At 41.9% G+C, this 72089-nt stretch overlaps 2 protein-coding genes across 2 annotated transcripts; both read left to right on the top strand.

Annotated features, from left to right (window-relative positions):
- Window positions 1-1007: 1007 nt before the first annotated feature.
- Window positions 1008-34791, top strand: GUCY2F (guanylate cyclase 2F, retinal). The gene is given in 18 exon segments (XM_033514461.1): window positions 1008-1686; window positions 2599-2900; window positions 4391-4745; window positions 7985-8069; window positions 12040-12136; window positions 12628-12762; window positions 14008-14088; window positions 15065-15241; window positions 16141-16297; window positions 17707-17856; window positions 19720-19868; window positions 21213-21376; window positions 21682-21874; window positions 21953-22127; window positions 26658-26756; window positions 28051-28145; window positions 29191-29282; window positions 34713-34791. Coding segments are annotated over 18 exon segments (3264 nt in total).
- Window positions 34792-53891: 19100 nt separating this feature from the next.
- Window positions 53892-66282, top strand: LRRC32 (leucine rich repeat containing 32). Its single transcript, XM_015620410.2, has 3 exons — window positions 53892-54321; window positions 57992-58082; window positions 62639-66282. Exons 2-3 carry the CDS (start codon window positions 57996-57998, stop codon window positions 64577-64579), a joined length of 2028 nt encoding a protein of 675 aa, XP_015475896.1. The 5' UTR covers window positions 53892-54321; window positions 57992-57995; the 3' UTR covers window positions 64580-66282.
- Window positions 66283-72089: the final 5807 nt, after the last annotated feature.

Here is a 72089-nt window from a genome sequence, read left to right on the forward strand (position 1 = left end):
GAGCACAAACTTGCTAGGATCAGCAAAGTTTTCTAAGCCATGGGGTGACACTGCAGATGGAGGGGAGCCTGCTATGGCTTTGCTATTTCTGTGCTTGGCTGTGAAGGGGGAGATTGTTATTCAAAAAAACTCAAATGACCCTATGGTTCCTACTATTTAACCAAGAATATTTGAAGCAAAGAGTGTACACAGAGTTTTTCACCTGACAATTATTTAGCAGTTCTTTATCTAAATTCAAATCATAATCCTCCTTTTCCCTCGTTTTCTGATTATCTGTTTATCCACCTTTCAATTTGCCAGATTTAAGAGACTCTTAGTTGTCCTTGAAATATTTTTCCCAAAAGTTTTAAAATTGTATGCACATACATACAAATCCCAAAGTATGTATATGTGTGTGTGTTTTTGTCTGTGTTTTGTCTTTGTATGGCCTCTGATTCATATTCACAACCCACTGAGGATTTTTGAGGGAAGTTAATGGCCTAGTGCATTTCACCTTTTAATTTACTTATATGGGTGTTTGTCTGCAGGACTTTGAAACTATATTTCCTAGGAACTAGAAGCACAGTGCTTCTGGTTGTGCTCACTACTGCAAACAAAGCAGACTCATTCTTCACTGCCAGGTTTCAGTGTATATTGCAATGCATATTAAAATGTTTATGTAAATGTGAATTTAAGGGTTATGGCACGTCTGCCACTGTTTGAACACTTTTCTACTTGGTGAAGTGGCTTTTGTGGTGCACGTCCAAGTGTTTGTGTGTGGCTTTGGGTCTTCAAGGACTTGTGCCCTTAGAGCTGTTGTGAAGCTTGGGCTGACTCAGCTGTACCTACACACACGGAACAAATACCTATGGTGAAAGGCAAATGTAATCTCTTTTCCTTCCAGCACCTGGTAACGCTCTTCCTGGCTTCCTGAAGAACTTGGTGCAGATCTACCCACCTGCAAAACAATGTCATTTCTCCTGTGGTGTCCTAAGAGCTTCTTCTGGATGCTGTCAAGACACATCAGCATGCATCACTTCAACACTGGAAATTCATTCAAGACATTTTTCCAGGCTCTCTGGCGGCTGCTCTTTGGAATAATCCTACTTTGTTCCCCAGCACATTGCTCTGTCTTTAAGATTGGATTGCTTGGACCCTGGAACTGTGACCCCTTCTTTTCCAAAGCCTTTCCCCATGTGGCTGCCAGGTTAGCTGTGGGACGAATAAGCAGAGACCCTTCACTAGATCTTGGCCACCGGCTGGATTATGTGATCCTGCAAGAAGAATGTGAGACACCAAGAGCTCTGCTTAGATTTGTTGACTTTGGAAAGCTTTCCTCAGCTTTTATAGGCCCTCTAAACCCTGGCTTCTGTGAGGTGGCTGCACATTTAGGGGAAAACTGGAATAAAGCTATCTTCTCATGGATGTGCATCAATTATAAGCTGGATTCCACCATCCACCACAATGCATTTGCAAGAACTCTGCCCTCTCCAACCCAAATTTTGCTTACAATAATGAAATATTTTAAGTGGGCTCATGTTGGCATCATTGCATCCAGTGAGGATATTTGGATGTACACAGCCAAGGAGTCAGCAACTGTGCTCAGGAACCACGGGCTACCTGTAGGCATCGTTACATCAGTGCATAAGGGAGAAAAAGGCATCGAAGACACCTGGAACAAGATTAAAGAAGTTAATAACATTAAAAGTAAGTGTTTTGAGTCTCATTCCTTTTTTTTAATTTTTTTTTTGTTGTTGTTCCCCCAGAGGAGGACTGCATTGTTAGCCAATGGACATACTTTAGAAAATGAAAACTTAAACTGATTTAAGTCAAGCAATATTTTATCTCTGATCTCATGGCTTCACATAAAAGAATGCTGGGTATTTTGTATGTGTTGAAGATAGATCAAAATAGTCTACTGCAACCTGAGAAATTTGGTCCAGCTTGTCTGAAAAAAATAATATTTCATAAATGGTTCTCTGTGCTTGGCTTGTGTAAAGAGGAGTTAATAGGAAGGTTTTATATTAATGGTAATTTGTACTGTGGAATATCAAAAATCTAAATCAATATCAAAAATCTGGCTTTGATGCTGTGTCCTATATTTCAGATCTCCCCACCATGGTCCCATGACATTTTGCAGGAAAAGGCACAGACTTTGGGACAGTCAAGCATGGACCAGATATTTAAACACAATGCAGTGTCCAACATAAAATCTGTATATTTGGTGGCAGGGTGAGCGTGTGGAGGTTGGGCACTGCTTACCACTGTGAGGTATCTGTCAGCTCAGGGCACACAGAGAGAAAGCTCAGGTCTTGGTCAATGGCAACAATGACCACAACTGCCCATCATCTTGACCTGCACCCCACTTCTATAAAACTTCTCTCTATTCCTTATTTACAGCTGTAGAGATGGTAAAATTCACAACCTCCTTTATTAGGTGTGACAGACCTCTAGAGGATGAACAAAATGGGTGTGACTCTCCGTTTCCTCAGCACATAACATCAGAATCTGACCTGACAGAGTAGTTCAGACAGCTCTTTTACTGAGGGAGGGAAGAGCTGTTTTGTGTTAAAAATCCCAAAGAGAATACTAACTCTCTCTGCTCCCCTTGTGTTCCAGTTATACTCCTGTGCATGCATTCTGTTCTCATCGGAGGGCAGGAACAGGCCGCCTTACTCACAAAAGCTCTGGAAATGGGACTAGCAGATGGAAGATACATCTTTGTTCCATATGACACTTTGCTGTACAGTCTTCCCTACCGAAACAACTCATTCAGTGTCTTTGATAGTGACAGCAAGCTCCGGGAAGCTTATGATGCTGTGCTGACCATCACACTGGAGTCTGGAGAAAGGACTTTCTATGATGCTTTCAGGGAAGCTAAAGAAAGCGGTGAAATAATCAGGGATTTGGAAGCCACACAGGTAAATATTCTTTCTCTTGGGCTTTTCTGGGACCTGTCAATCAGAAATATAAGCCATAGTTACAGAAAAAGTACAGGAAAGAGTCAATCCAGCCTGCATACTTTCATTTTGAGAAAAAGGCAGAGAAGTTTGAATGTGGTCTACACTCATCTGGAAAGATCACTTTTCCCAGATGTCTGGCAATATAACTTACTTGGTTCAACTGTAGGACCATGATGGGAATTCAAGAGAAAGGGGCTGTGTCTGAGGTTTTCAAGTTTAGTTTTCTATGTGCTAGCTGCAATGGACTTGAATTGAAGAGGTATCTCTCAAGGTGGGTGAAGTCCGTGGAGTCTGTAGGGAATCAAAACAAGATGTCCATATGACTGAGAATTTGAGAAGATGAGACAGGCTCAAGAAATAGTGGATGCTTCTAGAGGGAAATATTTAAGACCATTGCTGTTGCCTTCTTCCTAGCACTATAGTCAAAGATATTCTTTGTCAGCACAATTATCTAGTCACTGTCAGCCTATTAAAAACAAAATCAGTTTTTACCTTGAGGACATTTACAAGTATTGGAGAATCTTATACTGGTGAAGAGATACTGGATTCATCTGAGCTATTCTTCAAATCTCCCTACAACATTTCAAAAAATTACAAGTGCTTTTAAGGCATAATTTATCAGATCTGCAAGGATCTGCTTTAGAAGGAGATGAATCATGTCTTGAAAGCATTAATTTCTTTCCCTTCACTTTAATGAGAGCCCAGGTTAACTGTATTGAATGACAGGTTCTTCATTGCAGATACCTACATCTGGTCAATTAATCCCACAATTGTCAGGTTCTGTGGCTCCCAAGAGCACTTCTCATTTTTCTCACAGGTGTGTGGCTATAATCTCTCTTCACCTAGCAGCTGTCAATGACCACATGATTGCAAAAGTCACCATTTGTGTTAAAGGTTCCTAAATCAAGTCTGGCGTGAAGGGAGCAATGCAAACAGAAAAGGTTCTATTACCCCACAGAACAAGTTTGCTGTGGCTCTGCTGTGGGATTTTTGCATCTTTGGGATAAGTAATATTCTGACAGAGGAGACCAATTCTTTGGGTATGACACTTTTCCTGTCTTGGTATGGAGCCTCTGACTTTATCTTCTATTTGTAGAAGATGTTTTAGTGTCATGTTTTGAGGCAGGAAAAATTTGTGATAAATTTCAGCCAAACATCAGGCTCAGAATCTTGGCTTTTCCTATCATAATGCAATTTTGTGTAGTTTTAAAAATATTTTGAAATGGCATTTGGGAATCCACCGTAAGAAAATATGGATATTCAAGGTCATGCATATATTGGGTCTATTTTCAGCCCAAGATTCTTCAAATCCATTACTCTATGAGCCTTAATGTTCTGGTGTCTCAGTATTTAAGTTCACAACCTAGCCAGGGGGAAAATATTGTTGCCACCAATCTCGAACTGAAGGTTAGGGGCAGTTTAGCCTCAATTTCTCCTGTATTTTTTAGGTTTCTCCACTCTTTGGAACAATCTATGATGCCATTTACTTCATGGCAATGGCTATGGACAGTGCACGGAGGAAAGGAGTCAGAACCTCAGGAGCAAACATAGCTAAGCACACAAAAAACTTCAGCTTCCCTGGATTTAGTCACCAGGTAGAGACAGACAGCTGTGGGAAGGGGCTGAACAATTATGTGATACTGGACACAGATGGTCATGGGAACCAGCTTCTCCCAACCCACCTGCTGGACATGTCTTCAGGCTCTGTGTTGTCCCTAGGCCAGTCCATCCACTTCCCCAATGAAGTTCCACCCAAACCAGACTCCAGCTGTTGGTTTGATCCAGATGTTCTCTGCACTGAAGGTAAGAAAGAAAAAAAAGAACCAAAAAAAGGATGAAATGGCATCAAGTCCATGGTTCTCATTTCTTTAATCTTTTCTCTCACTGCAAGTGGTTACCCCTTTGAATTAGAACTCCCCAACCAGAAAAGTCTGAATTCGAGAATCTAGTGTAAAATCACCCAGTCATCAGGCTGTTTGTAATGGGAATCCTGTGCAGAGGTGACACCACTGATCCACAATACTCTCTTATTGTTTGTTAGGACACAGAATTACAGAATCATTACGGTTGGAAAAGACAGTAGGATCATCTAGGATCATTGAACCCTTAATCTACCACTGCCAGGCCCACCACTGAATATCACACCTACACAATCATTTCAGCAATTCCAGTGCCATTAATCCCACCACTCTCCTGGGACAGTAAGTGCTTGAAAGGGTCTAATACTCAACACCTGCCAATATTAATATTAACCATTATATATCAGAGGTTCCACCCTGCACAGTGTCTCTGTCCTTCTGGAGGACAGGACACTAAGAGGATTTGCCTTGAAGACAACCTAAGAGAGCTGCACAAGAGAAGATGCTCTCAGCATCCTGCCTGTTTAAAGAACCCCTGCTTCTTTATATAGGTAGCAATGAGGAGTGAAGGACCATCAGATCTCACCTCATCAAGAAAAAACAATAATCATTACTCAAAATAATTTGAGTTATTATAGATAACAGAGGTATTAATCAAAGGCCTGGGGGCAGAGATGTCTGTGTTGCTTCCTAGGTTTGTCAGACTGGGCATTGGGTTTACCTATTGTTTTTAATTTGAGGCAACTGTGGTGCAGTTTTAAAGTTCACAGGAAAGTCAAAATCTCAGGGTAGTGTACTTAACCTCCTCTTGACATATTCACTCATAATACTAAACATTTGCACCTATTGCTCCGGGATATGACTTAAAGAGATGAAATGAACCACATCTATGGAATATTTCATTCAGTAGCTGAGAAAACCATTCTTGGCTTAGCCATAACTGAGCTGACACATTAATCAGTGTCACTCTATGAAAACTAGAGATGTACTGATTTTATAGCAACTGACTAGCAATAGAAGAGATAAGTATAATACTATCATATATCTAATTTTGCACTGCCCCTAGGAACAATGTAGCAATTTAGCATCCCATTGCAGTTTATGGAAAAGTCCCACTGATTTTTAGAGAGACCAGATTTTATGTTCATACCTTAACAAAAGCATAAAGCTCTAGGCATGTGTCAATTGGACAGTAATTTATTATGGTTGCCAGAATTTCAGAGACTGAACTTTATGGCTAGAATTAAATGCAAGCTTCACTCTAGCTTTGTTTGAAGTTAGGCTTGGAGGGGTGTTGGGTGTGAAGTTGTGAGGCTGCTGTGCTTCCTGGCTCCAGGTTCAGCAGGATCAGGGCTGAGCTGGTGTTCCCAGGACACTAACACACACACACACACACACAGTGCAGACACGGCCAGTCCTTGGCAGAGTAACACAAACAGGAGAGTTATGTCTTTACAGGCACCACTACCCACAGCCAGAACTGCTGGGACATGGACATCAGAAATGGCCTGGTGCTGCCTCTATGCACCTCATAATTAGGCCCCAAGCTTGTTACCAGATCTCACAGCCTCAGCTCCTGTAGACTCATAAATGCATCCTCTGGTATATGGTCCAAAGCTAAATTCACCCATAGCCATCCCTCAAACCCTTCTGTCTGTGCAGGAGCTGACTCCAGACTTGTGGTCTCTCATGGGTTTCAGGCTCCAGGACTTACCTTCCCTGTTAGTTAGGCTGATGTTAAGTCTGTAAATATCATCCACAGTCAGAGAGCACAGCTACCCAGGAAAAAAATGTTGATGGGGTTAAGAATGTGAGAATGACTGCACCGATCAAGTGCAGGGTTTGCTTGGAAAAAAATGCACAACATGGTTACATGTGACCAGAATCCCCATCCTCTCACATAGCTGAGCATTCCTGTCCCATTCTATCTCCCCCTTCACCTGTGTTTGCCCTTTTCCCTAAAGATCCTGTAAGAAGTTTCATGTACTCCCACAGTTCCCTTAAAACATCCCCTAATGACTTTAACTCAATCTCATCCATTCCCTCAAGCATGCTGTAAGTTTGCTCTTTCCCAAAAGCTCATAATTAGCTTACTTTCACTTCTGGTTAGTTGTGAAGTATGGTATGGGTTGGGAAGGACCTTTCAAGGCCATCTTTTCCAATCTCACACAAGACCAGCTTGCTTCAAGTCCCATGGAGCCTGATTTTGAGCACTGCCAGGGATGGGGCAGCCACAGCTCCCATGGACAATCTCTTCCTGTGAATGTGTGAGGACAGCCAGGGCCTGGGGCCCTAGACTGAAGCAGTGACATTTCAGCTAAAATGCTCTGTCTTTTCCTGAAACAAATACCAATTTTCAAAAATGCCTTCAGCTTTCACTGGAAAGCTCTAGATCACAGTGCTTGCAGATAAGCGCCAGTGTGACATAGAGTCGTAAACCTTTGGTCAACCCAAATTTCACCATGTTTGCTTGTGTTTATAGATCTCTGGATACAAACAGAATAGAACAGAAAAATTAGGAAGCAGAAGAGACAGACATAGCAAACAGTTCCCGCTGGAATTTAGCTTATGCAGTCATTTCAGCTTCCCTTAGCTCTCCAGTAAACACACTCATTAGCAAAGTATCTGTCTCCAGTACTTTATGCTGATGGATGTGTTGAGGAGAGCATCAACCTTCTGCTGCTCCTCCTTTTCTTCTCTTTTCAACGTTAGAAATCTGCAGCAGAGAATGAAAAAGCCCAGATGGGCCAGTGACTCACCCTGGCCACTGGTTTAGTACCACATGATAAAGATTTTTTCAACATTTCAGTTCCTGAAGATAAAAGGGACAAGTGTTAAAAAGTTATGAACTTTGCAGAAGCTTCCTTTAAAACTTAATACTTCCCTGTGAGTCTATTTATTTACTTGAATATGAATTATTTTTCCACTGGTACAGGGCTCTAAGTCTGGTTTAGGAAAAAAAAAGTGCATGGAAATAATTAGCATAGCTGAAGCCTTATGTACACCAAGTTAGTAAGTATTTGTGTATTCATAAATGAACATTGCATTAAAATTGTCTTCTGGAATTCTCCTGGCTGAATATTTGACTTTGTAATCCAATGGCCTGATATTGATGTTTTTAATATTATTGCCTAAATCAAAATGATTTTTTAATTCACTGATTCTTTTCCCATCTTTGCACAGGGATTGAGCCTGCAGTCATTTTGCTGGGAGTAATGTTGTTATTTGTCCTGGTGTTGTGTGCTGTGGGCCTGGCTTCTCTTATCAGGTGAGAATTGCAGCACACATTTGAGTTGGTGCCACTTTTAGCTTCTGTGTGAGGCTTGTGCTTTAGCCAGCAGTTTAGACTGTGCACACACAGAAGGTCTGATTTTGCTCTTGGCTCTCCAGCCACATATCTCCTCACATTTGTGGTGTGTTGGCCCAGGCAGCATGCCAGGCATCCACCAAAACCATTGTATCTCTCCCTTCCTCAGCTGGGCAGGGGAGAGAAAATACAACAAAAGTCTCATGGGTCAAGAGGAGTCGAGAAGAGGTCATTCACCAATTGCACAACAGCCAACATGGGCTTGATATGGGGAAACGAAATTTATTGCCAATCAAATCAGAGTAAGATAATCAGAAATAAAATCTTAAAAACGCCTTCTTCTCATCTTTCCCTTCTTCCCAGGCTTAACTTACTCCTAGATTCTCTACTTCCTCCCCACCAGTGGCAATGGGGTCAGGGAATGGGGACTGCAGTCAGTTCATCCCAGACTGCCTCTGCTGCTCCTTCCTTCTGAGGGGAAAGACTCCTCACACCCTTCCCCTGCTCCAGAAGTGTGTTGCTGGATGTTTCTGAAGCATTAGGAAGGTGGTTATCACTTTGGAAGTGCAAAAATTGACATATAAACCAAAGACAGGAATCTGTTATGAGAACACGAGGGTTAAAACCAAGTGTTTTTCTTACTCCAGATCATTCTTGCCTGGATTTCTGTTCTTAATATAATCATGTTTCCTATGAAACATGTGAGGCTGACCCTCTGTATTTTCTCCATGCACTAAAGAGAAAGAAAATACCTCTGGAGAGAATTTGGAGCAAATATTTAGGATACATCTTTATTGCCAATTTGATTAATTCCCTGTTTTGAACTAGGGTTCAGCTCCCTGGTCATTCCCATTGTATTTGTCTGGGCATGAGATATTTGGAGTAAAAGCAGTAGTCGTCTGGGTAAGGAATAATTTCCCAGAATTGCATGTCACATCTGTGTCCCAGCTCTAAATCCAAGGTAGAAATGTGCCAGATGGATTGGTTGGTCCGAGAGCTATGGATTGCTCTTGGCAAGGTCACTGTAGCCCTGGAGCAGTCTATGAATTACTGATGTGCACATGACCAAATTTAGAGTGAAAATAGACTGAAATTAGAAGGCATATTTGCTGAGCAGCAATAAGTTCACCTGAGTAGAGCTCCTAGATTGTTTCAGGAACAACCAGCTTTGCCTCTCAAATAATTCCCAGACGTGTTTTGTCTCCACTCCTGAGTCATCCCTCCAAACCCAGATATAAGGCCACCCAGCAAGCAGCACCCCAAACAGCTCCCCCACTTTCAGCACACAGCTGCTTCTGGTAGAACTGCAGACACTGATGAGGTTGCCTCCATCCACCCACACTTTCAAACCCTGCTCTGTTCCCTGGCTACCATCCTCTACAATTAAGTAAATAAAAGACAATCTTTCTGTCTACTCTATTTGTAAGCTCTTCCACAAGCACCAGGCTGTGCTTGGGAAGGCTTGGTCATGAGAAAAGATATATGGCCATCTGCAAGGGAAGGAAAAGTCCAGCATGACTCAGACAATGATTTATATTAGGAAGGGGCATGTCTGGAACTAAATTTAAACCACAGCATGGTCTGACTTGAAATGTGGAAGCTCTGGTCTTAGCTCTGTCAGGGATCTGCTGCATGACCTTAAATGAGTCACTCCACTCTCTCTGCTTAACTTTTGGCAGAGGGATGCTTTCCTCCCTGCTTAGGGAGAGGATGTGATTTATCAAGTAAGGTTTTTCAGATGGACTTGTGAAAGGTACATAAGCGATGATATTTTTCATGAAGATGAGTTGGGTGGCTTGGGACAGTGTGTTTAGAGAAAGATTATAAAATGTCGTCCCAAGTAAAGCCTGTGGTTATGTGGCCAAGGCTTCCTCTCAGCTTCAAGAAGATGTTTGTGCTGTTCTAAAAGGTCCAGAATGACACATGGAGAGGAAAAGTGAATTGTGGTGATTTGGAGTTGTTTTATGTGGTGGTGTCCTTCTAGAGTAGTGTTAGTAAAAGTCATCCTATTGTCCACCTCATCAGGGAAACACTTAGGAGAGTGCAGACCAGTCATCTGCTGTAGTGTTAACAAAGCTCCTCAAGCAAAAGAGGTGACGCTGAGGGCAATAATGGGGGAGCTTTCCCTTCCCTTTTCTGCTCCTGTCTGAGGAGTTTTTGACTGTCTAATAGATACTGCTGCTTTGTGCTCAGTGTTAAACCCTGATGTCCTTTGAAACAATGGGATCGAAATGAGGTGTGACGTGACATGTGCCGTACTGCTCATCCCCTGTAGCTTTTCCTTCTGTACAAACCTGTGACCATTACAAGGGCACATCTTGCTCTGTGCTTCATAATGCACCATGCTACGATATAGACACTCAGACAGCTTGCTTAGACAGTAACTTGTGTCCAGGCAGCTCTTATAAATTAACCATAGTTGAGCTTCAGTCCCTAAGAAAGGCTGATGTGCCTCAATGTGGTTTGCTCATGACCAGACCAGCTGGACTAATAGGACTTGTTTTTGTCTGCTAATGGAGAAAGATTTGGGATATGACAAATTAAATCAAAACAAAATATGCCTTACATATGCATCCAATTAATGTTTGTAAACAGATTAAATCCAGTTGGCTATTTGTGATAAGACCCTTTGAGATGACAGCATTTGTTGCTATCCGTGTTGAAATGGGTAATTCATTACTTGGGATTTGAGCCCAAGCCAAGGCATTGTGATTTGTTCAGTGCTTTTACCCCCACAATGCCTACCCCCACTCCCACACCATTTTAGACCTTAAAAATCATCCAGTTCCAACCACTCTGCCATGGGCAAGGACACCTTCAGCTACACCAGGCTGCTCAGAGCCCCATTCAACCTGGCTTTGAACCCTTCCACAGCTTTGAAGCTGCCACAGCTTCTCTGGGTAACCTGTACCAGTGCCTCAGCACCTTCACAGAAAATAATTGCTTCCTAATACCGAATTTAAACCTGTACTCTTCCAGCTGGAAGCCATTCTTCCTGCCACTCTATGCACATAAAAGTCCTTCTCCAGCTCTCTTGTCACCCCTCTCTTTAGGCACTGGCAGGTGCTCTAAGGAATCCTCAAAGCCTTCTCTTCTCCAAGCTGAACAGCCCCAGCCCCCTCAGCCTGTCTCCATAGCAGAGGTGCTCCAGCCCCTGATCATCTTCGTGGCCTTCTCTGGACCTGCTCCAACAGGTCCGCAACCTTCCTAAGTCGGGGTTGTAAGTCATTCAGCTCCCCAGAGCTGGATGCAGCACTGCAGGCAGGGTCTGATACTGCAGGGGAGCCAGATGTGGGGGATGCAGAGGAAGTGTAAACTGGCTACCTGTAGTGGGTTGACCCTAGCTGGCTGCCAGGTGCCCACTCAGTCACTCTATCACTCCCTTTCCCACTGGGACAGGGGATAGAATAAGATGGAGAATGACCAGCAGGGTGAGGTAAGGCAGTTCTATAACAGCAAAAAGAAAGAAATAAGCGGAGATCTGCACGTGCAAGAGCTAAAGAGGACGAAAATCAGTCTCTACTCCCCATCAGCAGTGATGTTTGGACACTTCTTGTGAAGCAAGGCTTTAGCAGGCATAGCTGTTCCTCCAGAAGGCAAACATCGAAAACTCAGGGATGCCACAACTTCTTCCTCTCTCCCTTAGCATATATCTCTGAGCTGAAGTCATACAGTATGGAATATCCTTTTGGATAATTTGGGTCAGCTGGCCTGGTTGTGTCCCTTCCCAGGATCTTTCCCATCCCCTTTGGTGAGGGGACAGAATGGCAGAAGGACACTGCTGCTTGGCAGAAGCCAAAACACTGGTCTGTTATCAACACCCTTTCAGCTACCAATGCAAAGCACAGCGCTGTAAGGGCTGTGAACTCTACTGTGATCAGACCCAATATGGTACCTAAAATTGATAACCGTGACTCTGCAACTCTTGCAGGCAGAGTATCTTGAACAACCAGCTTTTCAGGGGTCCAAACAAGATAATACTGACCTTGGATGATCTCATCTTCATCAAGCCAGAGCTACACAGAAAGGTGAGTCCTTCTACTCATGAAAGGAATCTGGTGGAATACTCTAGAACAGATTTGCTGTGTGGTATGAAGCTCTGGAAGGGTCATTTTATTTCTTCATGCCATTTTCCCCTGCATATTGGAAAGTTTCCCATATGCTGAGTGCTTTTGAGTCGCAGATTAGATGTCAGAGCTTTTATGATGATGCAAAATCGTAGCCTTGATTGTGTTTCTTCTAGGTGCCAGGGCTTATTCCTTGTTCTTGAGGTTGGATGGTGCACCACAGGGCATGTCCAAAAAGATAAACCATCTTACCCTCTAAAATAAACTGTCTTCATTCAAATACATTGGAACCATTCCTGGTCCATTCTGGCTCATACCCAGAGCTAGTGATCTGCTGGGGGATGATCCCATGATTTCCTTACCCAGAGATCTGTGCTGCAAGGCAGAGCTAGAGTGGAGGTTTACACCCCAAAGGTGGTAGCTGCCTAGCACCTGCTTTCCTTGCCTTCCAGAGGCTGACCTTGGACAGTCTGACTGATGCAAACAGCATAGCAGTCAAGAGCAGAAGCCTGAAATCCGTAACCCGCTCCGCTTCCTTGAAAAGCACTGTTGCCACCCATGAAACCTCCAATGTGGCTTTGTATGAGGTAGGTAGGGACCTCATGCAGCCTTCTCTCACTGCTTCTGTTCACTGGGCTGCTCCAGGGGGAAAAGTATTTGGCTGCAGTACTGTAGGTCCCAGGATGGAGATAGTTTGAATAAACCATAAGGATGAAAATAAGTTGCTCCCAAGCATGGACTTAGCAGTGTTTAAGGTCCCAACCCTCAGCCTGATGCTCAGAGTCATGTGGGATGGGAATATGCAACATTGCCAGTCTGGTCCTGACAGAGAAGTCACCACCTAAGGTGGTGGAACCATGATGAACCTTTCTTACAAGACAATGTTTATTTGGTGACATCTCTAATAAGGAACTTTCTTACAAGACAGGATCTAAATACACAAATAGAAGCTCAAATTCCCATTGTGGAAATAGCACTGTATGGAGCTTAAGCAGAGGCAATGCCCAAGAAAACTCATCCCATCTGTCAGCTCTTTCCTGAAAATGCAGCTTTTTGAAAAATGGCATGGTAACTTTTCCTGAAGAAGAGCAAAATAAATTTTATCAATGATTAATGCCAGACAAAAGCTCTGGCCAGAGTTATTTTCCTTTTTAATCAATTTGTTGCTGTTTGTCAGATACTAAGACATTTCCAGGCATGAAGTTGTGATCCAGGTGAAGGTCCTGCCTCACACCTTTTTTTGATGGTTTGCTGTGGATATTCTTATTTGGGTTCAGTATATAAATATCCTGTTGCCAAGAACATTAAAATTCCCCAGCCACTTTCAAAATCAAGGATCTGAAATTTAGATCTGGGTCCCAATGTTAACTGTTGCTCAGAGATTTGCTCTGTCAGTCACCCACCTGTATTGGGATTACGGGGCTGGAGCTTCTCTCGAGAGGAAAGGTTGAGGGAGTTGGACCTGTTCAGCCTCAAGAAGAGACAACTGAGAGAGCACCTTACTGAGGTGTATAAATATCTGAAGAGAGGGTGTCATGAGGACAGAGCCAGGCTCTTCTCAGTGGACAAGAGGCAAAAGGCAGGAACTGATGCACAGGAAGTTCCTCCTGAACATGAGGAAGAACCTTGCTGTGCAGGTGACCAAGCACTGAAACAGATTGTCCAGGGAGGATGTGGAGTCTCCCTCACTGGAGATATTCAAGAACTGCCTGGACAAAATCCTGTGCAGTGTGCTCTAGGATAACCTTTCTTAAGCAGGGAGGTTGGACTAGATGGTCCATCACTGGTTTCTTCCAACCTTAACCATTCTCTGATTCTGTGATTGTGGACAGGGAGACCAGGTGTGGCTGAAAAAATTTGAGATGGGACCAGTTCACAATCTGCAGAAAAGCTCCACCAGCATCTTAAGGAAGGTAGGAATAGGGGATGATGACATGTGGAGGGAAGGTTTCTCAGGGGATGTTTTAGGCTTCAGGGTGTTTTTGTTGTCCTTTGTCTCATGTTTATCCATTAAATCATGCATTGTGGTTGTCAATGAGTCTTGTCTGGTGGAATGCGGTAGAGTGGACCACACACAACTGCATCTGACAAATTTACCATAGATCCATATGTCAGTCAGCAGCTTGTAAAACCCCACCCTGGACCTGCCACTTCCAAGCTGCCGCAGTGTTAAATGTACAACCAGTCCTACAAATGACCTTGCCTGCAAAGGCAGAGTGGTTTGGGGAACTCATCCCTGCATTGTGTGAGGAACTGGTAGATATTTTCATGTGTTATATGTTGACAGTGTGACACAGACAGGGTTGTGCATTTCTCTGGGGTTTGCTTTGTGTTTCCACCTAAGTTGCCTCTCAGATGCTTAATTTTGGTCTTCAATTTTATTGTTTCAAATGACAAGAAAGCATTCTTGATTTCCAAATTCAAGGTCATTAGCTGTTGACAGCTATTGCTAACATAGCAGTAGCATTTTTATGGATGTAAAAGCAACACATTTACCAGGGCATGTCTCCCAAGACACCATTGATGAATGACTTTGGACTCTCTGTATATGGTATTGATTTCCAGTTGAGAGCAAGATCCACATGCTGAGCTCAATCTACCCCAGCAAAGCCATTCTGGCCCAGCGAAAGATTCAATCCAGTTTGTCTAAACAAAACACAAACTTCTGTTTAGTTTGCTTTTACTATCTTGCTTTCTTTGCCTTAATGAATGGGCAAAGGAAAACAAAGCTTGAAAAGAGCTTGAAAAATAAGCACCAGAGAGGTTGTTTATTTCCCCATCCTTCTGTGTAAGGCAGTTTGGGGGTACAAGTGTGAAAAGAGCATCTAGTGATATCAAGGAGCTGCTGAGCAGATGTCTGGCTGACCTGGTCTTACTGTCTTGTTTCAGATGAAAGATCTGCGTCATGAAAATGTGAATCTGTTCCTGGGCTTTTTCTCTGACTGTGGCATCTTTGCCATAGTGACGGAGTACTGCTCACGAGGCAGCCTGGAGGACTTGCTGAGAAACGAGGATATGAAACTGGACTGGATGTTCAAGTCCTCTCTTGTGATGGATCTAATTAAAGTAAATCCATTGCTCCTGCTGAGGCATGATCTGTATGGGACTTTAATGATAACTAAGCTATTTCAAACAGAATGTTGGGTTTTTAATAACAACACAGGGAAACCAAATCTGGATGTAATTTTATCAGTCTTTAAAGAAGACTTACTATCCTTATTTTGTTGCCATATGAGAGAAGCACCATTTGGGGCAGTAGAACTACAACCACACAACAGGACAAAGGCTAAAGCTATGTATCAGGCTGCGACTGATCACCTAGAACAACAGAATTTTGTGACAAATTCATTCTTTGCAGAGGCCCTTTTTTGTTGTAAATCAGAAATTCATCCACCATAGAACCAAACAGCATCCGTCCCTGGTTCACACTTCCAATCATGTCCCATGTTTTCATGTCTTAATGGTGAACTACTAAACTGGGACAGGTGGATTCCAGAGAATAGGAAGCCAGAACCATTCTTGCAGTCTGTGATCTGCCTTCTGAACCTCCTTGAGGGAGATGGGTAGGGGCACCCAGCTCTTCATGGCTTCCTTTGACCTAACGATTCAGTAACACTTGTGTCTACTTTCTTATCCTTGCCTAAAACCAGAACTTCCAGGTGCAATGAGATGTAGGGCTACAGAGGGAGGCATCTGAGTCTTCCTAAAGTTGTCAGGCCTTTCCAATATTACTTTAGGATCCAGACAAACCTATTTCCTGTTTCTAATAAATTTCTAAACTTCTCCCATAGTTTATTGTTTTGATCATTACTGCATTTGGCATAGAGTCAATGCTGCACTTGATGCCATCTGAGGTGAAAAATTGGCTTGGTGTCTCTGAGTGCTGATCCTTAAGAATTAAGGATCATCCAGGATGATCCTTAATTCTTAAGGATCAACCTGGATTTTTTTTCTGTGTTTCATAGGGAATCAGATATTTGCATCACCGAGATTTTGCCCATGGGCGTCTCAAGTCTCGTAACTGTGTTGTGGATGGCCGGTTTGTGCTGAAGATCACTGACTATGGTTATAACGAGATCTTAGAGGCACAGAAATGCCCCTATATTCAGCCATCCCCAGAAGGTAGGTGTCATGAGGAAATTTTTATTTTTATTTTTTTAAATATTTGTCCATTGATTTAACAAATGTTTGTCCTAATACAATTTCAGGCCACTGGCCACACAAGGATTTTCATGCTCAATCTCACTATACATAGTTTCCTCCATACCATGCATTCTTATAAGAACGGGTAAGCAGAGGTTTTTTTTGGACTTCCTGAAAATGAAGCAAATAGCAGAGTGACATGGTAAAGAAAATATGTTTTACTGTAAGCAGTGACAGAACTTCATCATTTTGCAGTTGGAGAAGGACTGAATTGCCCCTGAAATCTTATCAGTACTGGATTTCTGTGACCAGTAGAATGGCTTCACATCCTTAGACACAACACTATATTTGGAGTTTTATGTTAACCCAAATGCAAAGGCACATTTTTTTGTTAAAATAAGTAATTGAAAACACAAAATCATGTAGGTCTTTTTGAAATAGGTCCTCTACATACCAATCACCAAAGGCTGCCACAAAAGATTCCCATCTCTTAGGAACAACATCACATGGGACCAGGTGTGCAGACTTTGACAGGATTTCTTTCACTTGCCCATTGCTTTGGGGTTCCTCTGATATCCTAATTTATTCTTGAAACCTGGTTTCAAGTAGTATGTAGTGGTTTGATGCCTCTGTTGTGGGAATTTGATGCCTACACCTTTCTAGTGTCTCACACAGGGCAGTTGTCAGACAGAAGACTTTCTTCACCTCCGTTGGAGAAGATAAATACATTTGCAGTGGCAGAAATGTTCCATATCCCCATTACTCAGAATGCACAGTTACCAGGGTAACAATGTCTCAGTCTGAAAATTCATTTCTTGATGAGGCTGGATATGTTTTACAGCTGCGTCTTTTGTCACTTGAACTATTGGATTATGAAAACTGTGCTTCAGATTGTCACAATCTGCTTTTACAGAAACTATTTTCACCTAAAAAGAACTACAGACAATATGTTGCTAGTTGTTGCTTTGTAAAAGAGCAACAACTGTAAAAAGAAATTCAAGATTAGGTGCCAACATTTTGTCAGAAGGAACAAAGTTTTTTTTGATCAAAAAAAAGATATCAAAACTTCTGGAAGTGGTGAGATGACTTTTTATGTTGAAGTTCATGGCTGGTCTTATATGATACAAATATAACTATTAACAAATAAATATTGTTGATATGGAAATTTAAAAAAAAATAGAGTAAAACTTGAAATTTTTTTTTTTTTTGTCATCACAGAAGTTTAGTATTTCTAACACACCACAAGAAGTAAAAGATTTGAGTCAGTAAATAATGTAGTATTTTCCAATGTTTCATCAAATGGCTGAAATAAGATGTCCATTTAAGCACTTACTTTTCAATAGTCTGAGTCAAAGTGTAAGAAATGCGATACTCTGAAATTTTTTTAGAATTGCTCTGGACAGCTCCTGAGTTACTGAGGGACCCAGATATGTGCAGAAAAGGCACAATCAAAGGGGACATTTACAGCTTTGCAATCATCCTACAAGAAGTGGTTGCTCGGGGTCCACCTTACTGCACATCAGAACTCTCAGCTGAAGGTAGGCAACTACTACAATATATTTTTAAGGCTTTGTGCAGAGCACTCATAAAAGGTATGGCCCAGTCCTCTTATTAATAAGACAACAATGTATTAGTATTATGACCTTTCTCAGTGGCAGAAGTCTGTTTTCAACAAAGCATTCATAATAAACATCAAAACGTGTAGTTCTCATCACAATCTTGGTACATGTGTCATCACTGCTTTCACTGGGATCTGGGTTCTCAGTGCTCCCCAGGATGCCTCAGGCCTCTGCAGCACCTCCAGTTCCCTGTCCAAACTTGTACTTTTCATCACAGTATGGGGTCAAATCTGACAGCAGAATTTCCCATAGCTTAGAAAGAAACTCCTTCGCTACCCACTCATCATCCCTTTTTTGTGCGTTGTGAGGGCAGAAGTTTTTGAGCTAGACTCCTTGCCAGAATCTTATTTTGTCCATCTACCCATCTATTTTTTCTTAGTCCTTTACTTTTAAAAGAGACTCTCTCTTCAACAGAGGTCAAAGTGATGCATCATTTTGCTCATGTATATAGGAAACAGCAAAGAGGTGAACTCCTCAGGAGCTGCTTATGGTGAAGCCACATTGTGCGTCTGAGGGAGGAACAAACTCACTGAAGTCAGGGTCAGGTCACAAGCACTTGAGCAGGGAGGGAGTGACAACAATCTAAATTAGCTGATTTCAGTGACAGCCCATTCTCAATACATTTTAAGCTGGACAACCATCAAGTGGGCTATGACATTTCAGTTTCTGCCAGTTCAGCTGGAAAAATGACCTTTCTGTGCCTGAAGCTGCTGTCTCAAAGGAATGACGATGATTATGATGTATCCCACTGTGTAAATCAGAGCTGGAACTATGATGTAGACTATGATGCAATTAGCAGGTTTCCCCAACCTTGTTCCCCTGCAGAACCTCCAGCGAATGTTGAACACAGTTCAGTCCTGTTTTCTAACCTGATAAAGTGATGAATTTCTACTCGTTGTGTCTCAATCCTAAGGAGTTCTCCACTTGTGTGAACTTTAAAACAATCTGGGGAAGGAATTTCCCCTTGGCTGCCCCTGGAAATATTGTGGCCAGATGTTTTGATCAGTTCATTTGGCAGACTCTGGGGGTATGAGCCAAAGATCTTTAAACTAAGCTGTCAATGCTGAAAAGCTTTGGGTACTCACAGCAACAGCAGGACTCCTGCCAGAGAAAGAGGTTTTCACTCCATTTGACTGCTCTGCACTGAGCAAAATAAGATTTAAAATACAGTAACTCTGGTGGGTGTCAAAGGACTGACTTCTCAGGGTTTGAAAACCCAAGCCCAGTTCCTTACAAGCATCATTTCTAGAAAGGGAGCTCTAGACAAGGACTCATTTCCCAGACATTATTTTGAATTCAAACTTTCCCCCTTAACACATTTTCCACTGTCACCACTCCCACCAGCCTCCTACGTCCTGGCTCCCAGTTAACGATGAAGCATCAGAGGCTGGTATCCTTCCTGTCTGGGCTCAGCCTTAAACCTCTGCTGTCTTAGAAGACTGCAGGGCCTAGTGGAGATACCCAGAGGCAATTCAATAAAATACAAGCCTGCAGGCTCACACATCATCTGTCACACATCCTTCCTCCATCCAGCCACTTTATTACTCATAACCTGGCTCTCCAGGGACAAGAAGGCAGATGAATCTTCTTTAAACCCTTCAAGAGACTCCCAACAGAGAAAAGCAGGAACCTCCAGCTTCATTTGTCACAGACACTGGGTGCTGAGGGCTAAGAGTGACAGCTGAACATGCAAGCAAAGGACACACAAAAAGGTCCACGTCCTTTGCCCCTACCAAGGCCCTCCATCTTACAGTGTGCTTCTCATTCTTCTCTTTGCCACAGAAATTATAAAGAAAGTGAAGAAGCCCCCTCCCCTGTGCCGCCCAAACATAGCTCCTGAGGTAGCCCCTCTCACATGCATCCAGGTAATGAAGCAATGCTGGGCTGAAGCCCCTGAACGACGTCCAACCTTTGAGGAGGTATTTCATAAGGTCAGTGAATAAAGAAGCTGCTGTAACCCCTTTGTTTGCTCTTGGCAGGGAAGTGGTTTTTTGTTTGGTTTTGGGTTTATTTTTTGCTTTAGCTCAGTTATTTAAGAATTAAGAAGTTGCAGAGCCCTAGAGTCCTGACTTAGGGGTGATGAAGCAGCCCTGGTATCTTCAGATTTGCAGTGTACCTGCACAGATCGTCTCATGGAGATGAAAGATTTGTAAATTTTGCACCTTCAGATCAAATTTTTTTTTATCTTAAGTCTTTAAATTGTGACTATGTGACTATAAGGAAAATTTTCCAAAGACTGTTAAAGACAAAGATACAACATTTGGCATAGGAGGTCTCTCAGTTCCAGATTGGTGAAAGCTTGGATAATATCCCAGAGAAATATGACTGTACCTGAGGCCTGTTTCAACAGCTTTCCCAGATACCTGTTACTGTTCAGTCTTATGAACAGGTACTGGCAAAATAACCCCCTTTCTGATCAAGCAATGTAGTTCCTGTGTTCTTATAGGGTCATAGAATCATAAACTCAAGATGGGAAAAGACTTTTAAGATCATCAATAATCAACCCTGTACCACCACCATGTGAACTGCTAAACCAAGTCCTCAAGTGCCACATCCACGTTTCTTGAGCACTTCTGGGGATGGTGACTCCACCATTATCCTGAGCTGTCTGTTCCAAACAGGCTTTACAAACCCTTTCTGTAAAAAAATATCCTCAATATCCAATCTAAACCTTCCCTGACACACTTTTAGGGCATTTCCTCAAACCATGTAAGCAAATGTCCACAATTTTTATCTTTGGGTTCTATGAAGCTGTGAATAATTTTGAAACCAGTGATTCCACTATTGAGGCTAAGACAGCCTCTAAAGCCACAAATTATCCAAAAGTTCCAGAGGCTCAACTTCAGGTCAGGAGGAGAAAGCACAATTCAGCAAAGAACTGGGAATGGAGCTGGCAGTACACATGCATGTCAGTGTGCAAATAAAAATAAAAATATTCTAATTCTAATAAAAATATTAGAAGTGTTGATAAAACCCTGAACTTTGTGCCTCTGAATGCAAAGATTTGCAAGTTACCCTGTAGATTGTTCATAGGATAAATGGGGTTGCAAACCTGCAGCCTGACATAACTCCAACTACTATAAGGTTGTATTTCATCTAACCCTCACCGACTGATGCAAATTCACCTTCTAATTCACCATTTCCTTTATCTTTTAACTCTTCCCATTGGAAAAGTCGGTCTTTAGCACTGACACTGTTCTTTGTTCCTTTCCAAACCCAGAGAGCTATAGTGGTGTAAAGAGGCAGACAAATAACTCTCCAGTTTGATTTTCCAGTTCAAAACCATCAACAAAGGGAAAAAGACCAATATCATTGACTCAATGCTCAGGATGCTTGAGCAGTACTCAAGCAACCTGGAAGATTTAATCAGTGAGCGGACTGAAGAGCTAGAGGTTGAAAAACAGAAGACAGAAAAACTGCTGTCACAAATGCTTCCGCCGTAAGTACGGGTTCTTTAGGTGGTAAAAAATCCTCAGGAAACCAAACCAAAAACAACCCAAAACAAACCCACAGCCAGTCTGGACAACACCCTTCCCCAGATGTGAGCAACATTGTAGACCTGACCATCAGTTTTGACATGCACCTTCAAATCAGAGTAAGAAACTCTAATCAATGCTGGTTACAGCCATACAGAACTTTCTATTTAGTGGAAGATCTGAACACAGAAAAACAAGAGCCTGAGCTCTTCAGTATGCACTAGGAAAGGGTTTGGTCCTTGCCATCTCTTTTGTGTTGCTATTTCAGATCAGTGGCAGAAGCCCTCAAGACTGGTGGCACTGTGGAACCGGAGTATTTTGACCAGGTGACCATCTACTTCAATGACATTGTGGGTTTCACATCCATTTCAGCCCTCAGTGAACCCATTGAAGTAGTTGACCTTCTGAATGACCTCTACTCGCTGTTTGATGCCGTTCTTGGAAACCATGATGTTTACAAGGTGAGAAGTAATTTTATTCTGTGTTTCCTTTCCATCATTTTCAATTTCTGTATTTCTTAACTTAATGTTATTTGCTAGGTGGAGACAATTGGTGATGCCTACATGGTTGCTTCAGGGCTCCCAAAACGGAACGGAAACAAGCACGCAGCTGAAATAGCCAACATGTCCTTGGACATCCTCAGCTCCGTGGGAACATTCAAAATGAGGCACATGCCAGACATCCCCCTCAGGATACGAATTGGGCTGCACACAGGTAGGCAGCAGCATCCGCATGCACCTCAACATCAGAGAGCTCCTTCTCAACTGCATTTCCAACTCTGAATGCTTTCTTCATGCCTGCCCTCCAAAAAACACCCTTACAAGACACTTTAAAATCTTCCACATCAACAAGGGAGTTGTATGAACTTTCATCATTTTTATACATTTTTAGTCAACCATTAAGAGATTTTTTCCAGCTGTTTGTCACCAGATTTCCTGCCTCTTCCTCTAAAGTACCAGGTGTTGTCCATTGTGGGAAGCCAAACAATGACTAAGAATGCCCAGGAGTCTGACCCAATATTATATGGGGCATTATGTTATATATAATACAATATTACATTAAGCCTTCTGCTTATCTGATAATATCCACACTTTTACAGCTTTAGCATGCAAGCATTTTGCAGATGTCAGTATCCTAGTCCCTGGTGTACATGTTGGGAAACAGAAGCAGAGTAAAGGAAGTACCTCAGTCAGAATATCCCAAAAACAGAGCTGTGCTTTTAGCAGAGTTAAAATCAATATTATGAATCCTAGACCTTATAAGATCGTCTTTTGGAGTTATCTCTAAAACACATCTCCCTACTTTTTTTCTTGAAGTTTGTGATTCTTAGTTGACCCTTCACAGAAGTGTAAAGCATTGAGGAATGATTACAGGAGCACTGTGTGTTTTATACTCTGTCAGAAATTAGACGAGACTACAGCTGCAGATTGTCTTGCCCAGAGCAGGAGTCTCTGGAGCACCAGCAGCATATTTTCAACATGGAAAGAGGGGAATTTGCTGTGCAACATCTGCTGCTGCCTGTTGACAGCAGTTCTGCAATGTATCTCCCATGCAGTTGGCCAAAAAATACATCCTTAGGTGATGTCTACAGGGGGTAGTAACCTTTTTGTTTGTTTTTGTGAACTCTTGATATCTGGAAAGCAGAATTGCTATGAACTGTTGTATTGGGTGTGAGAGGAAGAAGGGGGAGGACTGTAGATTTTGTTTTGCACAGATCTGGAAGCGTCATAGTGTCATGGGAGCAGCCACAAACACATATTCCAAAGCAAACCAGCTCTCTGAGCCACAGAGCTGACAGCAGAGTTTGATTAACCCTAGACCCTGTTTCTCCTGAGAAAAGATGCATGAAGAAGGAGTTACCAGCATCATGAAAGCCTTGGGGAAGCTCTTGGGGGAGAGGAGAACTTGGCTGACACTTTCACTGTACTAGAAATGATGGAGAAAGGGTGTGACCCCCAGTCATGTACTTCAGCTGCTCTCTGGAAACTGGTGCCAAGAAGAATTCACAATGCCCTCTCAGAAAAAGCTGTAAATGCATTTTGGGCATAGGCTTCCCATGAACAACCCTTTTCTTTTCAACCCTGAAACAGACAACTGCACCTCTGGGAACTTCTGATGGCCCATGCCCATGGTCCGCTTGTGGCAAAGCCTGGGTAAGGCAAGAGGACAAGACGACCGGTGTTTGGTCTGCATAATCTCCCCTGCTTTAAACACATCCAGGAATCTTGGCTGTCCTCTCTTGACTTCACTGCAGGTCCAGGATAACTCAGCTGACTCAGCTGTTTCCCCACAACCCTTGCCTGGGCTGGAGCAGGACAGTCAGCAAGAGCAGTGGTGAGAAAATAAGCCTTTCCATGGAGGCTGAAGATGATTTGTGTATCAGTCAGGCTCTCTGGAAGTCAGCCCTGCACTTTGATCTTTACTTTTAAACTCTGCAGCACTGCTGATGGTCCTTGCAGAGTCTTAGCCAGAGCCTCTCATTAACTGACCCTTGCAAGCCCTGGCACTTCAAAGCAAACCTATGAACCTGTGTAATTAAACAACTAGGTCATAATGTCCTCATCACAGGGTCTCTGGTTTCCTCTGAAACTTGTAACCGTGGGAGATTTACCACTGGAAGTTTTTCTTAGCCTTCTGCTGAAGCTGTTTGGAAAATGGGAACACACACAGGAGGTGAAAGCAGGGAGCAAATTAAGTCTTAGATGCTTTCAACACAGGGAACATGTAATTTTGGGAATGTTTATATGGTTAGGGCTGGTTTGGAGCTGACAACTTTCTGCAATGGGACAGGCTTAAAAGCAGTATTCTGGAAAGATAACACCTTGCCCTATAAATCTTGCCTCTCCTATGTTGTGAGCTTTGAAGAAATGGCTGAGTGATTGCACCAACAGAGTAGGGAACCTGAATTCAGGCACCCACATGGAGGTGTTTCCAGGACTTTTAGGGAGCCTGCACTCATTTTGAGGACATGTAAATGAACCCTGTAAAGCTCTTCATGTGCAGGAGTGGAAAAGCTGTTACAGCTCAGTTGACCACATTGCCTTGGTCTCCACTGACTACAGTAGAAGCTCATCTGCTCTTATTTGTGCTTCTTAAAATGGAATCACAGAATCATAGCATACTCTGAGTTGCAAGGGACCCACAAGGATCATGGAGTGAATGGCTGGAGTGAATGGCTCATACTGGGATCAACCCCATGAGCCGGTGTTATTAGCACTGTGCTCTAACCAATGGAACTCAGATCCTCCTCAGTGAGGGCTCTTTTTTCAACAGGAACTACCTTTTTTTGTCCTTGCAACACCTATTACAGAAGGAGCTTTGGTCCTTAGTGAGATTTCAGACTGCTGCTGTCGCATTATCACCACAAAAAGAAGAGAGGCAGTGTTTTGTGAGATAGTATTTTCTCAGGGAAACCTCTTACTGAAGCATGAATAAGAGGTCTCCAACAAGACCTTTTTCTGTGTATATGTCACATTAGCATGCACACAATAAAGACCAGTTAGGGAACTGTAAGGTCCTTGGCTGAGACTATTGACAGTGCCTTTACAGTTGTGTATAGAAGTGCCTATAGATGAAAACCTGAATTAAACTTCCTCTAGTGGATATAGTTCCTCTCCTGAAAAGCTTGAAATAAATTAGAGAGTACTGATAAGGATGGGAATTAACTTGTGAGAGATTCTGAGGAACAGTGTTTTGTCTGAGGCACACTGACAGTTGAAAAGAAACCCCCTTAAGTCAGGTTTTGATGATCTCCAGCAGCCTCTGCCTGCTGTTTTTTATCCAGTTTGATCCAGTTTGATCCATGCTGCTCAAGTCCTTGTAATACTTTTTGTATGAACCATTCTTCCTCTCTCTTTTATAAAATCTTTTATCAAGCAAGGCTTCATCAGGCAGGAGTCAATACCCGTCTTACCTCTGAGTTTGCATTCTCGTGAAGTATTTTAAAATCCAGCCACTTTGGGTAGCATCAGCTTTTCAGAGGTCACAGCAAGAGGGGTTCTTGTGAAGTTCTCCATGGCTTTCAACTATGGAGTTTCATTGTCCATAAGATAGATCTGAAAACTATATGAAGTATCAATTTTTTTAAATAAGGCTAAAATCATCATAAAATTTCACTGTATTAAATTAAGTAACTGATCACTTCTAAATTAGGATACAATTACTACTATTATTATTGTTTTAAAACCAGCATTTTAACCTATAATCATTTTATATTATGAAAACCCAGACCTATACAGATACCCAAACCATTTCAGATACTGTTGATGATATACAATGTTCACATCTCTTGTAATCTTGCATGGGAAAAGATTTCCTAGATATCAGTTATATTAAATCTTAATTCAGAGAGCTCATGACATTGAAAAGGGCAGCAAAGCCTGAAAAGGCATATCTCATGAATGCATCTGACGGAAAATACAGAGAGTCCTTCCTTCTGTCTGCAGGAAGCCCCACACCTTATCATATTGATTTTTATTTTTGCACTTATTTTGCAGACCCGATATTTTTATTGTAGGCAATGAAATTTAGCATCTCCTCCTTCAGAGTACAGTCTAAACATTAACTAAGCTAAATGCCCCAGATGAAAGCTGTCTGAGCTGTTTGGCTTCCACACATTTTATCTCCCAGTCTCTGCATGTTCATGTGGATCCTGCACACATACCTCTCTCTCCCTGACAATTTGGCAATGATTCTTTGGAAGATACTTAGGAGGTGAATGGATCTTGTATAAAAAATGAGTAAGAGGGGAAAAAACAGGTCTTGACTAGACAGGCCAGCTAAAAGTGTCTTCTTTTCCAAGGAGGGGACACAGGGTGGTCCAGAGTGCGGCTAGCACCTCTGGACAACAAAGACTGATTTTTAATTCTGTTTCAGTGGGTTACAGGGCATGTCACAGGATCTGAAATTTAGTTTTCTCAAGCGGAAAAAAAGCTTTTAAAAATGAGATTATGATGGTCCTTGAGTTTCCATGAGCTCTGAAGAAATTTCTCCCAGATGATGGTGAACTGAGGACCTACCACACACGACCTTTCTCTGACATGAAACACCAGCACGAAATCCAGAGCAATTCTTAGCTTTTGACTGCTTGTAGCAAGCACCAAGGCCAATGAGATCTTTAGAAAACCTTCTTCTGCATTCCCAATTGATTTTTTGAGTATCAGAGGAGAAGATGAGATTTGTTTGTCAGTGAACCCCTGGATTTATGCAGGACCATCAGGGTAAGGCAGCTGACGTGTCTTTCAGGGCCTTGCGTGGCAGGCGTGGTGGGGCTGACCATGCCACGGTACTGCCTCTTTGGAGACACGGTGAACACGGCGTCAAGAATGGAGTCCACGGGCCTGCGTGAGTATTTGGGACAGTCAAAGAAAGGGGAAAGTCAAATGACAGAATTCAAAGCAGCCTGAAGGAGAGGGCACCAGTTTTGCCATTGTAGGTCAGCGTTCAGGACCCTGCCTTCCAGCTTCAGACCTCTGACTCGAATCCCATCAACCAAAATCAACATGAATCTTGTCCTACCTTCCACCAGTATGGTTTGGATCTTGATTTCAGTCAGCGCTAAGAACCCTTAATTCAGAGCTGTTCTTGCACAGTAAAATAATGCATTTACCTTTCACAACCAGTACAAAGCAAGGGTTGAAGCACATGTGGGCACTGCTTCCATCATACCCATAGAAAGTCCCACTGAGCCTGGAGACAGCAGGAGCACTGCAGGTAGAACAACATTGTTCCACATTAATAGAAATTCATGTAGATAAACAGGAAAACAGTAGGTTAGTCTCTCAGGAAGTGTGGCTCATAGCTGTGTGATCTTCCTCTACATATTCAAACTGATGTTTTCTTTCTTATTATTACGGAAAAAAAATTAATCAGCTCATACCCCATCCGTCAAAGGGGAAGGCAATGTGATTGACAAAATTGAAATAAAAGCTCAACAAAAAAAAATATTTTGGGGGAAAATGTTTTAGAAATATTTCCTGACTTGTTCACACAACCAGAACAATAACAAATTTCAGTGAGTTCCAGCAGTGGCTGTAAAACAATCTGGGGAAGATGGGAATTCAATAAAGTTCTCCACCTTTGCCCTCTTTGTTCATAGACTAAATGGCAGCTCTAGGTGGAATAAACTACCAAAAATCCAGACATATCTACATGCATAGCCACATTTTCTTTATGTTCCCTTGCAAACTCCATCTCTCTGCTCTTCATCCCAGCTTTCAAATTATGTTGGGTGTCTGGAGCAGGACAGTTGGCTATTTTTCATTTCTTTCTCATTCCCTAGTTATACTGTGGCAATAGATAAAACAGCAACCTAGCTGACAATGTTACTGGAAAACCACTTACCATTTTTATGAAGAGATGGACTTCTACACTGAGTGTGTTTGGTATCCTTCTCCAGGGAGCACCCAGAGTAGATCTCCCCTCCCCCTGTGCTCTTTACAGCCCTGCCTGGAAGAATCCATCAGTCAGCATTAAACTCTACATAGAGGAGCACCACACAGCTACACAGCCACACACCTTGGAGGTGGAATTGGAGCACTCCCTCTTTGGAGCCCTTCTCCTTGTCAGGATGAAGCAGCGGGGAATTGGCAGCATGTGTGCGGTACAATGATCCAGCTGCTTTGCTTTCTGTTCCCAGCTTACAGAATTCATGTCAGCCAAAGTACAGTGGATACACTTCGGAGTCTGAATGAAGGCTATGAAATCATACCCAGGGGAAAAACAGAACTGAGGGTAAGAAGGCCAGGGCTGTGTGAAACACCTTCACAGGGAACTCATCTTGCTTGAGGAATTTCATATTAAGATCTTTTTGACCTTCATGCACCAATCTTCAGCTGAATCCTTCCAAAATTGTCCCTTTCATTTGTTTCAATATATTAGGTGGTTATGGAAGGACTGTGGGATCAAACAATCAGCTGTATGTGCTGGTACTTATATAAGTACTTATATAGTTGTCTATTTAGTCCACCCTTGAAAGAAGCCACTACTTTTCAATGTCCAAACAAGACAGTAGTGAATAATTCAAACATCATTTCTACTCTTACAGTCAATAGACAGAAGTAGGAGCTTTCCTTTCCTTAAATACCTAGAATAAAATGCCTAAATATGGCCTCAGGTCCCTCGACAGTCTTATGTGACAAGTGGAATCATGCAAGTTCATATGTCTGCAAGTGGAGATCTGGGGTAAATATTCCAGCCTTAGTCAATGGAAATAAACCTTTACATAGTGGGAATAAATTGTCCCTTCAGGAAATTATTAACCTGAAGTACTTCTAGGGTCTAGTTTATGTGAAGATGAATGTTGGTTTTCCTCCCCTTTTTCAGTCAAGGGTGATTGACTCTCCTACAGGTGCCTACAGTTCATCAGATGCATCACACCTTGAAAGCTAAATCATCAGTGGTGGGAGAGAAAGTTATTATTCTGATACTCAGTTCCGAATGAGTTGTAAAATCTCTCAATTAATAATGCTGGTACTGCCAAATAAGATGATTAGTGATCCTGTAGTTTCCAATTTCTGTTCAGCTGTGTAGTTTCAATGACCCAAATCAATGAGGGTAATTTGTAAATGACAGTTGGAACAAGGATAATGAATATCCTCTTTCAGGAAAATGAAACTCAAATAATCCCTTAGCTATTCTGAAGGACAGCCCAAGATTTCCAGGCATGGTCTATCTCTGGATATGTATGAAGCCAGAGAAACCTAGTGAGGAAAATTACATATCAAGCAGAGGGCAGTCAAAGAGCTGCTTTTTATTTATATTTTTGATTTCATTTCAGGGTAAAGGAGTAGAAGAAACATATTGGCTGGTTGGGAAAAAAGGCTTCCAGAAGCCCTTACCTAAACCTCCTGAAATAAAGCCAGGGTAAGTGTGACTTCATCACTGTCCAGAACATTCATTAAGAGGTCTCTTTTGGAGCTTACAGGCTGAAAATCTGCCCATCCATGTTATCTGTTTGCAAAGTCTATATTAAGTTCCTTACATGTTCAGGCATAGTACTGGGACTCAGAAGTGATGCAGTTCCTTCAGCACCACTCCTTACTCACAGTTCCCAAGAAATGACATGACATGGAAACTTCTGCTTCTCCCTTGTATTCCCTTGGAGACTGAACACCAGGGAATTCCTCCATGAATCTCCTTCCTGCTCTGTGTGCATACAGGAGACACATGGGAAGGAACACTTTCAGGTCTCTGGCGTCGTCAGTGTATAGGAGACTCAAGATTTTTCTCCCTTTCCATCAAATTCCTGCTGAAAACATCAAACAAAACATTAACCTCATTCAAAGTATTCTTCCCTTTCATTCTAACAGAAGAATAAGAAAGCTTTGTGTTACAAATTTGTGGCACTGTTATGTAATTGAATATTTAATGTTGCCTCCATACAGATGGAGGTGAGCAAAGACTGAGCACTCAAAATTCATTAAGTGGTTTTCTAGCTTTGCAATGCCTGACTTTGCAAACAGAGTACTCCCTGTTCAGCTGTCACCTGCTGTATGCCTGGAAAGGATGTTGTGGTCAGGAAATAAAAACCAGGAGTCAGATTTGTTTGACAAGAACAGCGTGGTCACCCACATTAAAAGCAGTCAGCCTTGACTCCCTTTATGGACAATAAAGAGAAATACTTTGCTAAGGGGTCTGATTCGATTGGCTTTTCCAAGATGCCTGTTTTGTTGAGGTCCTAAAGTACTACCTCAGAGAGTGATGCCTGACAGCAAACAAGGTCTGTTTTAATGTAGCTCTGACTTCTGATCAATATTGCTCAACGTATTGCCTCATTCCCTCTTAGCAAATAAAAAAAAAATCCCCATTTCCCCACATACTTAGGATCAGAGGATCTTGAGGATCCATGTGTAACCTCTGAAGAGTCCACCCATAACACTGCAGAGACAGAGGTGATCTACACTTGTCCCAAGGTGCAGATACTCATTGTTCTTTTGTAGTACCTCTGTCCCCACAGGTCATGCAGTGGTTGAGTGATTTTGGCAGTAATCAGAAGAGAAAAGTAAAGTTACACAAAATCATATTTGTCCTAACAAAGGGACAAAATTGAACTTATACCCCATATAAATCAAATGTCAAGTTACAGAAAGAAGTAACTGGATGTTGAAGCAAAGCAAATATTTGGAGAACTGCCTCATGCATAGGCTGTGCTGTTACCAGATAGGTATCAGACATTATGTCCTGTTTTCCAGCCTTATCTTGATGATTCATATTTTGGCAAAAAATCAAGAGGCTGAAAGTTTTTTTCTCTCTAGCTGGCCAGCATGGTGGTTTCAAGTCACTGCCTTGTATAATTCCACAGGGATTTCCTCATTTACAGGCTTTTGAGCTGAAGAAGGAAATGCTGAATAAATTCCTCTTCTACTCATTTTTTTCACTCTGTCCTGAGGCAACTTATCTTCTCTTGGGCATTTCCTTACCACGAGGTCTATGAGCACTGGTATTTATCTCGTGCTTTATAAGGTGACTTGGGCAGCCCAAACATCTGCAGGTGGCAGTTGTGGTGGCCATGCTGAGAGGTGTTTCCTACTAAGTGAAGGTTAGTACATCATGTTTGGTCTTATGTCCATGCTATGGGACTGCAAACCTCTGGCCCATGGATTTATGGTCAGATCCTATGAATGGAAGTTTTTGAAGTTCCTATTGAAAGGATAAATCCTACATTCTTGGTCTGGTCAAATCTCAGTTTTACCTGGTTTTCATGGCAGCTTTGGGTTAACTTTGCATGACACACACCAGGACAGCTCTACAGCCTCTCTAGACCTTCCCTCGCTTCAAGGCAGACTTCTACACACACACCTGGTGCTGCACAGGAAATAATGGCAGATTGGATAGAGAAAAGGCATAACAAAATAAAGAGACAGCAAAACCAAGCGTGCCAAGCAGTCAAGCAGCAGACTACCTGTAGGATAGACATTCTTTTGAGATTTCAGTAGGATAGGTTTAAAGGAAGGCTGTGAAGTTCCTTTGAGGGTACACCAGCTGACTATCTGGGAGGTTGAACTATCAGACATGGAAAAAGCACAAAGTTGTGAGTATATAAACATGGGATATTTGAAGTTGGCATCCTGTGATGCTTTGGGAAAAGCAGCATCTTTTCAACTCCAGTGGTGCACTCATCTCGTCCAAAAGAGCAGAAAAGATATGAGGTTGTACTAAATTACCAGACACAAGCCTGACCTGGACTAATTTTCAGATGCATTTTGCAAAGCACTGAAAAAAAGTATCTAACACTAGGAAAAATTCAATGGCTAATGAAATTCAGAAAGGAAAAAAAAATCTACCACCATACCAAACCAAACCAAACCAAAAAAAAAAGGCCCAAAACCAGAACAAAATCTAGAGCCAGAATGATTTTCATCTGCCATGCCAAGGAGATGAGTGACATTCTTGTCTTCTGAATTTCCAACTTTTACTGTCCTGGTTCAGAAATTCTTTTCTCTGGTACTGAATACAGTGTTTGAAAGCATCAGAAGTCCTCTATCCCAGCAGGTAGTTTTATTCAGAAACTTTCCCTTTAAATAATTTAAGTTAACTGCAGGAAAAAAATTAATATAATTCAGCAAAGATACATATTGTCAATCCTCTCAAAGGCTTTTAACCATTCACCCAATGCCTACCTAGAGGGTATATGAGAGTTTTTGATTTTTAACATAAACCCAGATCCCTTACCTTGTATGTATTCATGCAGTAAGTCCAGAAGGGTTGATAGGTCCTCTAGCCCATTACCTCTCATGGTGATAAGTGCAACCTGATGTGGGACACCACTGAAAACTGAAGATGCAGCCAGGAATAAGTGAGAATTTTGGGGCCCTCTCACCCTCACATGCATAAGGATCAGCCCTGGAGGAAACACTGAGATCCTTGTTTAAAGATAAATGGGTGAGAAACAGTGAAGGATGCTCCAAGGATCCATCACCCAACCCCAAGTGACAAACACCTTTTTATGAGCCAGGAAAAAGACAGTCATTAGGACAATTATTTTTTTTCTTCTACCCAGTACAAGGTTGTCATTGCTTTGTCTGTGTTGGAGCACCCTGGTTGGATCCATAGAGAGGCTCTAGTATTGCTGTCACTGCTGATGTGTCTTTCTGAGGAGATAAGTAAAGCACTTTCACTTGGGCTCCTATTTGAAGTCTGCCAAATGCACTTTTAAATCAAAAATAAAATAGCTTGTGGACCAAACAGTAGTTAAAATCTCTTGTTGTCCTCTCATAGCTGGAATTATACAACAACATAAAAATATTTCCTAAATAAATTTTATATAACATTTAACAAGAGCTGTTCAGGGAAATCAAAGCCTCCTCTGTCTCATAGGCTTGATCATGCAATGTCAGGACAGATGTGTTTTGCTTCACACCCAATCCCTTCTCTCCAAATTATTTCTGACTGCCTAACACAACAGCAGAATGAAGACAAAGAAGTATTCTGATCATGGCTGTGGCATAATGACAGTGAGAAAGAAGACTTTTTCTCTGAAATCTGATGGAGGATGAGAAAGGGAATGAAAGTTGGTGACTCATCTCCCTTTCAACAAGACTGTTTGACTTGTGATGTGATTGCACCAGCTTTTATATTTAAACAAGCTCTTCCTGAGCAAGCTGAAATTTCTGGGATAATTGAGTGGAATATTACAGAAATTGTGCTAATAGCAAGAAACCCTAACTGCAGTGCTCAGAAAGGAAGCAAAGTCAGAACCTCACAGATTTTCTCCTGCTGGTTTTGCAAGCAAGGTGATGGGAAGAGAGGACCTTGGAAAACTAACAGCTGTCTCCAGAAAGAGGGTTTTTTCCCGAGGCTGGAATGGATATTGCAGAATCAGACCTCTCCAGATACTCAAACATTTGTGAGTTCAGGAGATGTGCAAGTTCTGTTTACACTGGATCTTTCTTTTTGCTCTTGTGCAGTGGCTGAAAGTCAAGTCACTGCCAAACATTTATTTGATACTTGTGTGAGCAGTGTCTGGAGGAGGACCTCAGGCACTCTAATACCGTGCTTGATCACCAAATACCCTGGCCAGGCCTTCACTGTCTGTGGGTCACAACCTGCTGCACTGTTGTGCAGACACAGCAGCAGCCCTCTCCACTCCCCTGTGAGTGAAATCCTGCTGGGTGGACTCAAAAACCAAACACCTGACGCTCACCCAAGTGTGGCTGAATTTTGTTACTGCTTCCTTAAAGGGTCTGGAAACAAAGACTCCTTTTCTCCCTGCAACAGGCAGGATTTAATCTTATTAAAAGTTATTTACCTCCTTCTGTTCTGGTCACCTTGCATGTCTTTTAAGAGTCAGTGCAGAGAAACAGATATTGCTTGGCAGTTCTTCTGTTTTGGGATAAAACTCCTGCTGTGGTCCAGCAGCACCAGATTCCCTCCACTGGCTCAGAATAGAACCCAAGATATTTGGCTTAGATGGAGACATCTCTATTGCAGATAAAAAAATACCAGGGAGCTAAATCTCACCCGAGTTGTAGATTCCCAGAAGTCATTCCTCATTGAACCCATCAGGATTATATCTTCCTGGCTCCCTCTCCTTGCGACCCAGCCCTAAAGGCACCATCACTCATGAGAAAGTTTATAAACAGGGATCAATGTTTCTAAAAAGAAGAAACATGTTCCCAGATTTAGATAAAGCATGGGAGGATAAATTGTCTAGGCATTTCCATTTGTAGAGCAGAACTGGCCAAAGACCTGAAACTTGGCTCTAGCCTTCCTCAGGAAAGGGTGTTAAATTCAGGGTCAACTGGCTTTCTCTTGGGACTGTTAAATAGGATTTCCACCAGGAAATGTGCCCACAGCTTAGCGAGGTGAGAGCTTCTGAAAGCAACATCCCTTGAAGAGAAAAGGCACTGAAGCAGGAACTGAATTAACCAAATGTAAAGTCTTCACAGATGTTTTTTTCTATTCCTCCCTTTAATGAATGGAGGAAAGTATCAGTGGAATAATGGAATCATTCTCCCAGGAGTCATCTTATTTAATAGATTCTGGAAACAGCCTTGATAAAGATATAGTTTGTACTCCTCAATCAACAAAGTCATTCATCTTGTCCTGGCAGAAGTGTCTAAGAGTGCCAAGAGCTCTCTGGACACTTAAAATTTAATTAGTTGACCTCATCCTTTGCAGTAAGTTGAGTGGGACAAGAGAAGAATTAATAAAGCCAGAACAAGGACCCATATTTGTTTTCCTTTCTGTCACCAGAAGACACTTACCTTTCCCTCAGTCTCCATTACAGTCTGTTCTTTATTTCAGATGAAACTGATCTGGTTCTTTCTCTAATGGCCTACCTGTTCACTGCAGGTATAGAGCTCATGGGTTACTCCCGGAAGAAATTGCAGAGTTCAAAAGGAGGAAAGCTGAAAAACTCCTTGGCAAAAGGGCCTAGATCTGAGGTAGTAGCTGTAGGACAGTCCCCATGTAGCTCTGCTGTTTAGTGTCTGCTTGTGTGTTATTTGTCTGCACTTTACTGGTTTTAGTGTCTTTTTTTCCCCCATTCCCTCTATTTTTCTCTTTTCATAATTTTTTTTTTTTTTTTTAATATGTGTTATTATTCTAACATGTCTCATTCAAGAGGTGCTTGGAACAGCAGCAAAGCTATAGCCTTGTTGGGTGATTTCCTAGTGAATTTATAACCTAGTATCCTATTAATTCCTGGGGGACATTGGGTATTATTATGTTTGTCTGCAGTGTATTATCAATCCACTCTGTGTTGATGTTCACAGTGCCAGGAAGAGCCCAGTACACAGTAAACACAGAGATAAAACTGGAGTTTAAGCCTGGAAAAATCCAAATTGCCTACTGTTGTTTTTGTGTAATGTACATCTCTTGCCTAGTGTAATTCCAGACCTCATGACAGAAACAGGATGCAGCTTTGGTATTCACCATTATGGTACTGATGGGTACAAGAGGTAATGGATTTATGGTTTGGGTGGAATTTGGAAGTCACATGGAATGTGACAGCATGACCTGATCCAGTAGGTGTTATCAGAGCAAGGCTGCAATAGAAGCATGCACACTTGCAGAGGTGTGGTGTCCCCTGAAAAAAATATATGAGCAGGAATTTTTAATAATATCTCTAAAAGCACTGGTAATACTTCTGCTCAACTCCTCTGGACTAATGTGTATTTCATTTCCACTTCCCTACAAAAGGAGGGGTGAATGAAAACTCAGAGTGTCTAGATTAGTTACAAACCCTTAAGACACACCATATCAGGCTGACAGATTGCTAGGAAGACTAAAGCTCCAGCCAGTTTTCTCACAAGGACAAATCCCAGCAGGTAACTGTTGGTTGTGTTCCTTTTCCCCAAACATATCTTTTAAAGATTCAGGGTGTGTTACCAGGCTGTTTTTTTATCTCTCTTAACTGATATTTAAATTTTTGTCTGAAATTCTCCCTATAAATCACCTAAGGGAGGAAAACCCTCATTAAAAAATAAAATAAACAAAATTATTTGAATATGGGACACAATCTGAAGAGACCTGCATAAGCACTACCATATGTGAAGTGCTAAATATGAGCTCCAAGGCACAGAAGACCACCCTGCTGATTTACACCTAAGAGTACCAGCTAATCCTCCAAGGCCAGACAAAGAGGATCTCACACTTGGGCTAGCCCTGCTTGACAAAACCTGCACATATACTGATATATAAATATTTAGTACATATATCACCCACAGATATAGGCTTCCACACTGAAGCAGGCTGATCAGCAGTATATTATGGAAAACAGAAGGTCCTCATTAGTCAACTTGCCTTAATCCATTGGAAATAGTGGAAAAATCAATAAGACATTCATACCTTTATCTTTTCAGTGGTCCTAGTTCAGTCCTTCTTGTGTGCAGGAAGCTTTCAATGAGGCAATTAAGTCCTCAACAGCCACTTATTCCTACATGCCTGCTTGGTGGTTTAATGATGTTTCTAGCTAATCTATCTTAGAAGCTTCTGATGAAAGGGACTATGCTGCCAATAACCTTGTTTTTCCTTGATGGTAATAAAGGAACGTTATACAAGGACCTCAGATGCAGTGATCCATTCACCCAATTTATGGTCCTATTAGTCTGGGACCCTAATATGCTAGCAGTCCCCCAGGGTCCTTGCTGCAGTACAATAGGGACCCCCATCTTGGAGTAACTGTGTACTTTGGAGTATTCATCTGGCCTGGAGTCTAGAGGAAGGTCAAGACTTTGCTTCTCCTGCTCAGGAGTCAATCCTTTAACCTTGAAAGAGTGGCTGTAGACTCTGCTGTCCTTGGTATATTCTTGATTTCAAATACAAGTGATGGTTCTGGCTGGATCTTGAAAAGCAAACCCAGCAAAGCATGAGGAACACCAGAGTGCACCTCCAGTTACCTGAAGATAAACCTCTGGGCTATATAATTAGTGACCTTTATCTTTTGTCCTGTGGTAGGGTCTGTGAGCTTAACATGGACCTTCTAACCCACTCATGCAAGTGGGATTCAGCCCAGAGCACCATGGCTGTCACAGACACTTGTGTAAGGCTGGCACAACAGCTATGTAGGATAAACCATGGCATCAAATGCTGCTGGACAATATCCTCGGGCAGATGAATCCCATCCATAGCCTCTTACAATACTTCTGAAAAGGGGAAAAGGATTTCTCTCTTTAGCTTCAAGACACGACAGAGAACTGTGTCACAAAGAGATCAGTGATTCCCTAGGATCCATGGATAGGTCTCAGTTTATAGATGAGACTTAGACCCCGTGCAAGAATTCATTGTGGAGTTCTCAGGGGTGAGATTTCACCCCAGTGCAATTGGCGAATTTATGGAGGGACCCATTTTATGTGAGTCTTAGTATAATCTGAACTGCTCTCTACTGACTTTAGATGTGTAAGCATACAGGTGGTGTATCCTGCATGGACAAAAGCACCAGCCTGGGATTTCCCAAAAGTTCAATTTTTAAAGTTTTTTTGGGTTTTTTTGTTTGTTTTTTTTTTTTGTTGTTACTCAAGGATTTGACTCTCCTTGAACTCTGATCCTTCATCCTATGAACTCAGCTTAGTGACAGGAGAGATCCCTTGGCATTCTTTCTTTTTCAGGAAATACAGTAAATACCCAAATAATTGCAGCTTGCTGGCCAAACCATTGGCTAACATGGTGCAGCTGACCAGCAGATAAGATCATATAATCATAGCATAGCTTGGGTTGGAAGGGACATTTCAAGGTCATTTAGTCCAATCCCCCTTGCAATGAGCATCCTCATCATAAAATATTTCTTCCTTACATCTAGTCTAAATCTAACTTGTTTTAGTTTAAAAACGTTAGCCTTTGTATTATTTCTACAGGATACCTGCTTCATGTAGTGGGTTTTTAACATATATTTCTATTCTAAACTAATTGCACGTTCATTACACAAAAAGATGGTGCATACAGTTTAAGCCATACATTTATGTATATATACAACTATTTATTATTTCTTTTGTATTAATTATTTATATTAATTATTAATAAAAATATTAATTCTATTAATTATTTCTTTCTACTCTTTATATAATAGCAACGATGTTATTAGTAGGGATTAGGATTTAGCTCTTTTTGGGTTACAACAGTTGGAATGGTATCTTCTTCTATTATACACAGTGAATCTTATTCCATATGATGCTTTATCCATGACAGGGCAATTGTAGATTTGAGACCTTCCTAAAGCCCTGCCATTTGCTGAGCATCTGGCCTCTTATAAATCCTTGATGTTTATTTTGTCTCTGAGAACCCCCTTATGTTATAATGAATTTGCACCCACCAACTGATGGTGGCCCAGGACCTGGGCTTGATGAACTCTTGAAGTATTGCAGCAAAAGATCAACTTCAACTGCACCATTTAACATTTCTGCTTTGGCTGACACAAAATGATGCTAAATGAAAAGTCGTGCCTTGGTGAGAAGAGTTGCTAACTCCTCTTTCCTTCTCTGTTTTGCAGCCACAACTGGCCAGATTTACTGACCAAGAAATTGAAATCTGTCCTGAGGGACACGAAGAGGACACTAAGAAAAGCAAACTTTAAAGAGCTGGGAATCGTGAATGAGGCTGGAATAAGTTTTGGAAAGGATGAAATATGAGAAGAACATTGTGAAGAACTAAGATCAGGAGGAACACCTTGAAGCCAATCCAACAGAGCTCACACTCTGGATTTAGCTGCCAGCCAGCCCAAAGCAGTATAATTAATGAAACCTCTTAGCTCTTTCAGAGACTGAACCTGAGCAGGCAGATGAATCCAGACCATCATCTCTTGTGAAACTGGGTACCAGCTCAGAGCTGTATGTGTGTTTTGGGAGGGGTGCACTGGGGAGGAAAGTGAGGATGATAATGATGGTAGCTCCTGTTCCTCACGAGCAACTGTCACAAGGATGAACTCAGTATTTTGACTCAGTCTGCATGGCAGCACTAACAAGTCCAGCTGCCCCTGGGCCTGGATCCAAACAATAATGCCAAAGTGCTAAAATGGTTCGACTCTTTTATGTTAAGTACTTGTTTTCCTGTTGCTATTGTGGGAAGGTCTGGTTTCATGAAAATGAGTGCAATTGAGAAGAAAATGTTTTGGACAACAACAAAGAATATCTTTACTCCCCCACAGAAATCTTGATTCGAAGTGTTCTGCTCCTGTATGTCAACTTAAGCTGAAATATTTTCCTTCAAATTGACATTTCATCTGCAAATGCCAATTTAATGCTATTTGCAAAATGAAATAACAGTTTTGAATTGAAACAGTTTGGTATGAATCAATATTTGTTTCAAATGCCAAAATGAGATTCTGCTCAAAATGTCAAAATATGTCATATTCGCAAATCCAGATCTAAATTGCAAGAACTTCTTTTTTGCTTTATATACACACATATACAGGATATCTAAAACACTTTATGCTTTTCATCCCAAAGCAGGATGAAAATGGAATGCCAAGATATTGCAAAACTGTGATGCAGTTCTGTTAGCTGAGTAGTACAAATAAAACACGAGCTTTTTTTTCCTGCAAAAGTGGGGCTGAGGGAATGAAGAGAACATCATTAAAGCAGTGCAAAGCCTAAAACCCATCACTCTTCTTCCCTTCCAATCTCCAAGTGGTCTCTAAGGCACTTGTCTATAAAGTAAGCCCCACTGTGGGTAAAACGCTTTTTGTAAAAAAGCCTACATTTGGCACTTCCACCAGAGCACACTTCCTAAAAGTCAAATAATTTTGGTGTTGGACCCTACTTCTTCCAAGATTTTTACTCCTGTTCAACATCTGGCTCCTAACAACCTTTTGGGAATTGTTCTCTCTTCTGCAAGCCTGAAGAGAAGGGCAGGTATGGGAATTTAATCAATATTACCACCAGAAATTGTTAACTGAGAATACTGAGACCCTCCTCAAGCTCAATTTGAACTCTTCTCATTAAAACACATTTTTACCATTCAGAAAATAAGTAAGAATCAACAAACTCTTGGCAAACTTTGGTGGATATTGAAAATATCTTTATGAAACAAGGTGAGTGTGACTTGACAGAGTTAAGGAACACAGTATTTTCACAACTAATTCACTGTATCAAGTATAAAGCATGCACTGTCAAAGATCTGTTTGAAGTATAAACATCTAAAAAGAAAAAACAGAAGGGAAGTTCATTAATGCTCTTTAATAATGAGCTTTTGCTCTGTGACACCTGGTTTTGTAAAAGAAGCTTTTGTTTTTTTAGCGATGAGTTAATATTCCATGTGGGAGAAGTTGGCCCTTGAAGAACGTCTGTCAAAAGGCTCATACAACACTCCAGCTGTCAAATGGGGATTAGGAAAGCCTTCACCCTCTGCCCTATGCTCACCTTCTCTTTGAAAAGTCATTAAAGGGACTATGCCAGAGATATGAGGCAGGTACTTCTGACACAAGACACCTCAAAGTACATTTCCAGAGAGGAATGATGAATGGATTGATCTGTGCAAACATGGGTTTAAAATCAAACAACTTCCACAAAAATTAATGTATTTTTCACTATTTTCCTATATAAAAAAAATCTATCATTGCTATCCTGTTACATAGCAGAGTGGGTTATATCAACCTGAATTTTCCATGAAAATGATTGAAACAAGATTTCAACCCACACTTCTGCACACAGTTTTGAATTCTTTCTTCAGCCTGTAGTCTTCTAAAATAAACAACATTCTTTTAATTCCTTTTAAAAATTAAGATAGTAAATCTGTGGGAAAGGGTAGCAGAAAAGCAAAGTTCTAGTCACTGACGACTTTAGTAATCCCAGGATAATTCTTTATTCTCTTTGAAGCCAGTGGTAACTTTTCCTCTTAGTTTCAACAGGAAGAGGCCAAGGACTCATCCCTGAGTGCGATCACCACTGTTCTTAGAAATATAAAAAGAAATGTATATGAAATATGCTGTTAGAAATGTATAAAGAAGTATGCTGTTAGAAATATCTAAAACATATTTATATTTTATTTATAATATATATTTATATATATATATTTATATTGTTCTGTTTAGCTAGTTTTAGGTTCACTCATGAGATTTCTTCCCATACAAACTATGATTACTGTATCATGCTCTTTTTTTTCTTTTTTTTTTTTTTTTAATTACATTGCTTCTAAAACTAGTCTTAGGATGTTGTAATGAGGAAGACGTGGTCTGGAAGCAGCAAATGGAAATTTTTGTAACTCCACATCAGACTTCTTGGGTGATTGTGGACAAGGCACTTGGTGGATTCTTGGACAGGGAAGCACACATTGAAGTAACCATCACCAACAAGAGCCTACCACATGATTGCTATAAGTTTTATCACTAATGTTACAGAGTGAATTTTAATGTAATCACGCAAACCCACTGAGAGCTGTAGAAGATGCATTTACATACAATAAACAATATCTGAATATAGTTTGTATTTCATACGGTATTTTTAGCAGTCAATTTATAACCTATGACAATAAAGATCCTTGAAGACTTATCCTTCCACCCGAAAATCTCATTCTAGTTTGTGTATTTACCTTCAGATGACTTAGCTTACTTTTCATCTCCCTGTGAAGATAAGGCACCTATGGAGACCTCCTTTCACATATTCACTGGATTTTACAGTAACTTACAAGCAATTCTCAAGATACATAACAAGCCAGGGGCAGGATAGTCAGGCAGAGAAGGTGTGAGATGGAAAAGAATCTAAGGAAGATATGGAGCAGCCACAGCATGGATGAGTGCCCAAACAGCTGCAATGTCTGCAATTTTCCCAAGTCTGGGAAAATTTCCCGTGACAGGGCGTGTTAATGTGAGGAGGGGTCAATACCACTCCTCACAGCACAGCCCTTTTTTCATTTCTCATTAAAAAATGTGAAGATGCTCCTCTGGGGTTTGGAAATTCAGACATGTGAATGCAGGAGTAGAGATGAGGGTAAGTAATCTCAGGATAAGTCTATGATCCTGTGATTCCATCCTCACACCAGCAATGAATCTGTCAAATAGATGCATGACAGACATCACATCAACCAGCTCCTTTAAATCCATGCAATGGACACAGTCTGGCAAGGTGCTGTGCACAGGCAGAATCTCACCCACCTTTACCTACCCACCCACACAGCAGTCATCAGACGGATACATCAGTGGTGAAGGTGGGCTAAGGATCACCTGCTGCTGTAGCCACACATCCTTTCATTCCCCTTCAGCCATGCCTGAAAGCCCCAGTGTGGCACTCATCACAGCCTCATCTGTGTTAAAAACAATGGCTTGAATCATATAATGGAATTATATCATACAATCATTTAGGTTGGAAAAGGCCTCTAAGGTCATCAATCCCATTAACCCAACACTGCCCAGTCCACCACTGAACCATGTCCCCAAGAGCCACATCTACATGTCTTTTAAACAGCTCCAGGGATGGTGACTCCACCACTTCCCTGTTCCAGTGCTTGACAGCCGTTTCAATGAAGCAACATTTCCTGATACCCAATCTGAACCTCTCCTAGTGCAACATTTCCTGTTGTCCTATTGCTTTTTATCTGGGAGAAAAGGCTGGCCCCCAGCCAGTTACAACCTCCTTTGGAGTAGTTGTAGAGAGTGCTCAGAATAAAAGAATACATGGGAGAAGACAGAGAAACTACAGCTCATCACACATAAACTGAAGCTGTGTGAAGTGGTGGTGTTAGAGAAAGTTGTTAAGGGTAAAATCCAGCCTGATGAAGGATTGCTAAGTCAGCTGTAGGATACAGAGACTTTTATGCACAGGGAGGTTGGATTAACACATGGAGTTGAAACAGACCTCCCAAAATGCAGAGAGCCATTGCTCTAAGGATTATTTTCAGACCTTGGGTGATTGCAATCCTCTCCTCCAGTCTCCTGCAGCTGCAGTGTGAGCAGCAGCACAAACCGCTCCTAGGCCAGAAACCACTGAGACAGGTAAGCAAGGGGAGCTTTTCTGTATTCATCCCACACCAGAGTACTCCTCCAGCCTTCCTAAAATGACCACAGGAGAGAGTTCTCTGAAGCAAGTGAAACAGAATCCATGTTCTGTGCAGTGCAAGAAGCACATAATGCTTTTCCTCTGATGCTCATTACTTTATAGCTGTTGGTATTAAATTTCATTCACCAGCTTTTTCCTCATTCACCAGAATTTCTCACAGTCCTTCCCAAGCCTGACTTCACAGTATTTCCAGATGTCAGCCTCCCATGGTTCTCCTTCCTTCCCTGAGCATCCCTAAATTCTGCTGAACAGCACAGGACCCAGTGGAGGGACTATGAGGGCCACCCACAAATTTGTCATATGATGCAATTCTGATAATGCAATTCTCTGCTTGGCTTCCTGACTCCACACCTGTCCTGACCCATGACATTTCCCCTTCACTTTGTCATTACTTGGTGCAAAATGTCATCTTTTCCTGCACAGGACCTGTTTGGTCAAGAAAATTTCATCAGGTGGCTCTCTTTTATTGACTGTTTTCACTAACACAGCAAAATTACTTTATTGAAAGGAATTAACCCTCCTTTTGCCATATTCTGTTCTCCACTTGGGGCTGTCCAGGAGCCAGACTTGATAGTATGGACTTCAGACACAGTGAAAAAAACAACAGATGATGAAAGTAAATACACTCATTTTCACAAATCTGGGTGTCTGAAACATGTTCATTAACATATACAGAGAGGCTCAGGAAAAACTAATCCAGAGCCAAAGACCAATGCTAAAAGATGTTATATCCACATAGGCCTGATGCCCAGATGAAAACTGCAAAACCATGTGTGTAATCCCAGTTGGTCTTGAACAGAAGGCATTTATTAAGTGCTGGAGCCTTTTTATTTTCTATTGTTGTTAAAATTTGTCAAATTGAAAACATTCTGCAGTTTTCAAGTGGAAAATGGCCTGGTTTTCAGAATTTGTTTGTCAGACACCTCAGCTGGGCTATTGAAGTCACTGATTCCAAAGCAGCCCTGGAGGCAGAGGTCTCAGCTCCAATCCCTACATACAATTTCCTCCTTTATTTTATTTTTTTCATTCAAAAGCTGGATTAGGTTTAAATGAAAAAGAGGCATTTCAAAAATTGAAATCCTGCAGGAAACCAACTGACCTTTCTCCACACTAGTCAGAAAAACGTGGGCAGGAAGAGTAGGCAGCAAAAAGACTGCAGGGCTAAATGTCCGGCCTCAAGGTCTTTTCTCACCAGAAGAAATGCACTGTCCAAACATCACACAGTAATAGCTGGTGGCAGATGTGCTGCAATTAACTTATTTAATAACCATGGCTTATTGAATATTTCTTCTGCTGTCTCATAGACGGGGAGTCTGATGCTGTAAAAAATTGCTCACACATCCCTGCATGCGACCTCTTGGTACAGTATTGCTTTAAAGGAAAAATCTAAACTCTTATTCTGAACACTTCTGGTTTTAAAGGAAGGCCAGACTCTGTTCTGAACATACATTTTGTGACTCAGGGCTGTTTGCAATAAAAAAGCATGACAGGAGCACAGCATTCCTTTCCATTCCTTGTTTTGAGCTGTCTGGGATATCTTGGCACTCTGTCCCGAGAACAACACTGTGTGGAAATAAAGCTTTTGTTTAACCTACTTGTGTGGGCTCCCTGAGGAGGTGACTGCTTGCTCAGCCAAATCTGTAACTCTTAGCTCCCCAAACACCATCAGCAAATAGAAAGCACTGGAGGGAACAACCGCAGGCTGTTTTCCAAATAAGGTGCCAAAATCTATTCATGGATTCAAAGTGGATTCAAAGTGGATTCAAAGTTTATTCATTTATTCATGTCATCAAGGTTTCTCTGCCTGACTGCACCTGTCCTGTCAGGACTGCAACAAAGTCAGGATAAAAGGCAAATACAACCTGATACTCATGGTGGATCCAAGACTTCAGTCCAAGCTGTAGGGTGACCCAGGGAGCTTCATTTCTCAGGCTACAGAGGGATCAGACTGAAAACCTTCTCTCTATGCCTGTACTTTTGTCCTTGTGTTTCATACTGGGATGGATACAGTCTGTCCAACACTGGTGTGTGTGTGGAGAGGAACCAGGCAGCAGAAGGTGGGCAGGTGGAAAGGAGCTGAGTAAAGAATCTCCTCAGATGGGGAGTCTTCCAGCTCTGGTGGGACAATAATTTTCATATCCTGTGAGATCTCCACCAAATCATTCCCCATATTTGGAATAATGCCTAAGTACTGAGAAGAGCCAGCTTTGCCTTATCTATCCAGATTTCAGTAAAGCATTTGATGCTGTTTCCCAGAGCATTCTCCTAGAGAAACTGCCTGCTCATGGCTTGGACAGGTGTACTCTTCTCTGTGTGGAAAAGAGGCTGGATGACCAAGCCCAGAGTGTGGTGGGGAATGGAGTTAAATCCAGCTGGTCACAGGTGGTGTTTCCCAAGGCTGGGTATTGTGGCCAGTCCTGCTTTATATCTATATCAATGTTCTGGACAAAGCATGGAGGGAATCCTCAGTAAATTCACAAAGGACACCAAGCTGGGTGGGAGTGTTGATCTGCTGGGAGGGCAGGAAGGGTCTGGACAGGCTGGATCAATGAGCTGAGGTCAATTGTTTGAGGTTCAACTGGGACAAGTGCTAGGTCCTGAATTTTGGTTGCAGCAACTCCAGGCAGTGCTAAAGGCTGGGGGAAGAGTGCCTGGAAAGCTGCCCAACAGAAAAGGATCTGGAGGGGCTGCAGCCGCATCCTTGGGGAGTCTGTGACTATGGACATCATACCCATGTTTCCTAATGCTACAGGGACCCAGAGACACAGTGTCCCCATGCATAGCTTCAAAACAGATTCCATGGCAAATGTGTAATCAGGATAATAACCTACAGAAGGGTCTGCAGATCTCAGTGGCTCCAAGGACTGAAGGCTGTTCTCCCTTCCCCTAAGGGGAAATCTGTAGTTTCACAACTGTGGAAGCACTGAGTGGTGAATTAAGGTGTTGATGGGAAGTTTTTCTGTTTCACTTCCATCTGGACACAGACAAAGCCCATCATTGTAAATATCACCTTTGCTTCTCTTCCCACTGCAGTAGGTTATCCAAAGAGACAATGCTGGAACACTGTGTTCAGCCAATACCTCCTGTATTTGTGTGAGTCCTGAAAGCTGCAGTGCTGAATGCACTTACTCTCACTATCGCGTGCCCAGGTGCTGGAGTTTCCTAGTGGTTGTGAAGGGCTGCAGGGAAAATCCTCCTGCTCTTTGAAGTTACAAGGGAAAATGAGTGGAAATATCATTTTGAATCCTTGCTAAACCCAAAAAAAAAAAAACCCTCACTGAGGGTGAAGGAGTACTGAAATTAGCTCAGCTGGTTAGTGCATGGTGCTAAAAATGCCTAAGCTGCAGATTTGATCCCTGCGTTGTACTCAATGACTTTGTGGATCCTTTCCAACTCCAAATATTTTGTGATTCTGTGAGTGTATGTCTTCCAAGTTTTCACCATTCTCTTGGTGGCCTCCTGCTATCCCAGACTGTCATTGTGTAGGGAAAGGAACATCCATGCTGCAGCAGTTATCTTTTTTTGCTGTCCCTTACTTGCTGTAAGAACTGGTCCTGGAAAAACCTTTTGCTCTTGATTTTGTAAAGCTCACCCAGATTCTATGGAGTTTATTTATAGAGAGAAAAAGACATTGCTGGTCTCTTGAGCTGGAGAAAATATTTCACTGTAATTCCTATTATTGTCATTATGAAATATTTTAACTTAACTGAATTTTAACACAATCACAGGGAGATCTTCAGCATGGCCAATGAGGACAGTAACTACTTCTCACATCTGTAATTCAAATTCAAGGTTCAATTCAGATGTAAGCATTTTATGCTGTGTATGTAAATGCATGTGTGCCTACATGTATATATACGTATACATATGTGTACATATAAATGTATTTGTACTCATTCAACTAAGCAGCATCCATTCACCACCAGAGGGCAGGCAGAGAATACAAAAATTAATTGTCCTCTGCTTCCCTACACATGTCAATGAACAAATTGCTCAGTGGGAAGAAGGATATACCAACCCTTCCTTTGACCATCTCCAATGACTTTCTTATCATAGAATCATAGAGCAGTTTGGGTTGGAAGGGACCATTCAAGCTCGTCTAATTCGCTCCTCCTGCAATGAGTGGGGACACATTCAACTGCATCTGATGGCTCAGATGTCCATCCTGGCCTTGAATGTTTCCATGGGTGGGGCATCCACTACCTCTCTGGGCAACCTGCCACACTGTTTCACCACCCTCATTGTAAAAAACCCCTTCCTGCTATCTAAACCAACCACCTTTTAGTTTAAAACCATTATCCCTTGTTCTTTCGCAACAGGCCCTGCTAAAATGTTTTTGTCCTGAATCTCAACCCTTTCAACTACCTCGTATTTCACAGGGTGATGGGTAGTTTTTGTTTTGTTTGCTTGTCTGAGAGCTAAATCTAGCAATGCTGATATGAATCAGTGTGTCCACTCTCACAGCCCTGAGTCCTAGGAGCTTTTGGAAAGGTGCAATGAGCAAAGAAGAGCTTCTCTTTTGACTTATGCTATGGAGAGGATAAAAATATGTAAGTCTTGATGCCAGAAAGCAAATCCTTAAAAGCGTGTACCTCCAGCCAGAAGATGCTTATGATATGGCACAGACAGATGTTCTAGATGCTATGGGTCATGAGATCCATAAGGACCATTGTCTAAAACCCCGTGCCTTCGACCTGGGGAGGAAAAGGGGTGGTAAATCTTACCCAGAAGCTTCATCCCAATTCCATAACAAAGATCTTTACAATTGTGTACATGGAGATGAAAATGTATGGAGGTACAGAGGCCCTTCAGGACAGGAGCCCTTTTCAGGGCTTTGCTAAATGGGATGATGGATGTCAGACCCTCAAAAGAACAACAGAATGGCAGAACCACTTACAATGTTTGCAGCACGTCCTGTAATACCATCCCCAAGTGGCTTCACTCAAGGAAACCTGGAAAGTATTTTAAGGGATTGCTATGTCCAGCCTGGGCTGGAAAGCTGGGACTTACACTGGCAGGATGTACACTCACAACCATCAGAATAAACCAATTTTCTGTTTCCTGATGACAAGAGGGATTCATTTCCCTTAATTCTGAATCTATGTCTGCAGTAGTCACGCACCAGTCCCTTCATCTTCACAAGAGAAAGTCAGAGCTTGTGGAGGTGACTCATCTGCTGGACAATTAGATGAATCATGAGCAAGACAGGCTTTCATTTCCCTCTCTGAGCTGTGGAGGATATTAAGATCAGTGGCTCATTTGATAGGTCCCAGCCTTAGAGCTGTCTACATTTGATCAAATGTATCTCATCTTTTTCACCTATGACATTATTCTGGAGTTACAAATTTTTATGAGAAAAAGGAGACCAGGAGTTTACTCAGTTCTTCAATAGTATCACCACTACAACCTGGGCTTGGCAGGATGCAGGTGATACATGTTTGAGCATAATTGTGCTTCTTTTTTCCCTGTATTTCACCATTCAAGGCACTAAACTTTCTGGAAATTTAGCGCATACACTGGATTCAAAGTTTTATCTGAGGTGCACCCCTGTTCTGAAATTTGGAAGGAGAAGCCCAGAAGCAAATTATGCTTACAGTGTTTTGAAAAATCAAACAGATAGATGAGCAAGATTTTTTTCCTTCAGATTATTGCCTTATGTCCTCTTTCTATCTCCACTGAAACAACTTCACTATCCCCCTGTATCTTCCAATGTATCCCTTGCTTCATCATTTGGTTCAGAGGGCTCAATAGACTGAGCTTCTCCTCCATCAGTATGTTCCACCTAAACACTTCACACAGTGAAGTCTGATGATGTATGGTTGCAGCTCAGCAAGGACCCTGAAGGAATTAAGTAAGGATTTCAATACTTTTTCTTAATAATTTTTTTTTAAAAAAAGACTAGTAAGCAAAGACATTTTGGAAATAACCCAGAATCCCACTGTGGGCTATAAAAAACCCCCATGATTTCAGTAAGTGATGACGTAGTGATGGATCAGGGGGCTGTGGGAAGGATCAAAGGGTTTAGGGAACATGACAAAAATAGAGCATTTCTAACTCATTTCTTCTCTCTCTATGATTCTGACCTTTTTTTTCCCCATCATTTGCCTAAAAAAGAAATCTAGGAGGAGAAAAACACAGTGTAGATCATACTCTCTACCAACTGTTGTGAAATGCTTTTCTGCAAGAGCTGAAAATTACCTGTATCATGACCAGAGCCAAGGCTTTATAGCTATAATGCCAGTAATCCATTCACTATTGCTTCACTGCAGTAAAACACCACCTATCCACAGAAAACAAGGTAAAGAGATGGAAAGAAGGGACAACAAAAGGGAAAATTCATTATTTAAATTGTGGTTGATAAATAAGAGTAATTTTTATTAGTCTGATTCAATACTAGGGACTGAAAATGCTGGGGAGAGAGACCAACTTTCTTCATTCCACCAATCAAAAGAAAAGAAGGAGGAGGAATGGATGCTATTGCACACTTTAAATTAAGCAGGAGATTCAGAGATAAACATGATCTTTAGCCCATTAGCACAGAAGGCAGAGCAAACTGTTCTTCAGCTTGTTCCACGCCACCTGATTCATTGATCCTTCTGCTATTTCAGTGCTAGAGCAGAGATATAGAAAATATTTGCAAGAGAAACCACATCAATCTTGTTTGGTTTGCATTTCAAGATAAATCAGACTTATCACATGCAGTACAGTTCCCTGAACCTGTTGATAAAGCTTTGGGATGTTTCAAGCACAGGCTAGAAGATGTCCCTGGAGAAGTAAGCAGAGGGCAGGAAAAACCCAGAGACACTTCAAAAGTCAGGGTAAAATGCAGGCTTCCTTCAACCATGGGAGCAGGGCAAGTGCAAGGCAGAAAGTTTCTCCCTTATTTCTCGCTTCTTGAGTTGTTCACCTATTGACTTTTCTTGCAAGCCATAGCTCAAAGTCTCATTGCAGGATGGTGCATGTCTGAGGACCACAGGCTTTGGAAAATAAAGCCAGAGTAACCTGGAGATTGTTTAGGTCCTCCATAATACAAACACAAAGTCCATTTGCACAATTTTGACACTACCCCCCAAAAAAAAAATTATGAGACTCTGCAGTTCCTGTCATATCTGTTTACTTGTCTGGGAGTTTTTCCCACATGGTTTTCCTCTCTTTTTACTCTTACTGCCTCCCTGTAAGAGCTCCCTCCAGGAGCCTCCCCATCAGGCATTGTTTTGTCCCCAAGTTATTTGTGTTATCATCTCTCTGAAAACTCTGCAGAAGACCCTTATCACCCAAGTCACCCCATCCTGTGGCAATTCCTGCTTGTGCTGGGAGTCTCCACCATATCTGTCACTCCAGGTGAGGTACAACATCTCTCAAGGGTTCCATTAATGCTTTTTTGCACTGTGATGTGCGTTTTGCTTTCTTGCTCGATTTTCTGTTACTGTCTGCCTAGGCTTCAAGCAGTGTTTGAGGACCCTGGCACCCAAGAGTAATCAGATGAGCCAGGACTTTGTGCACCCCTTAAATCACTGCATTGTAACATGGCTGCAGCTAACTCCTTCATAGCTGGCCACATCTGGTTTGCTGAGTGTGGGGTGTCCCATGGGAACTGGATATGCATTTTTACCCTGCCATGTGGACCTGAGGAAGGTTATGGTCGGTACCAAAGGGGACTGACACAAATCTAGTCTGGGGAAATGCCAAGAGCAACTTCATCTTTGATTTAAAATCAGCATTCCTGAGAACTGCAGGCACCATGAGATGAGGGCTGAGATGGGACAGGAATCACAGCTGACCTGGTGACCAGAACAATGTCACTTTTCAGCTCACTACCTGTATCAGCACCCGTGCGTGAAGCATCATCCCAGCAACAAACTTCCCTCAACGACAGCAGCAGAAACAGAAAAAGAGTGGCTAGAGCAAAGCTCTTGAACCATTGTTCCTTATGCATTTTTTAAAAAAAGAAGAGGCTATAATCAGACCCAGAGGAAATGGAGCATAAATATCAAACTTTGTTTAGGCTGGGAAAATGTAATTTATAATTAAAGACGGATATCTTGTTGATAAGATACAACTTATTTTAACTGTGAGGTAAGCACATGATCAACTTCTAATCTTTTGCAAGTTACTAAAACCAGCCAGTTCTCTTCCTGGCTGTTTTGTTTGGGGTTTTTAGGATATTTTTTAGTGTAATTTCTAAAAAAGTAACTGGGCTTACGTCAGCTCAAGATAATGATGCTTATACTGGCAGTGATATCTTGGAGCATCTCGATAGCCAGGAACTTTTCTTTCTGTTCATACACTACTGCTTGTCTCCATGCCAGTCCCTCCAACCAAGCCTGTTCCCCTCTCCCATTGAAGAGTGGGAATCCTGTGACAGTAGGAAGGGAAGGAGAGGGCCCAGGGTTGATTTTGTGTGACCAGAACTGACCTCTGGCTTTTTATTTTCATGTGGGCTTTGCCACATCCTGCTGCCTGAGTATGGAGGCGTGTAGGATCTGTGCATGGCAGATACCAGCAGACATTATCACAGGACTGGTGCTTGTAATGAGTTTTTGGTGGCAAGTTTTCAGGGTGTGGTGTTCCTCCTCACATCCTCAGGTTCTTCCATGGGGTATGCTTTGGTGCATCGATGCTGTCAGATAAGCCAGCTCCCCAGAGTCAGTCCCACTGAGGGTTAGCTCTCCCAAGGGCACCCTTTCCCACAAAACCAGCTTGTTCCCTCCAAGCTGAGTGTAGTTCTGTGGTTTCCTTCAGGACCTGCATCAGGTTTGATTGCTTCTGCTCCACACAGTCCTCCCACACTATTCCACAGCAGATTTGGACACTGTCAATATTCAATATTCACAATATTCAAGGTTTTCTCAAAGAAAGCTAGCAGTGAAACAACAAATTCAGGGCTGTAGGGGAACTATCTAGAGTCAGATACCTGAGTGCTACACGCCAGGAAATAGACAGCTTGCTCTAGAGAAGGGATAGGTCTGTATGGATCCAGGCAGGGATTACTCCCTGGGAGAGACACCTGTACTGGGAGAGATGGAACTGGAGAAGCAACAGCACTCAGGTGTCACTGGGCACCAACCACTGGGTGACCCAAGTTTCTGCAGCCCACACACCAGAGATAGACATCTAACAAGAGCAGCTTCTGCATGAATAATTTCTTCTTCTTCCATATAAGCCTGAAACTCATCGTCAGGAGGCTCCCTATCCTTTCTGTGACAGGCCATTTTCCTTCAGCTAGCCATGCACCACCTGGATAATACAACTGGCCCCACATCTCTGAGCAGCACAAATGCAGCTGTTCTCCAGGCTTGGCTACTGCAATGTCGAGTTGGCCAACAGGCTGCCCTGGTGTGATTACAGGAGGGGAGACAATATCTCCTTGGTGACCTCCCTCTGTCAGCCCCAGACAAACGAAAGAACATGGAACATGAGGGGAGGTGCAGCTTGGGTGGGAGATGGACATCAACACATCAGTGTGGAGTTGATGCCAAACCAAATAGCACCACCATAGTCATGAGGCACAGTGCCACAAGATAGAGCCAGAGTGGACTCCTACTTTAGGCAGAGCACAGGGTCATTGGGGTTTTCAGACCACATGCTCACTCCTTGATATTGTGTTGTATTTTTTGGACTACCTATGTCCCATATAGGTGCTATTCTGAGGTCCTCAATAAGGTTTTGGAACTGCTGTACACAAACAAACTCCTCCTGATCTGCTTCTGTTGCCAAGACAAGTCAATGAGAAATAGTTTTCCTACTAATTGTTAAATCACTTGACCTTTAAAATATATGCATGTACAGCTATACATGTTCATTATCATACATGATATCATTAAGAACATTTATTGCTATTGTTTACTTCTTTGCCATAATGTACACTTTGCTTTAAAATTTATTATCCTTGTTACATTCTTATTGCAGTAACAGGTGCAAAATGTACTCATTGCAACATTTAACAAACCACATCTTTCACATCTGTAGAAATTTTCATCTTGAATACTGCAGTAAGGTGCAGATGTGAAGTAATCTTGTCAGGAGCTGGTGTACTAAGGAGAATGAGCAGTAACCTGTCACAGAGGAGCTAACCCTGGAGCCAGCATATGTTTAGCAGAATCCACAAAGCTGTTTGGCACATGGTGCTAAAGGATATGGGTTTTATCTGATTTTAACAAACAAATCCAGGGAAGTTGGACAGAATTTATGCTGTCCAGTAGAAGGAATCAGTAACCTCCTTTTTTATTTTGGCCCATCAAAAATCCTCATTCATAATGGCAGATGTCAGTGCAAAGAGGGGAAAACACACAATTCTGAAGGCAAAACTCTCCTCCAGGCAGGAGGTGACCCAATTGAGATACTCTTTATGCACCCAGGGAAGAAGACCTGCAGTGGTCCCTGGGATGCTTGCTTTGGTCTCTGACGCTTGCAGGAGCTCCCTGGTAGAGCGGCCCAGGCAGGGCTGCGCCTTGGCTGGTGAACCCAACACTCAGTTTGATCCTGAGACACCCACTGAGGAGCTGGCCAAACTCTCTCAGAGGTTTGCACTGCTGCAAACTATCATGTAGGGGCCAATGCACCCCTGCCCTGGTACCAGGGCTCGTCTAAGCAGAAAAAGACAACAATGCAATGCACAGGTACCCCACCGGTTTGCACAAGTGCACTGCTTCTGAAATAAAAGAGATCTTCACATCAAGGGAAAGAAGGAAAAATCCATCCCACTGCCCTTTCTGGAAGGCATTTACATTATTTCCCATTCAAGCATTAAATTGAATTTATCGTTTCCCCCAAGGGTGTGTTTGGTCATCTCACTGCTGTGCCACAGAGACACAACTGAGCTGTTGGGAATCCAAACATATGTGTTGTTCCTACTGCAAAGCTTCCCTCCCATATAACCTTTTCCTATGCATCCCACTCTGTGTGGACTTGGAGTTTTGGGTTTGCAACTAGCTCGGTGCCCCTGATGCACTCCATCCCCTGGGAATCTGCAAGCTGACAGCTGTGGGACAGGCGGGGATGACTTCAGAGACAAGCACGTGTCTGCAGAGCCTGCAGAGGGGATCTTTTTGTGGAATTTACAGACTGTTTCATGTGTCAATATGAGAGGAGCATAATTACCAGCTGAGAAACTGCAGGAAATTAGCCAAGACTGAATGGACGAAATGGAAAATAAAGAGAAGCGCAGAGGACACACACATTTTAAAACAATTACGGAGGTATGTATTCACATGCTTGTGGGAGCCTGGGAATACATAAGAGATCGTGACTGCAAAGGAATGAATTCACGGACCAGTCTATGGGGAGCATTTTTTTTCCCTGTGACTTCAAACTTCTCTCGGAGCTCACAGAGTTTTAGTCAGCTGGCATGCAATAGAGGTACGACTTCCCTAAGGAAACTCTTCCTCGACTTGCCGTGGAAAAGCTGCTGGGAGAATCTGTGAGACAGAAGGCTGCAAGCAGAGGTGATTCCTGCTCCTCCTTCTCCTCCAGCCACAGAGCAGGTATGTGGAGATGCATGCGAACCTGGGAGCATGCTGGAAAGTTGAGCTTTTGACTGCAGGAGAGATGGGGGGCTCTGCCGACTTAGAGCTGCAGCCTTTAAAAGTAACACGGACGAGGAAGGTAGTGTATAAATAAAATATCCCGTGTTTATGGATAGGCTGAGGAACTGGCTAAACACACTGTGTAGATGGCTCTATCCACACAGCTGTATATTTAACCCATCAGGGACTTGCACTGCAGCGAGTCAGATCCCTTGTGTTAAGGAGGCACCGATTAGTTCACAACAATGCAGTTGTCACACTCCAGGTTTGTTGTTATTCTCTGTGTTTGCAGTAGTGAAAGACGGGGACTGGTGTCTGGGTATTTTTTCTTTCTTTACAGGACTTCAGCCTGTTCGTGGAATTGCTGCATTATAGTGCTCTGAACCAGGAGCGCTGCAGAGATCAGCCTTGTACACTGATTAAATGCCACTTGCCCAGCTCCCCGAATCTTAACACAGCCTTGGGCAAATCACACAGCCCCCGGGTAAAACGGGAAAAAAGGCTGTTTGGCTCCTCTGCTCTTCTTACTATCAGCACTGTCATTGAGCTCTCCCTCTTGGAGCACGAGGTGTGAGATGGCAGCATTATTGTGCTACTCTTAAGATCCTGACAGCTTGAATGTCACCTTGGGTGAACAATGACTTACTGAGAGGGTTTTGCTGCATCTGGATTGTTACCACGGGAATTAACACTTAGACAGTGTTTGGAACTGATAAAGTTTTAGAAAATCCTTACTTATTTAAAAGTCACAGATAAATTTATATAGCCAAACCTGGTTGTATTTTGATAGAAGTATTTTTGATTAAAGTGCAGATATGTTTCCTTAAATAGCATTAAAATTTAGGTTTTCCACAACAGCAGAAATATGTCTGTGGGGTTTTTTTACTAAGATGTAATAATTTCAACTTTAAAATCAACTTATTACTCTAAAATGCTAAAATCCTTTAATTTTCAGTGATAAACATTTACAATAAGTAACCTCTTTATAAAGCAGATATTTCCATTTCAGTGATTGTGTCAGTGCTTTACTTTTTACTAACATAATGATGGATGGATTCAAGGGCGGGTGTCAGTATCATGCAATCAGATCTATCAGAAATAACTATCCTCACCTCATTTTTCCTCCTGTTGGATCACACAAATTGAATAGATCTTTTCCCAGGCACTGATTCCACTGTCAACTAAAACAAACTGCTGAATTAAAAGCCTGTTTTTCTCTCTTTTGCTGCACTAAAATTATATGGGAAATTATTATGTTTTAGTTTCTGAATTTGAGTTTTCCCAGGAACTGTGTTTTCCAGGGAGATAGTTTGTTTTCATGGTCAGATAGTTTAATCTGCAAATCACTTTCTGCTGATATAAGTGTTTTCATTTTCCCTTCTCCTACTGTCCCTTCACTCATCCCCTTGCTCAGCAAGTCTCCAGCCTGGTGAATTTCATGCAATTGTCATTTTATTCCCTTTTCCTTTCCTGTAGAGAGGAGTAGGTTAAAAAAAAAATAATAAAAAAAAAGTGAATAACATAGGGAATCTGGCTAAAACCCATGTATCCAATTAATTGAAAATGTTCATTTCTGGTGGGGAAATTCTGTTGTCTAAACACCTGACTACAGGTGCAAGTAGAGAGAAGACAGAGTGAGAAACAAGGAAGGCAACAGCGTCAAAAGACAGGAGAAAAGCCATGTTGGGGTTAGAGGAGATGTAGGAATCCTTATTTTGGTATGCAATCTTGACTTGGCTGTGATTTTAATGAAGCAAAGTCCTGAGCAGCAGAATCAGTGCATGCCCTTCCCTCCTGGTTTGGCATTTGTTTCTGTCCAGGCTCTTCTTCACAGTTCACCTGGCACAACTGCTTGGTCCCTTGCTAAAACAGCCTGAGGAACTGAGCTGGGTTTTTAAAAAACACAACCAACAAAATGTCTGCTATTTTTAGCCTTGCAAATCTAAACTTCCCAAAGTGCTCTGAACTTCCATGTGAAGGAAATGTGAAGCTACAGTCATCTAGGTCACTTGTTGCTCTTCATTACAGGCATGATATTAGTAGACCATCTCTAAATTAAATCAAAATACCCCATCTTTAAATTTCTATATTTTAACTCATGGAGGCCTCAAATGTTTGAGGTTTTTCTTGCAAAAGTGTCTGTGCTTTGCAAGTACTGTTACATGCTGCTGACAGGGCAAACTCTAAACACAGAGCATCTGAAAGGAATTTAAACTTCTGGACACCACAGAAGTCCCCAGCTTCACTCAGGTTCCCTGCTCACCCCAAGGGGTTTGCAGATAGAGAGCTTGTGTCCAGGAAGAATGCCAAAATCAGCACTGCAGCCAGCTCCAGACAAGGGGAGCTCAAGACACAACCTGCTTGAGGGAAGATGGTCAAAATGAGTATGACAAGAGCCCAGTCAAGGGGAACTTTTCCAGGGTTGTGGTAATCTCACTGATGGACTGCTCTCTTGAGAGCTTAACATGGATTTTTCTATCCATAGCACCTAATCATGCCCTCCCCCATTGTCTTGGCATAGCATTTTCATGGCTAGACCAGCAATCTGGTCTGCAGGAAGGTGTCCCTAACCACAGCAGAGGGGCTGGAGCCAGAGGATCTTCAAGATCCCTTCCAACCCAAACCTTTCTGTGACTCCATGATTCTGTGATTTATGCCTCTCATTTCAGGGTGCATTGTGAAGCAAATGAAGTGTTAAGAGCCCAGCTCTTTGGCATATTAATTCAACCACAGGAAATTTGCTTTCCAACAGTTCAGGCACGTGGCTCTGGGAGAAAGCAATGGGAAAACCTGTGTAAAGGTGGATTTCCCAGCAGCAGTACTTCGTTAGCAGGAGACAGGGAGAAAATCAGCAATTAGACAGCTGCTTCTGCCCTAGAGGGCAGCACAAAGTAATAGATACAAACTTGAACTCACAAGCCGTCTGAAATCATGTTCTGCATGACAGAAGAATGTCTATCAGGGTGGTGCCCTGTTGTGGCTAATATCCTCATCTTAATTTGTTGTATCTAAACATAAACCCGTTGCTAAAAGACACAGAATGATTCAGACAGACACGTCTCAATGGTATGATGGGAAAGAAAAAACACTTTATTTTTCTGACTCCGGTATTTATAGATTCTTGACAATGACCAGGGATTGGATAATTAAGTTACCACCTTCCCAATCACACTGGTCATGAGAAACGTCCATCAAAAGATATTTCTTAGAAGGAATGCATAAACATCTAAGTTTACAGTTACTTTCCTGGGAAAGATGAAAGACAAGATCAGAAGGCTTAATTTTCAGGGCGACATAAACCATTTCCATTTGAGAGCTCTTTCTCTATGATGCCAGATACACTACCCAGCATGAGCATCTGGACTTCATTGGGTGGCCTGGACATCATCTAGGCAGCATCTGGAACCACACAAACCCATTAAATGCCTTGCATCCTCCTTTTCCCACCAGGCTCAAAAGAACACAAAGCTACAAAGGTAGGTCAGAAGTGTAGTATGCTCAGAGATGAGTTCATTTATTGCACTGCTTGCGTCCATCTCTATATTAGATGATGATCTGGTGCTGGCTTTCACATGTGTTGACCTCTGTGTCCCATTTGAAATCTAACTATAATTGCTTTTACCTTCAGAACCATGAAACTGAACATCATCTTCTTGCTGGCAGTGGTGAACACAGGAGCCTGTAACTATCAGCCCATAGAGGGGACATCCTGTGAAATGGTAAGGAGGGATTCCTGCTCAGGCCCTTTGGGATCTGCAGTGAGGCTGGGACAGCCTTGTACAGGCACTGTGCAAACAGCCATAGTCTCTGAGAAGGGAAATCCCCCAGGACCAGCCTTTCTGTGGTGGCAGAGGTGGGATTTGCAGGGTTAGGGGATGGGTAGCGGGCACTTCTCAGACTATGTCCTTTTTGTAGTGATAGCACATAAGAGGGGTGGAGGAGGGGTGAGGGGGGAAGAAGGGTCATTATCTCAGGGTTTTTTTTTTTTCTAAAGGGGAGCTGGTTAAAAAAAATTTGACCTGATTTCCTTAAGACCATAGAGGGGTTCTGGGACTGAGACAGAGAAAAGGCTTAGACCTAAAATCAACTCCTTTCTATCAGGCCTAAGTTCTTTGTGCTTTAAATAGAGAATCTTCTGTGAAATATATCTATACCAGCCCTTTTGTAATAGCAGGGAGACTGACCTCCTCTGCCCTGACACAGCCTTGCTGCCAGGGAAGTTGCACCTGACTTCTGCTGGACGAAAAAGAAGTGGCAAAGCCTCTTGCTCTTGTACAAAATTTTCTCCTTGGATTTTTGCAAGCACCAAGTACACTATTATGAATGTTATTCAGACCTGAGTTTTCTCCCTTCCCTATCAAAGTGTTTCTGACTGTAACAAGTTTTTAAAAATACCCTTTTTTTTCCCTGAATATTGAAGCTGCTTATCACAAATCTTCAAGAATTTCCAAAATAGGAAAAAAAAACCCTATTTACTGGCTGTACACAACTCCCTTATGGGACTCGCTGCATTCCTTCCCACCTGCTGTGTTGTTGCACTTCCTGAATTCTAAAGAAACTAAAACCCAGTTTATACAGAACAATCTTGGGAAAGTGACTGAATAGCTCAGTTCATTGTCTGGAGATGGAAGACTGATGAAGCTTGGGCCCCATGTATCACAGTCAAGTGAAGGCTGGGAAAGACACACACAGTAATCCAAGCAGATTTGTCCCATCACAGTCTTTGGATGGGTCGCAGACCCAGCTGACTGCGGAGAAATAAACATGTGCTTGTTTCAACCACTCCACCGTAAACTGGTTCCATCAAGCCAATGACCCAAGGCTCTAAGCAGCTAACTGAGATAAATTTAGCTCTGACAGAAAGCTGCAGTCAAAGGCTGCGACGCTCATCTCAAATAAATGAACAGCTCAGCACTGCAGATGTCGATGCTGATCATCTTCCTTCACTGGATGTTTACTCCAACGAAGGGTGCATGTAAATACAAACACTGCTTAAAGAAAGAAGGAGCTACTGGATTAGCTGCTGGGTTCATTGAAGTCCTGCATTGCTATTTTTCATCACAGTCTCAGTGTTTCACATGGTACTTTCCCTGTGCTGACACCTTTAAAACAGCAACGGCTCAAAATTTAATACTTTCATCTCAAGTCTCCTGGAAGAGGCATGAGTCAGAAACTTGTGCCCATCTCTGATTCACCACTAGTGCTCCTGTCATTGAACAAGAATTCTAGGAGAGATTTTAGGAAGTAAGCAATTCCTACCAGACCCTTGACACTGGAGTGAGCTGCACTGATTATACAAGTTATGGCATATCTACTTGTTTGCAAGACAATGCACAGTTTAAATGTCAGGAGGCTCTTCCTAAGTCATGTTGCCTTCCAAGGACAGGCGAGGCTTCAAGTAGATCATGTTCTACCTCCCAAAGAAAGATGTTTCTGCTAATTCATGTTTGCTGGCAAAGGATAAGCTCTGAAATAATTTACAGAAGGGAAGGGATTTTAGGAAATTCTGTCTTATCTTGGGTTGAGGTGGTGCAAGAACATGTGCACGACCAGTTATCACAGGTCAGCTGATGTGGGGTACCTGAGCAAACTGCTGAGGTTTGATTCTGTATCTGAAACTCCACCTGGGCAGATGTTCTAGGAATGGCCATGGACACCACACAAGTGCAGTCCAATTTCTTTGGTTCAAATGTTCATGAGTTGAAAGGAAAATGTGAGTGAAGGCCTGGATCCAGCTGCTTTTCTTGTAGGGCTCTTAAGAACATGGATGACAACTTCCTCCCAACGCTGAGCAGTGAAGAACTGAAGAATACAAATGATGCTCAGCTTTTGAGCTGTTGGGTCGTTTTTTTGCCAGCACACAAATGGGACCAGATAATGAAGGGAACAAATTCCCCTCACCCTGCAGTATTTCTTGACAATGGACTTGAAATAAACTGATGGCAGCACTAGCAGAAAAGATGAAGTCAGAACATGAGACTGGCAAAACTCTCTTTTCCATTCTCAGGCTGCCCATGCATTGGGCTAAGAGGTGGGAGAAGGGGAGATACACCAAAGAGATGATCTATCCCAATGAGATGTGCTTTATCTTTTCTTCCCATTCCTGATGAGGATGAAATTCATGCAGTTTGGGCCTCAGGGGAGTAAAGAAGGTGCAGAAAAAATATGGTGACTATCAAGTGAAAAAGAATTATGGTTTTAAAAATAAAATATGGGAGGGGAACTATTATAGGAGAAAATGGCAGACAGTGGGAAGTATAGATTTTATCTGTCCCTTTTACCCCCAGGACAGTTCCATGAATGCAGATTAAAAGCCAAATCCTGCAATATACTTGGTGATCTGGGACTGACCTCTTGCCCATTGACTTCAGTGAAAACAGGCTGGCTGGCATTGACAGGAGCTGGATAGAACTTTCTCACAGAAGGAGTGAAGGGGGCTCTACACTTGTTGAGATTTGGCTCAGAGTGTCTGAAGAAACCTGGCATCTGCCTTAGGCTGCAAAGTACCTGCTACTTTTTCACTCCGGATTTTTTCACCCTTCTGGATTCTGCTTTAAGCCTTTTAAAAGGCATCCTTTTAATGCCTTGGAGCTAAGCCCAATTCTAGGCATATTGTAGCTCAAAATGAGGAATCCTACGATGGCTTGGCAGGAAAGAAATAATTTCAGGGAGAGGGCAGAAAAATTCCTTCTTTCTCCGTAATATTTTTAGCTGGGGGAGATTTAAGTGAATTGGAGGTGGGGAAAAAGGGTTTCAGGTTTTTGTAGTCAGTTTACTTGGGATCTTTGGGAAAGATATATTACAGGAAGGACTGTGGAGCAGTCTGACTATATCTGGAGTTTGGATGAGCACTGGTACTTCTCTGACACATTTTTGTGTGGTCTCCAAAATTTAGATTATGCAAAAGAGTTTCACAAAAGACTGACTAGTGCCACACTTCTTCAAGGCAGATGTACCACTACATTCACCTCAAAGTTCACATGAAACAGATGGGTTTTAATATTTTTTACTTTTAATGTTTCTTTACTATCTGAAAAACTTTGTGTCATGAAATCGGGATCCTGTTTCTCTACAAAAATTAAGATTAAACAGATTTTTTTTCTTTTTATTTATTTCCTTTCTGATCTTTCTACAAATAATATATGCTCCAGACAACCAAATACATTCATGACAAAGAGTTTTCCTCCAGTAAATTAAATGCCGCCCAAGTCTTTCATATTCCATTTCCTCACACTGCTGTATGTTCTCCTTATTAAAAAAATATAGTTTGATCTTTACGTAAGGATGATCATGTTCATGTTCCAAATCTCCGTTATAAGCACACACTCCAAATTTGTCCTGGACACAGACTCAATCCTAGCTGCAATTAAACAGACTTGCTTCTGGAAGATGGATTTGATTTTGGCTTTTTTTTTTTTTCTCTCTCTGCTGTTGAGAATTGGCCTGAAAAAGTGTGACCCTCACTGCACTTCACAGTTTTTTTCTCTCTCAAGTGCTGGCTTTACAGAATTTTTCTTTTCCATGTTATGTCATGTGTGTTTTGTCAGAGCAGTTTCACAAGGCGCACCCCCATGCAAGAAGAAGGGAATTGTTACCTTAGCAAAAGGATAAACATGGATAGTAAAAGCAGGAAGAGTTTGGGGATTTACATCAGAAATATTTCAGTCATTGAATGACCCATTTTGTATAAAGGTGCATTACTAAACTAAGCCATGGCTAAAGGAAAGCACGATCTAATATCTGAGGGTGTGATTATGAAGGAGAGACAGGTTTTGTGATGTAGAATCCTTATTAATCTTCCACCTCCTGGCTTTTGAACCCATACTGTCAATGTACTTTTTCAAGTACTGCTTACTCTTGCAAGTTGAGTTAAAAAAATCTAACACAGATGTAAAAGTGAGAAAATTAAACATCAGAAGGAAAGTGAAGAAATGGTGCTTGATTGCAATGTAAAAGGGGCAAAACTCTTTTACCTGGGACTGTTAAAAAGAGTCCAGGAGAAAGGTACAAAAGGAGAGGATTCCGTAGGTATCATACACAGATAAAACTCTACTGTTGTAAGTCAGAGATGCCTTTAAAACAAAAAGAGTGATGTTATCTGCAGAGAAGTGTTAGGATTGTTGCTCTTGCAGTCTGACTGCTCAGACAAAGTGGTGGGATCAGTGTTTAAGGAGGAGATTCTGCCCGGATCTTGAATGTTATTTCATTATATATATCATGCAAAAATGTTTTTAATTTGTCAAGTGACAGCCCCTTTTCTCTCTTTTTCTGGCAGGCAAACTCACAGGCATTTTGCCACAACAAAGACCTCCACCGAATCCCTCACGAGCTCCATCTGAATGTAAACAAAATAGATCTGTCTGGAAATATGATTCAAAACATCCCTGAAATGCCATTATCATTTTACACTTCGCTCCAGTATTTGGATTTAAGCTTCAACCAGATAAGCTTCATTACGTCTGGAGTGTTTGCACACATGACGAGTTTGCTGGAAATAAATTTGGCCAATAATCATTTACATGAGCTTGCTCAGAATGGGACAGATGGGATTGGACTTTTGCCCAAGGTGGAAACAATGGACTTGTCCCACAACAATCTGTACAACGGGATGGCTGAGTATTTCATTAATCAAGCTCCAACACTGCAGTATCTTTCCTTGGCAGACAACAGTATTGTAGTGATATCACACAAGATGTTTCAGGGATCCCCCAGTCTTGTGGAGATAGATCTTCAGAGAAATATCATCATGGAAATAGAAGAAGGTGCTTTTGAGACTCTAGCAAACCTTTCCAAACTCAATCTCTCCACAAATTCAATTACTTGCATCTCTGATTTCAACCTCAGGCAGTTGGAGATACTTGACCTTAGCAGGAATAGCATTGAGACCTTCAGCATCACAAAGTCAAATGATGAATATAGTTTAAGATATCTGGATCTTAGTGAAAATAAATTGCTTCACTTCCCAGTCTTCCCTCAGGTAAATAAGCTGGTAACTCTGAATTTATCAAATAATTTAATCCAGCTCACTGCTGAATCCCCATATAATAAAATGGACTACATGGATGATGAATGGCTAGATGCTTCTTTTCATCTTCTTGATCAGAAGCAAAGTAAAAATACAAGTTCTCTTTATTTATCCCAACTTGTATATTTAGACTTAAGTTATAATGAAATTAAATCCATTCCAGATGGGTTCTTTGAGTCAATGTTGTCCCTTCACACCCTTAATCTCAGCAAAAACTGTCTTCAGGCATTTGCAGTAAATTATGACAGCACACTGATCTCCCTAACTGTCCTTGACTTGAGCTACAATGCTCTGCAGAGCCTTCTCCTTGATGCTGATGCCTTGTCAAATTTGAGGGAGTTTCATATTCAAAACAACAACCTTCAGACCCTGCAATTCGACATCTTTTCCAGTCTTCCTAGCCTCAGACTTCTTAACCTACAGAGCAATAATATCAGCCTTTGCAGCATGTACTCAGGATTAGCTAAGCAAAGACTTGCTGGAGAGGAAAGTGGCTGTGTGTCATTTGTTAATTCTCCTGCTCTCCAGTACTTGTACCTAGCAGACAACATGCTGAACATCTTACCAGCACACACCTTCTACAAGACCCCACTGCTTGTCTTGGATCTCTCCATGAACCCTGGACTGAAAATAGAACTTAAAGCACTAGCAGGACTGGAAAAGTCTCTGGAATACTTGCATTTACATGGCAATAGCCTGATAGATTTAAATATTGACTTGCCTTGTTTTAGTCACCTTAAGCATTTAAACCTCTCTGAAAATCAGCTGAACTGGCTGCCTAAGTGGAGTAGTGACTCTCCACTGGAAGTTCTAGATCTACGGAACAATAGGTTCAGTACGTTACAGGACAGCAATATTTTAGCATTAGAAAATTCACTTAAAAACTTGTATCTTACTGGGAACCCACTCAACTGCTGTGGAAACATCTGGCTTTCATCAATGATCCAGAACAAAAACGTCCAGATCCCCAACGTGGAGCACTTAACGTGCCAGTACGTTCAGAGCTTCGGGTATTGGGAAGAAATGCACATTGGGAACATTAGACCAGAAGACTGTGAAAAAGAGGATCTGAAGAAAATCAACATCCTCATTATATTAACATTTGTACTAGTTTTATCTGTGATCATCATTGGTGTGGGTTCATTTTTTTGCTTCCGAAGGCAAAACTTCAACCATCAATTTAAAGCATAGGAACACAAAATGCCTTGAAAACTGAAGAAATCAGGTGCTACCCTGGCACTGTGTAGGAATGAAGGATAAAAATCTCACCTTTGAGTTTTAACTGTGGATTTTAAGATGGTTTTGAGGTGTCCCTGAACTGCACCACTGTAGTGGCCTGGGTTGGAGGGACTGGAAGGAGAATTTGCTCCGTTTTGCACTTGCTTCATTCACATGCAGATCTGCTTAAAAGATTACACAGTGTTAGAAAAGGCCACTGTAAAGTTCTGCTGTTGTTTTGAGAGATGTGTAATTTAAACCAGCTCAAAAGAAAGAGGCCTCTAAGGTCTTGAGATCTGAGACTTTTCACTAAGCTCAGATGATGGCATCAGCCAATTAGGAAATCCTTTCTCAAAATAATGTGCCTCCACAAGATGTTTTGATTTGGTCTGAGCTTTGCTTTTACCTAGCTGGTTAGCTCCTAACCCTTCTTAAACTGAAATTATACAAAGATATGCCAGAGTGGGTCAAAACACAATCTTCACTCGGTGAAGTTGGTTGCAAATTCCCCTTGAGTTCCAAAACAATGAGAATTTAGCTAAAAAAAAAAATAAAAATAAAACCAAATTATAGGTAGTGTCCATTGTGCTCCTGTCTACTATTCAGACAGCTGACCATGGAAACCAAAGACCATGTGGTAGGAACCTCTTTGGATATCTCCTTTCATTTATTGGGATGTTGCTCCAGTCACTGGGGCAAGACATGAGAGGTAGATGAGATCAATTAGTTCTGGCACTTAGTACCCACGAGGGATGCAAAAGAAATCTCAAGCATGAGACAGCTGCTGATGTGTTACCAGATCTGCTCAGGTCACAGGCCCACAGTTTAACTAAAAGAGGAGAAATTGGCCTCTCACGTGCAATACATATTTAACCGGGTATAATGTGAATAAATTAATCTCTGGGGTGAACACTTTGCAAAAGAAGAATCTTGGAGAGTGAATTTCAGCCAGCTAGAATTGGACTGAAATGCTTACGTTTCTAAGCAAAACTGAGGGAAGTTCACTGCATACAGTTGAATTTCAATACAGAAGAATAATATATCTCTTTTTAAAGGTCATGGAAAATTAGACTGTAAAAAGATACCATTGTGAAATGATACACAGGAAACCCAGTTGTGTGCCATTGTTCAGATCAGATGTTCACTGTGTCACTCTACAAAGACATTACAGTCTAGAGGATGTGCTGTAAGAAAAGTTATGCAGATCCTCATTCTGTGATGGGTTTAACACAGCTAACATGCTACGTTGCTGAAAGTTGACACTGACATGTATTTTGTTTTGTACCCTGACACAAAATTCACCCTTTTGAAGTGAATAAAAGCTCACCAGCAGTGGGAGCCTGACCTGCTAATGGAGTGCAATGGCTTCAAAAGGATCTATATCAGGTCTTCTGTTAATGCCACGAACTGTACATTAAGGCATATAACAGAAACAGAGGTCAAACCAAAACCTGTCCAGGTAAATAACTCAAATTGCTGCTTCATTTCTGTTTCTTCAAGCTAGTGAATGAAAAAATTAACACACTACAAAAAAGTGTATAATTCTATTTCTAAAGCAGCTACGTAAGAAACTGGCTGGTGGATTTCACTGTGGAATTTTGTATAATAAAAACATATTTGAATTTTGTAAAATGCACAGGGTTGTGAATATATTAAATCGCCAGTTTGAAATGCTCCACAGATGAAAAGAAAAGCCTTCCTGTTTTTCCTGTGGTGTTCAGACTCCACCTTAGACCTCTACCTCCTGGTCCTGAAGAAGGGACAGCTGTTCCATATCTTAGAGTGCTATGGAGACCAAGAGGATCTACTGAAGATGCAGGCAAAAATTTGGAATAGGTTTTTCAGAGCATTTGTGGGTGACCCATCCTGGAAGTGTCCAAGGCCAGGTTAGGTAGTGTCTTGAGCAACCTGGTCTAGCAGAAGGTGTCCCTGCCCATAACAATGGAGGTGGAACTAGACTGTCTTGCAAGTCCTTTCCAGCCAAAACCATTCTGTGATTCCCTAATTCTGCAAATTTGCACAAACCCTCAGCAGCAATGGGGCCTGATCTAACATCTACAAAAGCTCGTGCTTGAGCCCACCATCAGCTCAAGCCTTTATTCAAGTAGGGATGTAAAGTCCAGTCTTTAGTCTCCAGTCTAGCAGATTGCACAAGCAGCAATCCCAGGAGCTATCTGGAAGTCGATGTTGAAGGTGCTGAGCTTTTCCCTTGGTGTGAAGGCAAGCTGAGCTGTGTGCCCAGACACAGGTTAATCTGCCACACACTGAGTTTATGGCTTTTGTGTCAAGCGTGACAATCTCCTTCTCAGAGCCAGTATTAACTTGACCAGCATGGCTGGAATTAGTTAATAACCTGATGACAGAGTCAAACCTGTTTAATTTCTAGTTTTCACACTGCTTTTGTTTAGCTCTCCCAAAAGGAAGTGGTTGTTACTACTAAACATCTGGGACTAATTAGATTTGCATTGACTTCCCCAGGAGCAAAAACAGTTTTCTCAAGAATAAGCCTCAGGAGTAAAATGCAGCACGGCTTGTTTGGATTTTTCTGTTAGCAGTGTGATCAACCAAGAAGTGACACAACCCTGCTCCAGCCAATTCTATTATTTTGGATGGGGTGAGGAACAAGAGGGGGAAAAAAACCCATGAATAAAATAGCAGAGAAGAAAAACAGGGAGAAATATGAGCCCTGCATGATATTATGCATCAAAATAGGGGGACTGTAGCTGATAGCCCCAGCTCTTGCCTCTCCTGTCTGTTGCTGTGTCTTCAAGAAGCCCAAATGCCAAGCCATGCTCCTGCATCAAACGTTGACATTACTCAGACATTACACATCTTGCCACCAGTCAGCTCCATTTTCCTAATTAATGGCACGGTTTAATGAAGAAGAAAATTAACCCTGTCCCAGCTGACACCAGGATAATAGGCATGATACAGTCTGTTTTGACTGGAATTTTGCAGGCAAGAATTTACACCCTCATTTACTGCTTTTTCATAAAGTCCTTGCAACAGACTTGTAACCTGGTCTTGAACACTTACAGGAATGGGGCAGCCTGCTCCAGTGTTTCACCACCCTCTGAGTAAAGAATTTCTACATGACATCTAAACTAAATGTGCCTGGCATCAGGTAAATATAAGTACTGGAAACATTAGGAATGCTAGAAAAAATAGAAACAGAGAGAGTCCCTAAATGCTCAGCAAATCATGGCTCATGTTAGCCATCTGTGGAAAATAAGTCTCAGTTTCCAGAAGTACTGGCCTTTTTTCTCCAGAGTACCCTTTTTTCCCTGCAGAATATTCTGTACCCTGACAGAGTACCAGGGCCTCTGGCTACAGACTGCCCTGCAGGGGCTGTACCCAGCCCTAAAGCAGCCACAGCAGGTCAGTACACAACACAGTAAGTGCCTCCTAATATTTTGGGAGCCCAAAGCATTTGCTCTCCTATTTTATCTAATCCCCATGTAATTCAGAACCCTGGGGAGGAGAAAACTGAGACAGCAACTTGGATCCCCTGTATCTCTATAAGAAAGAAAACCAGGCAAGGTATCCTCTAGCCATGTTATTTTCCATAAACAATTACCTATTCTGTTTGTGCACACATGTGCAAAGGCACAGACACACAAGGCTAGTTTCAGAAATAGATAATTTCAGGATTAGCTTTGTTTAACCTAAATTAGAACAGCCTGTGCTAAACGATCATCTGTAATAACAAACAGCCTGTGGTGCTGCTGCTTGTGGATTCCTATTTCATGCCTGTCCATGTGAAACATTTTGATCAAGATTTGCAAAAGTGATCACTGATTCATTTCAGATGCCTAAATTTGCAGCCTGTGTCTTGCCAACCCTGAAACAAGTCACATTTTCCAGAAAACTGGGTCCATTTCCTCCAAAAACCAAGGCTCTGTGGTATGTCTTATACAAACCCCAGGAAAAAAATGAGGTTGTGCAGATGTATATATAATTATTTCACTCACAGCTTTCTAATTAGAGTTTCTGCTCTGCCAGAGTTGTTTGGAGCATCTGAAGAGCTGAAAAACAACAGTGTTAACACCTCCTCTGCCCTGTAGTCTGCCCTCAGAAGGACCATATCAACTCAAGCTAGCTATCCCCCCACTCTCACTCCCATCCTGTTATTGTGGGTAAATGTGAGTGAAAATAGGAAGAATAGACATAAGAAAAGAGCAAAAATTAAGTGCAGCATCCTCAGCTTCCTGTCAATGCTGCAGCTATGCAGCCAGAACAGATTTTGGTCTCATGGGTCCTGGATTGGTGAGGGTCCAAATAGATTTTGCCAAGAAAAAAGAGGAATGAGGATTGAGAGTTTAGAGCCATCAAAATGCTCCGAGTGAGTGATAGGAAAAGGAGAAAATAAAGTGTGGGTGTAATTCCCTCTGAGAAGTGAAGAGGAACAGGCAGTGGTAGGCACTTACCCAACTCTCCCCCTTAGAGAAGATCAGGAAAGCTTCACCCAATCTCTTGTAGAGGAAAGGTGAGAAGAGAGCCTAGGAGACAAATAATGGAACAGAAATGAAGGATGATAGAAGAAGTGAAAGATGGAAAGGGAGTAGAGAAGAGAGTTTTAGTACAATTCATGTCTTTGTGAAGGGGAACGGAGAAGTGTAATTGGAAACTGAAGAGCATCAAATAGGGAGGGATAGGAGCAGCTTTGCAAAGAGGTAGTCAGAGATGAGCTGTGCAGAGCAGGAGGAGACACAAGTACCTTAGTTAGACAACATACTGGCTACTCACGAGTGTGTGATGCATGAAGAAAAAGGAGGACATCAGTTCATGCAGGGTGGCAAACAGAAGTGTAAAGTAAACAGGGAAATGGGATGAAGCTGAAAGGGGAAGAAAAAGAGACAAGAATTTTCTGAGGAGAGTCTGTCAGACTGTGCAACACTCACAAGGAAAGACATCTGGAGGCTGATGCAACATGATACTAATGAAAATTTTGGCAAAAATGAGGGAACACTCTTGAAACACTGGGAGAGTCACTTTTCTCCCAAGCTATTGTTCATGGCAGTTCTGCTGCATTGCAGGGCCAAGCTTGTTCCACAGATTTCCTCCTCCTGTCCATGTCTAACAGTCATTGCATCAAAGACACATTTGGGAGACACATGGGACACTTTATTGCAGCCTTTCAGTATTCAGAAACAAAAAAAAGAGAGCATCTTTTAAAATGGGCTTTTTAAACAGGACATGGAAGAACAGTTTTAAACTAAAAAATGGGGAGATTTGGATTAGACATGAGGAAGAAATTCTTTACTGTGAGAATGGTGAGGTACTGGCACAAGTTGCCAAGAAGCTGTAGATGCTCCATCCATGAAAGCCAGATTGGACAAGACTTTGAGCAATCTGATCCTAGTGGGTGGCAACCCTGCCTGTGTCAGTGGGATTGGAATTAGATGATCTCTAAAATCTATTCCAGCCCAAACCGTTCAGTAATTCTATGATTTTCCAGTTCATAAGCAGAATACTTTGTGAAGAAACATTCTGGGAAATGACTACAGAGGAGATTCCTCTCTGCTGCTCCTAACTTTCCCAGGAAATGGAGGGGAGAAGGGAATCCAGAGTGCCAGATCAAAGACTAGAGGAGAAGACTCCATTTTCAGGAAGGAAACCCAACAAAGAGAAGAAAGTCTGGAACAGACAGCAGGGAGGAGCTGTGGCATGAGGCAAGAAGAAGAGGAGTAAGAACAGCTAAACCAGGATTTTGGAGTACAAATCAAAGAATCACAGAATGGTTTAGGGTGAAAATGACCTCTACAGATTGTCTAGTCCAGCTGCCCTGCTAGGACAGGATCACCTAGGATATTTCCAGAGAAGGAGACTGGATGGGCAGCTACAAGGAAGACGGCATCATCTCCTCCCAGGAGGATTCAGTTGAAGGACAAGATAGAGTCACTGCAAGTTGTAATTGCAGGAGATCCTATTAAACATAAGGGAAAAAATCCTTAATAATGAGAGAGGCTGAACTCTGGAAAATCCTTGTAGGCTTTCAAAACTCCTCAGGGCAAAGCCCTGAACAAATAATCCTGACAGTAAAGTTGGCCCTGCTTTTATCAGGCAGCTGGACAAGGTTTTCCAGAGGCTTCTTCCAATCTGAATTATTCTCCAAACCTTTGCAAGACAGATATGGGTCATGCACTGAGATGAGAAACAGATAGCAGAGAAACTTTGGAGCAATAGAGTCTGCAAGCAGTATCTGTTCCCTGTACTGATGCAGTAAAAGGGATTTCACAGTAGAAGTGTCCAGAGAGACGGCAAAAGTGGTTGATGATGTCACGTGTGGGCAGAGATAGTCAGATTATTGAAGCCTGAGTTCGCATCTCGCATCATCTTTCTCCTTTTTTTTTTCTTTTTTTTTTTTTTTTAGCTAAAAATTAAAATTAATATTTTCAAAATTTTCCATGAAAGTTTTGAAAAATGTGAGGTTGGGAAATGTGTCCTTTGCAAGGCCAGAGCTTCATTTTGAATTCAGATATTCCTACTGCAGCGAGCACATTCTTATATAACAAAATAAAGTAATCATTGCAACATTGTTTGCTTTTACTATCTTTGCTCAAGAGTAGACGAGGAAATGTTTCTATCAGCTAATCCTAAATAACATCCCTCCCAGCTATCACTAAAACTAAACAAAGCAAAATAAAACAAAACAAAGTAAAAAAATATATTAGGCTGTTGAAACTACGTAAATTTTTTCATATTTTTACACTCCAATTAGTGCTGGGACACAGGAAGAGCATAAAATAAAATACAATAACGGTCGTGAATGTATAAAATTCCAGAAGAAACCTATCAGATAAGATTTTAGCTTTAAAATGTTTTTCTATCATAAAACTTCCTTCCATCATGAGCACTTATATTGTAATTTGTGCTTTTTATAATACTTACAAATGTTATGACTCCACTGCCTTTCAATTTAAAATGTTACGAAAAATTCTGGCAAGAGTAGTAGATTGAGGAATTTCAAGCCTCCAGCTTCATTAATTGTTGTTTACTCTTGGAAAAAGCTCCTTGTGACAGACTTCAGCATATGTTTCTTGCCTTACATATGTGATCCAAGACCATATGTTTCGTCTGATCTGCCTCTTGTGTTTCACCATGGACGTCAGGCAAGTTGTTGCCTCGCTGAGCTGGACCAAACACTCCTTAATCGAGCTGTTTGGAGGGAATGATGCCCAGTTAGGTGAGGTTCCAGGTGCTTTAATTGCCTCTCTACATATTTTAAGTCCAAAATACAATCTTTACTGTCCTTCTACAGTTGAGAATCCCCGTACCACATCTCCTAAGTGGGTAAACATTGCCAAAGCGTCACTGCAAGAAAAAGCTCTATACAAAGTGCATCTGGAAATAGACCTTCCATGATAACTCCATGCCTAGATGGCCAAACCAGTCCTCTTCCCTTCCCTGATGGGTATTTTCTGTTCACCAAATGGTGCTTTCCTTGGCAGTCCTTGGGGAACACTGTCTGGATCCTATCGAT

The sequence above is a fragment of the Parus major genome, chromosome 1 (genome assembly GCF_001522545.3).
Source record: "Parus major isolate Abel chromosome 1, Parus_major1.1, whole genome shotgun sequence".
NCBI lineage: Eukaryota > Metazoa > Chordata > Aves > Passeriformes > Paridae > Parus > Parus major.

Excerpts from the sequence above, each read along its gene's own strand:
- LRRC32 (XM_015620410.2), top strand. The coding sequence starts at position 57,996 with ATGAAACTGAACATCATCTTCTTGCTGGCAGTGGTGAACACAGGAGCC. Across the intron at positions 58,083-62,638 it reads AGGGGACATCCTGTGAAATG|GCAAACTCACAGGCATTTTG; the intron begins GTAAGGAGGGAT and ends TTTTTCTGGCAG.